Source organism: Pseudopodoces humilis, chromosome 4 (genome assembly GCF_049639895.1).
Source record: "Pseudopodoces humilis isolate 2021_Gansu_Grassland_sample_001 chromosome 4, ASM4963989v1, whole genome shotgun sequence".
Taxonomy (NCBI): domain Eukaryota; kingdom Metazoa; phylum Chordata; class Aves; order Passeriformes; family Paridae; genus Pseudopodoces; species Pseudopodoces humilis.
The window spans coordinates 59,575,028-59,638,457 of record NC_142203.1 but is presented as its reverse complement, the minus strand read 5'-3'; the positions used below and the strand labels follow the sequence as shown (position 1 = coordinate 59,638,457).

Here is a 63,430-nt window from a genome sequence, read left to right as displayed (position 1 = left end):
CAAAAAAGGAACCTTGGTGTCTTTGCATATACAGCTTTCGGTAGCATTTATGGCACGTGTTTGCTGATATTCCAAAAGAGAAAAGACAAAAAATGAGTGACAAAAAAAGAGTAACAGAGGTCCGGTATGGCTTGTATTCCCACCTCCCATGCCTATGGGGTTGCTACCCATAGCAGGTATATAGTATCTTCTTGGTGGCGACTACAGTGGTCAACCCGGTCTTGCCCTCTATTTCCTTATCAACTCTTTTTTGTCAGTTTCCAGGCAAATAGCTTTTGGCACTTCCTCTTTTTTAATTTCTCAGTAAATCCTTTTTGACACCTTTTAACAGTAGTTTCCCACCGTTTCTTAGGTATTTCTCACTCAACAGGCACTAGTAATTTCCCATCTACAAAGCAAAAGTTATAATTTAAGTTATTCTTAATAGATTTGGTACACAACACTTTCTGCAATGAGAGGCTTAACTTTGTGAACTACAATACTTATTTTTTTTTCTAATTTAAGTACTTACATTTAATCCAGCTAGCATGTCTCATATTAGGATGATTTAGACAAGGTATATGATGTGGCACTGATGGAAGTTGTGATTTTCTCTCCTCCTTTATACACATCACAGGCAAAAGCAAAAATATATGAGGATTTCCCGACCATAACAGCCCCAGTCCTCTTGTTTGGGGTGGGAATTTTCCCGCCCCCAAGGTGGATATCGAAGGCGTCCCAGAACTTGTCCAGGCAGGACTTGAAATTACTGATACAGGCTTGGTCTTACTTCTCAGTTAGGTGTGATTCTTAGCTCATCCCTTGGATCATTTGGATTGTTTCAGTTCATTACTGTCCGATCTCTGCTTAAGAGTTCATTTGGTATCACTTGGTTTGGGTGTTATAGTCCAGTCTTATTGGTGTGAATCCAACTTCACTCTTTGGTCCAGATTGCAGCTTCGCTGCCTTAGTTATCAGTAGTACCTGAAAGGGATTTCTTAGCAACACAGGGAAAGTGAAAATCACACAAACAAAATTTAACAGTAAACATAGGAGCTAATTTCTTTTTGTGAGTTCAAATTAGTTAAACAAGAAAGGCTAGGTTAGTTTTGACTTCAAATCTTTTTAGCTCTTTTTTAAAATCTCTGACTTCTAAGGAAGTCAAAGGGGCATTTACAAATCTCATATTTCCCCCTCCCATTGGGACTTCTCGTAATGGGAATATACTAGTAGCCTTTCTGTATTGTTTTGGGGAGGAGTCAGGGGAAACCCGCTTTTGAACTAAGCTTGCTGTATTTTGAAATGGTACCTCTCCGTTAAGGGAGAAATTCTTTAGGACCGCTGCGTCCATGGCAGAGGTTGATGGGATGGTGAAGGCAGGGATCCGTCCTGCCGCTGAGTCTTCCTAGGGGGGGCCGTAGGCAAGAACTGTTACCGGAACTACCGAGAGAGCGGAGTCTCTCGGCGGAAACCAAATCAGGGTGTGGACAGTCTGCACGTGTCTCCTGGGGCAGGAGCAGCGGTGCCCAGAGCAGCCGGCACGGACACAGCCACCGGGGCCGGGACGGCCGGGGCAGCTGCGGGAAAAGTGGCTGGGGATGGGACAGCGGGGGTGCCCAGTGCGGGCAAAGCAGCCGGAGCCGGGGCAGATGGAACCCCCGGCAGGGCCGGCGGGGCTGCCGCGAGCCACGCGGCTGCACCCGGGGCAGGCGGGACCCCCAGCGGGACATCTGCAGCAGGTGGGGGGCCAAGCAGGAGAGGAGGGGGTAACACTTCTAAAGGCTCTCAGCTTTTCTCTTTCCTTTTTTCTTCTTGTTTTGTCTTTGAGATTTCTGATATTTCTAGAATTTTTACTCTCTCAGAGTTTGTGTCCCCCATCCAGCATGCTGCATATTCTTTCTCTTCTGCATTAAACGGTTCTTTTGAATTTACAAACACGTTTAAAGGCTGACAAATCTAAGTTTTAAAAGAACTATATCTAGGCCAACAAACGTGGTCAGATCTTACTTCTTTGTTTGCCTATTCGATCATGCAAAAATTAATCATCTTTATCCTTTTTCCTTGTGCTTGGGGTAATATCTCAATTAGCTAACATAACTCCTAAAGGGCTATCTTGGGGTATTTCTTCTAGCAATTTTTTTTTGCCTTTGTTTTTCTCCAAACCCGACTTACTGGTTTTCTGCCCCATTTTTTTCTTTTTTTTTTTTTAAATCAATTTATTTCTACCAACCTAAACACTACTTTCTTCCCCACCTCTTCCCAGGCACCAAAAACCCTTTTTCTTAACAATACAATATTATACAGTACCATACAACACAATAAACTTTCCCCTCCAAAAAAATAAAATTAAACATAGATTTGTTATAAATGCAAAGGCAGATTTGGGTTAAATAAAAACAATTTATTATAAAACAATTTCTATAAAAAAATAAACAATGAGGAAAAACCACAATAAAACAAACAGCGCAGCGCTGGGTGGACAGGGGTCTATACCCAAAGGTACAGGTGTTCCCAAATCCACGAAGGAGGGTAGACTGTCCGGGGTTTTTATAGGGATTTTTAGCCTTGAGGCCAAATTCCAGGCAGGCACCATTCATCAACAGTCCTTGATTGTCGTATGAATTGATTTCCTGGCGTTGGAGAATAGAGTCAAATGGACGTCCGGACCGAGTCTCCTCATATGTAAAGAAGTTCTGGGTGGTTCTTGATTTCATTGTGGTTCAGGCCATCTGGATGGGATGGTTGGATCCGGGTTGGAGCCGATGGATATCTCGGCTGGATTTTTCCTTTTGTTTACCTGATGGCTTCCCCCAACGGTAGCCTGCAAGGCGGGGTGTTCAGGTCCGGTGATGAGTATCTCGTTGGAGCCTCTCCTTGTTGGCTTGATGTTTCGTGTCCTGTCTATTCTTTCCCGTTGATGGGCACCGAGCCTGTCCCTGTCAGCTTGATGAGTTTTGTCCTGTCAGCTTGATGAGCCTTGTCCTGTCTATTCTTTTTCGTTGATGGGCGCCGGCTAGGATCGTTATCCTTTGAGTGGGAATTCGTGGCTAGATCTGGGAAGGGCTTGTGTGTCATACTGTACTTTATATTTTATATCATTATTGTTATATACATTTATTTAGATTTCTACGAATTTTTACAAGTTCATTTCTCACAGATTCAACAACATTTTCCTTCCTCCATTTCCACCCGCTCTTTTTATTTCTTTGTCTCTTCTCTGCTCATCCTGAAATCTTAAACTTTAAACCAGAAAAAAACCAAAACAGCTCACTATCACAAATGCTTACTCACAGTCTCACAAAAAAATTGTCTTGGGGCTTAACAAAACAAAAGCTATAACTACAGGGTGTCCCCCCCATTCCTTCTTAACTGCGACTAACACCAGCACCACTCTGCATTCTACTTGCACATCTGGCTTTAGGAAGAGCTCTCTGATAGTCTCACACCAGTCCTTAACCCCTCACCACAACACAAACAACCTAATACAGTCCACTTCTTTCCAAACAAACTAAAATCAACTATTTAAAATAACAATTACACATTTATTTACTCACATTCACTCACATCTGTTTTACTCACTCTCACTCATTTTTACTCAAAGCTAAACAACAATAAAATACTTTTTATTTTCAAGTTACTGATATCTTCTCATGGGTATTATAAGGCCTTGGATGTTTTAGGTTTCTTTGCTGTACCCCTCAATCCAGCACTGTTAACCCTGGATGCTCTTGGGTATATCCCTCAATCCAGCACTGTTAACCCCAGATGCTCTTGGGTGTACCCCTCAATCCAGCACTGTTAACCCTGGATGCTCTTGGGTGTACTTCTTAATCCAGCAAAGTGTTGGGGATCCCCACTTTTATCCCGTTTTCCCAGTGGATTGTGCCAGGAAAACCCTCGGCTCCCTTTCCCAAGGGGCTAACCCCTCCCCTGAGACCCAGTCCCAGTAACCCCGGGGGTATTTTGCAACCCCCACTTCCCGCTCCCCCCAAAGATTACTTACAATCCGTTTTCTTCTTTGGGTCTTCGTGCACAAGAATTATGGAGCAAATACCGCGGTTTAGGGAGCCTTTTCCCTTTTCTTTGCTTTATTTCTTCTCCTTCTTGTCTTTGGGGTATTTACCTGCAGCCACTGCTGACTCACACCAGGGGAAACGGAGCAGGGTCCGCTGAACTCAGCAGGGTGCACGCTTTTTCCCACTCAGGATCCCTCGGTGGTCTCCAGAGGTGAGGTATTTATCCCGGACAAGCCCCCAATTGTGAAAAACGAGGTTCACATAATTTTTATAGAATTTAAAAGTTTAATAAAAAACAATTAGGAGAGAAAAATAAAGTAAAGTATACAGATACGGCCGGGTGTCTCTGCATTCAGCTAAGAGAGCACACCTTACTAACAAAGGATTGTCTCTTAAAAACAGAATCTTACTACATATTCATAAATTCTCATACATATTCATACATTCTTCTTAGGATCTTTGGTGTTCTTCTGTTTAGTTTTCTCTTGCCCCCTTCCCAATAGATCAATCTTCTTGGCGCCATTGAGATTTACATTCTCTGATACCAGGAACGCAATAAATTCCTCCCCCAGAGCTCTGGTCACTGCTGTCTTTATCTAGATAAGATAGTTTACAAATGCAGGACTTCTCTAGCTATTTTTTTCCTCAGTCTTTGGGTTATACAAACAAAGACAGTTTTTATTTTAATACTATGCCATAACCTAACATATATGTATTATACTACTATTTTTAAATTTCATCAATACCAGAAATAAAGAAAACTATATTAATACACCAAAATTTCTCATTCTTATACACATAACATTCATCTTAATATTTGTGAAAAGCCAATAACATAAAATGTATCTATAACAACAACAAAAGGAGGACCAAGGAAAATCTCCATATTTTATTGGATGCAGAGAGAAACATTGTACCTAAGGATGAAGAAAAGGCTCACATAGTTAATGCCTTCTTTGCCTCAACCTTTAACAAAACAGTTATTATCAAGGCAACCAGCCCTCTGAGCTGGTAGACAAGGATGAGGAGCAGAACTGAGCCCCTTGCCAGGAGGTTAGTTAGTAACCTACTATGCTGCTTAGACACTCCAAAGTGTAGAGGGCCAGATAGAATCCACCCAAGGATACTGAGGGAGCTGGTAGAAGAGCTCACTGAGCCACCTTCCATCATTTACCAACTGGGAGGCCCCAGTTGACTTGAGTGGAGATTGGCCAAAGTGACACCTATCTGCAAGAAGGGTTGGAAGTAGCTTCTGGGGAGCTACAGGCCTGACGTTGGTGCCTGGCAAGGTTAAGGAACATCTTGCTATAGTGCAATCGTATGACATGTGCAGGACAGCCAAGGGATCAGGTGCATCCAGCATAGTGTCAGGAAAAGTAGGTCCTGCTTGGCCAGCCTGATCTCCTTCTATGACCAGGTGGCTTGCTTAGCAGATGAAGGAGAGGCTGTGGATATTGTCTACTTGGATGTTAGTAAAGCCTTTGTTACTGTCTCTAATGCCATTCTTCTGGAAAAGCTGTCAGCCGACAGCTTGGACAGGTGTTTTTTTCACTGGATAAAAATTGTCAGGATGGCCAGGCCCAGAGAGTGGTGGTGAATGGGGTTACATCCAGCTGGTGGCTGGTCATGAGTGAGCTTCCCCGGGGCTCAGTACTGGGGTCACTTCTGTTCAGTATCTTTATGAATGGTCTGGACGAGTGGATTGAGCATGTATCCTCAGTGTTGCAGACAACACCAAGTTGTGGGTGTGTGTTTGGGTGTGAGTGTTGGTCTGTTGGAGCGCAGGAAGGGAAGGATCTGGACAGGCTGGATTGGTGGACTGAGGCCAGTAGTGTGAGGTTCATCAGGGCCAAGTGCTGGGTTGTTGGTTCATAGCTGGGCCAGGTGGCAGAACACTGCCCTGTATTTCCTGTTCATGGATTCAGGCTTGGCATCAGGCTGTGCAAATAACTAAGGGACACAGGGAATGCTCACACCCTTCCTGGGAACCCTTGCTTTTGTAGCACAGGCAAATAAAAGAACAATTAATTTCAAGGATGAAGAGAAAGGAGTTTTCACTGCAGTCAAGATTGTGATGGGAACCTAGAAAAACGCTGCTGGTGTTAGAAAGCAGAGCTGGGGTTTAACTACTCAGAACTGAGCTGAAGATTAATGTGACCATAATTGTTTCAGAGCTGTTTTAGAGCTTCTGTCAGTTTAAAGATGAAATTACCATGGCCTTTTTCTACTTTATTTTTTCAGTTGTTGATTTTTAGTAAAGCTTCTGGTAATTGTTGCTTTTCAATTTCTATCGAGTTATGTAACAGTTTACTTTGGCCACATACACGTGCCTATAAAATACATCTTAAAAAAGGAATCCTACAGCTTGAGAACAATTTTTGTCAAAAGTCAGTGCATAATCTTAGTTTCTACAATAACTTAAAACTTGTGGAGGAAACTTCCAAAGAAAATCCAGAATCAAATGCAGGTGCTACAAACACTTGCCAGCATTCTTTCTAACAATATCTAAATATAATTTTGTAAATTTACTTTTTTACCTAGCTAATTGAAAAAACAGGTTTGGTAAAAAGGATTTCAAAATTGCAAACGGCTGATTTAGATCCCAGGCAGTAAGAATCTACCCATCACTTTTCTCTCAAAACTGCACGCACGGCACAACTGCGCGGACTTCCAGGGTGTTTCCACTCGTGCGCTTGTACACCGAAGTCGTAACTGTCCATTTAGCGAAGATGCTGATATTTTGTTTTGTTAAATGGTGGTTATTGGCTTTTAATGGCCTCGGGGCCGCCGGCGCCGCGATTAAATCGTGCATCGGGTGCGGGCGGCGCTCGGCGCTGAAGAGCGCCCGCTCTGTCCGCAGTGCCAGGCACGGCGAAGGGACCTGCGCTTCCTGCCGCACCCCGCTCCCTCACGGCGGGGATCTCACCGGCGCACACCAGGCTCATCTATGGCTGCGCTGGGCGGCCGCTCCCGCCCGCATACACGGCGTACGGACCTTCAGCCGAGGTCCCGCGGCGCCCGCCGGCCGGTCCGACTGACCCGCGGCACGAGCCCACGTCTCGGTTTAAGTGCCCCGTGCCAATACCGCCGCGGAGCTCGTTCCGCCTGCGCCGCTGCACGGTTAATTACGGCGACGCCGGGGACTCCCGCCACGAGGGCGGGGCGCGCTCTGGGGATTCCCGGTCCCCCCCCCCCGGAACGTTCGGGATGGTTCCAGTGACGTCACGGCGGGGGCGGTACCGGGGAGCCCCTCCCGCTCCTCCCCGGGCTCCCGCGCGAAGATGCTCGTGAAGTTTGCGCCTGCGCGCGCGCGCGTGGGGAGCACTGCGGCGCGGAGAGGCGCCATTTTGAGAGAGCGAGGCGAGCGCGCGGAGCGCGTGCGCGCGCGGTGTTGAGGGAGGAACTCGGGACGCCTCGGGACACCCCCGGGGACGGGCGCGGGGCGGACACAGAGCCGCCGGGCTGGCGCTCTCCTTCCTCCGACATGCTGCCCGGCCCGCCCTCGGGGACGGCCGGGGGTGCAGCCCCGTAGGCGGGAGCGGAGCGGCCCGCGGGAGGGCAGAGGAATACCCGTCGGAGCCGCAGCGGGAGGTCGTGCACCCCGAGGGCCGGGGTTCTGTGTACTTGGCGCACCCCGCAGCGGGCGGTCTGTGTGTCCGCACACCCCGGGAGCGGTCTCTGTCCCCACACCCCGGGAAAGGAAGCATGCCCCGGGCCGCGCCGGGGCTCCCCCGGCGGCTCCCGCCCGCCCTCCGGGAAATGTCCCTGGCCCAGGTCAGCGCTTCCCGCCCGGGTGCCTTCTGCAGATCCGTTCAGCTTTCCCAATAAAACGAGAAATGACCCTTTCTTTCCCTGTTTTTCCCCCGCCTCTTTTTACCCAGCCTCCACTCGCCGTCCCCCCCGCTCCCCGCGCTCCGTTTTTCTCTCGGGATTGAGAGGCAGGAGGAGGTTTCGCTGATAGGCTGCGCCCGCCGTCACACAGCCCTGCCGCCCTCTCCGGGCTGTGAGTGGAGGTGTAACCGAGGCTTCCGCTCTCGGTCTAGGCTGCCTGACTGCATCCGTGTTTGCTCTTTAGGATCCAGGTTTCTGTTTGTTTCTGTTTTCCGGATTAAGGTTTTTGGGTTTTCTTCTATGTTTGTCTGACGCTAGTCCAGATTTCATAAGGGAAAGCTGTTTTTTCTGGTTCTTTTTACCGTAGGTGGCTTGAACGACAGAGTCGGTCCTGGATGTTTGCAGCCTTCTGCTTCAGCTGGCAGAGAAGAAAAAAGGTGGACACTGACCTGCAGCAGTGTCTTACTGTGAACGGGAAGAAATATCGGACACTGTTCTGGGATTATCTGTGCGTGCTGCGTCCTGAAAAGGCCTCTGAAACAATCAGTAGACATCTGGGAAGAGAATTGAGGAAGTCGCGAGGTTTTTTCTTCTAGCAGTGTCGAGCACATAACCCTTGGATTCTTTTGTCCACATGGCATGGAAACATAGCTAAATTTATGAAGTTCTGAATATTTCAGCTGCCAAAATAAAGTGCTTTCCTCTTTTTACATGCAGTTTTTCTTCTTGGCAGCATTCTTTCTGAGTCAGAGGAATAACCAGTTATGTTAACTGGCTCCAGGTTAAATGTGGCCTGAGTCACTGTGGAAACATTGCTGAAAAGTTTCATGGCAGATTTTTTTCCCCCCTTATTTCAGTTTTTCGATTTTCTGACAGTGTCTTCTCTCATTTTGCAGTGAGACCGATTTTATAGATGAAGACTTTAACAGATGTTTGTTTATATTTTTTTGCTTTGTATTTTATTTAATATTTTTGTTAAAAAAATATTCTTGCCAATAAGCAGTATGGAGGTATCCAGGTAACTGTTTACAAATGCCTTTGCTACCGGAAGGTAGGAAATGTTCTACAGTTCACATGAAATTTCACATGTGAAATTTGGGTTTTTGGCCTCAAAGTTTATGGAGTAAAACGTGTATTTATTTCTCTTGGAGCTCATGCTGCGTATAGAGGAATCTACATGGAATAGACAAGGGAAGAACCTGTCAGAGAAAATAAAAGGTTTTTAAGACAGACACTGGCAGACTTTGTAAATAGCCTTGCAGGATCTGTAAGTGAGAAGGATGGGGAGGTGATTTCTGTGAGGTCAAATCTATGTCAAACTGCAACGAATGTAGTATCAACGAGAACTCGGGAGAGAGAACTCTCAAGGAAAACAAACTGGAAAAATATAAATCACGCAGTACTAACACCTTGTGTGGTCCTCTTGGATTAGGTAAGTTTTGTAGTGTTCATAAATCAATTTACACTTGAAAAAATTTTGTAGTGTTCATAAATCAATTTACACTTGAAAAAAAATTTTATCAGTAGAACAGTTAATCCAGCAATTTTTACTATTTAGAGTTTTTTTTTGTTTTGTTTTGTTTTTTTATGTTTTTTTTAAAATGTTAGATGTTGAAGCTTGTTAATTTTTACTCCCTGGCTTTTATAATTAATAGAATAATTCCTTAAGTATTTTAAGAGTATAGGTACAAGGAGAAACATATAGGTAAGAGTGTGATTTTTATGTGAGATTCAAATGTAGCTATATCTGGACTAAATCCATAAGGAATTTAGCCTTCATATTATTGTTGTAATCTCAGCAATGAATGTTATATTCTTTTGACCACGTCTTCTGGATAGCTTGCACGTGTCAGTCCTTTTTGTGTTACATGTGTTTGCAGCATTAAGCTAGTAGTGATATAGAGGGTTTTTTACTATTTTGGTTTTTTTTTCTTCCCACTAGTCTTTGTGACTTATGAAAGCCAGAGGTTTTTTTACCGAAAGTTATTTTACTGTCTATGCAGGCTAGATTTTTTCTGAGTTGATATTTTGGGATTGACTTAAGTGTATTTTTCTGTTCTGTAATGGGAATGAATTAGTCTGCCTGGTCTGCAAGTATAGCTCTTCAAAAAAAGGTCTGTCTCCTTGGAATAATACAGAATTAAATATACTGGTAAATTGGCTTATCTTCCTTGTTATTTTTAGATGTATTGTAGTTTCCTTTATCCCACAGTGATTAAATATTTTTTGATTTTGGCATTGACGTGTTTGTAATAATTTTTCGTAGGTTTGCATTCAACTGAACTGCTACTGCCTGAAAGAAAATTAAGATGGACAGAGCAACTTAATTCAAAAGTCAGTGGTAATTTTACTGAAGTTCTCTATCCCCTACCCCCCCGATGATTCATAAGGCTTTAAATGATTAAAGTGTTGTTGGGTAGACTTTAAACTGAGCATCTGGTAGAGGTTTATACATTTACCTCAGTTGTCACTCTTTAAAATATTTTTGAGAGCTTCTGCGGTTCTAATGTATTATTAGTAGTGAACTAATGAAAAAAGATTTTCTCTGAGGATAGTGCAGAAATGTTTGGGAAGATTGCTTGTGTTAAAACCTTGCAGAAAAAGTGTAGTTAAGCACGCAAAACTATTTAAAAATTTATGCAGTGTATTTTAACTCCTGTAGCTTGTTATTTTGACTACTAATGAAAGACTTGCATCTACATACATTTTGTAAATTCTTGGTCTCACTGAAGTTCTTATCTGTGTGTTGTCAGTATCGTCATCAAAGGTTGAACCAGCTTCAGTTTTCTGCTTTGGATGGTCTTACTGTTTTGTTATTTTCACTTCTGTTTCAGTTTTGTTGCTTTGAAAATATGGAAACTTTGGAACGTGAGTGGGGGCTGTTTCTGTAATCTCTGGCTATGGCTTGTGGCTCTTCTGTACTGAGTCTAGGTGTGGCTGGGATTGAGTAGTGAGCTGAGCCACTTGTTAAGGAACCAAACCAATAGAAAAAAGTGATTTTGTATATTCCTTTACTTGTATGAATATGTTTTTTTTTAAAGCATTTGGTAGATGGAGAGTTCGGGTGGGAGTGGCCATTTCATTTGGTTGTTGTCTGTTGTATGCTTTTGAGAGTAATAGAAATATTCACTTCTTAACTTGTAGAAAAAGTGATGCATTGCTTGTTTTTCCAAGCTATTAATTTTCAATGCTGTGAGATAGTTTTATTTCTTTTCAAGACACTCTTACTGAAATCAAGGATCTACGTCTTCCACTTACTATTTTTGGTGATGTCTTTTTCTAGACTCTTCTGGAAGTCTTGAGGAGTTTGCTTTTTAGCTTAATTAAATTAATTAATTAATTAATTAAATCTTTACACCTCTCTGTTTGCTGGTAGGATAATTTTTTTATTCCTTTCACAGTACTTACACTTGGGAAGTTGTAGTGTCACTTAGGGGGAAGGAAGCACCCAAGATTCATGAATGCTTGTGTATAGTTGAAAGGGACAACAAAAGTTGGAGGGTTCACAAAAAATCACCAGGTTTTATACATAAATTGCGCACTTGGCATTGAAATGGGAATGTCGGTCCCTGGCCTACTATATAAACACACAGCTTACATTGTAGGGACAGGGTAGAAGGGAAGAGATGAATTAAGGAGAGGGAGAGTGAGAAGAAGAAAGAAAGAGAGAGATCACTAGATCTGGTTGGTCTGGCTTATGGGATATCCTGGGGTGTGCAGCCAGGGCTTGGTGGTGTACCTTCTTATAGATAGTTTCCTTGCCCTGAAGGTAAGGTTTTAATTTTCTATGTAGATCAGTTATCTTGCATGGTCCATTCTTTGAGGCCTTTCTGGAAATGGCTTGGAGGGTTTTTGTGGGGGTCCCTGGTGGTCTCATGCCCCTACTGCATTGGCCTTTGGTCAGAAGTTCATGCCTGCTTCTGTGCTGGTGCTGTCTTTTGTTTGTTGTGTCTCCATGGACTAGAATGAGGCTGTTTGTCCCAGAAGAGTGCTGTCCTACCTCTGTGTGGCCCCTTCTCCAGCCACATCCCATTTACCACCAACTGGCTCTGCAGTATCCAGCTATTGGTGTTTAAGATATATATGTTACCCCCTTACCATCAGGGTTTCTAAAGAAGTGTATTTTTTTCTTATCTGTGTGCATATGTGTTTGACAAGGATTCAGGAATGTTTTACAGCTGTGCCCCTGTACCCTAAAGAAAATTCATACCTACTGAGGACAGAATGCCAAGCGTGCTGGTCCACTTTAATTTCTTCCCTAGATTTTTGTTTTCAAAGTGCTTATAATGTGCTGTTAAACGCTTTGCAGATATCTATGAAGAGAATGTCCTTGCTCCCAAGAGCTTATACTTTAAGCCTTGATGGAAACAGAGCTTTTGTAGTGGGATAACTGTCAGCAGGTTGTCTTTTACTGATGTGTTTATTCTGGTAGGTTCATAAAATGGGTACATTTTTAGTGGCTAATTCTTTAGAATGGTGCAGGTTGCTTTACTATGTGAAAAAATTGTTGGTGGAAACTTTTGAGAATAAGTACCCTTTAATCTTGCAGCAAAGCTGAAGCAGAATTACAGTGGTAAAATGATTGAGTCAAATTGTGCAGATATTTAGCGTTATACAAGTCTATGTACTTTGTGATGCTTTTATTTTGTCCTCCCTTCTAATGAGTTTATTCTGTTTAACATGTGTGGATAAAACTGTTACAGTGACAGTTCATGAATAACATCTGAGGAAGTTGCTTTTATTTCTTTTTTTTTTTTTTTTAGTAGCAGGAATAAATTCTGTCCTGCAAAGACAACTGTTTGCAGACCTCATTACAAACAGATGTGAATGAAATTTGGCATGCTTTTTGTTATGTTTTTTCTTACTCAATGTGTTTGAGTAACTGAACATGGTAACTGAGGATAATGTCCTATGTGGTGCTCTCAATGCTATCACAGTCTCCTTCCTTCATGTCTTGGGTAAGCCTAGTCAGGGAAACACCTGAAACAGGGAGTTGTCTATCTGCTTTATATACTCAGCACTGGGCAAAGCTTCTACCTTTTTCAACTGCTATTTCTTCCTTGTGATAATTCCAAAAGTGCAAAAGTATTCCTGGTGAATTTCCTACATAACATACGCTGACTAGTGATTAGTTCAATTACAGTGATGTAATTGAACTCACACTTCAGCTTTCGAATTTGAATCTTGTTAAAGGGCAAGAAATGAGCATCTATCAGGCTTTTGCTAAATTGTCATGTACCATGTAGTGGAATCATTACACACCAAAGTGTGTTAGACTCTCAAGTAGGAGAAACCTGGCTTTTGTTTACCTTCAAATGTGAAGTTATTTCATGTTATGAAATAGTTTACTTTTTTTTTTTTTTAAATCTACATTTTGGTATGGTGCAAAAACAAAAATTTAAATAGTCATTGTTTTGTTATCTGAAAGACTTAGATGATGAAGATGATTTCTTTTTGAGTTTTCTATATTTTTGCTAAGTCTCTGTAAAGGTAAGTGTTAAGTCTGTGGCTGTACTAAAGAATGCGTTGGGTTTAATTGGTTAAAATTAATTTAATTGGTTAAAAAACTATGTTTTGACTCTGTATACTCTTCATACCTTAGAGTAAATGTTCAGATCTAACAGAGGACCTTGTTCCTTCCTTAGTGCTCTGCAGGAAACCTTAGATCTTACACTTCTTTTTAAAACATGAAGCAAGAAGGTAAATTATAGATTTTATGGATATCTTCTTTTGTTCTTCTATATTGTCCAGTGGTAGAATATATGTGAGGACAGTTCTGTATTGGATGGTGGGGACATGAAATTTTGCTTGCTGTGCAGTAGCATGATTGACAAATAAGAGGCTGCTGTTGAACTGTTTCAGAAGTTTTTGTTTAACTGGTGGGAGAGATCTTCAGAAGTTCAGCTCCCCTTTCCTTTCTATTAAAGGTATGAATCTTAGGCAGTAAATTTTAGAGAACCAAAACAGTTGAGAGAATTAGCAAACCTAATCTTTTTTAAAAATAGTTTTTCATTGAAATGCCACAAGGGGTGAGATGACACTTTCCCTTCAGAATGTTAAAAGTTTGACTGTAAAGATGTAAACTTACTCTGTTGTTGTGGCTGTTCATTTAAACAGAGAGGAACGAAAGAAGAATCTTCAATTGAAGTGTTTGTCATGCTTTTGTAGCAATTTGTGATCAGTAGAAATACTTCCAGTTTTGAAAACTCATAAGGCTTGTTGTAAGGGTTTGGATATTTTCTGTTTTATTAACATGCAAATTTTGGATAGCAAAATAACTTGAAATCAGCTTATTTTGATTTGTTGGAACTACAGGAGTTACAGAATAGTAAGGAAGATATCTAATAAACTTTGTCTTCAAAAGGGGAATGAAAATTGAGATTTACAGATTTTAAATAGAAGTATTGTTTAGACCTTACATTTAGCAGCTTGATTTCAAATTAGTGCTTCTCTTAACTAGAGATAGCAGAGAAGGGTAACAGAAGGATCCAGTATACTTGGAAATTTCTCTTTTGACAGAAGACGTACTTCATGTCAGAAGAAAAAAACATGGGTAGTGTGGGTTATTTTGAAGGTCTGCTTAGTTTGAAAATGTCCTGAGTGATTCTGTATACGAAAAAAGAGTGTGTAGACTGATGGCTGGGTCTTGTGCACATAGTTTCTTTGCCTAATTCAGACTAATACTTGGTAGTTTCCCTTTGGCTCATGATAAAGGGTTGAAGCCAAAATTTGAAGCTGGCTCATGATGGGAACACTGAAGGGCTGGTATTCTGACTACCTTGTTGGACCTTCTGAAATTCATATGTGTGGTCTTGTTTGTTTTCTGATGAAATAAGAATTTGATATGTATACTGGAGCTCATTATCAAGGAAGCAAAGCAGTTAGTTGCAAATTGAGACACTGTGTATAACCTTTTCTTTCCCGTGCTCTCATAACAACATTATAGTTGTGCTTTGATTATCACCGCTTGCAATCTTCTTGTACCCCATTTATAAATACTATGCTAAAAACTACATTGACAAAGTCAGGGTGGTTTGTCAGATGTGTGTAGTTGGAAAGTGGAGTTAAGGGTCCCCTATGTAATTTGTGGTGTGCTGTACTTACTGTAGTAATAATAATAATCTGTGAGGCATTAGATAAAAGCTCATAGGAATGTGCCACTTAGATATGCATACGTACTAATTTGAGATTCCCTTGGAAAATATAAATTTAACATTTTAACATTTTTATTTTAACATTTATTCTGTTCATGGTTTTCTCAAATCAATTGACTGAATTTCTAAAGTGATCTTCAGGGAGCATCAAGAAATTTGTATCTCTTTTTTAATTTTGTGAATTCGTGGCTTGAACCTTTCCTCCCCTCCCCCCCATTGTTACTAAATTTGAAATTCCATTCACAAGCTTCAGGTATTCCTAGCTGTTGGAGTTTATAATGCCTTTTATTTTAATGGTCTTCTTACAATCTCTCAAGTTCCCAAGTGTCACAGAAACTGTTTTCTGTGAAATGATACAGACTACACAGAGACAAAGCTTAAGTATAGAACCTGAAAATACAGAACTATTTTTCATTGGTTTTCCTTGTCTTCTGGTGATGGGTTCAGCTGACAGGGTTGTTTTGTTTTTGTTTTTGTTTTTTCCCAATTTTGTCTTTACTTTAAAATTTGTTCTTCCTACAAATTTTGGTCAGCTCCATTTAAATAGGATGTAGATATGCCATAGTAAATACATTTCAAAGGCACACCACTTTTAGTAGATTAAATTTTTAAAATGTAGAAGTTTTGGCTATTTTACTATATTATTTGCCTGTTTTTTTCTTATTATAGTAGTGGCACTATATAATGGCAGGTATTCTATCTGTTTCTTCATGCTAGAACGTTATGAAAAAACAAAGCTGTTTTTGTTTATTCTCACAGTTTGGAAAGAGTGTTACCAAATGTATCTTGTCTATAGCAGTATAACCTATTTTAAGTACTGAAGACAATTTTCTGAACTAGGGAAATACTTTTATTTTGTTCACTGGAAGAGACTTCCCTGAGGTTGCATGTGTTCAATACCAGTGGGACAGTCCCTGCCAGCTGAATACTGGTTAGACAAGTTAAACAACACCTTTAAAATTGGGTGGGGACCTTCTCTGGTCTCATGTCCTTGTCATCTTCAAGTTCTGCTGTGCTTTCTTTCTCCACCCGCAGTGAAGAAAGAATCAGGTTCGGGAACACTTAAATAACTTGTAAGTCCATGGGGCTTGACAGGATGCTTCCAGGGGTGCAGAGGGATCCATGATAAGTGTTCCATTCTTCCATGGGTGCTGATGTTACTTCAAAGCCATTCCTTATTATCTTTGAGAGGTCTAATAGTCATTGGGAGGGGCTCTTGAGTAAGAGAAGAGAGCAAATATTAATTTTGTCATCAGGAGAGATGAGAAAGAGAATCCAGGGAACTACAGGCCAGTCAGCATCGCTTCAGTTCATGGGAAGGTTGTACACCAGCTGATCCTGGAAACGTGTTTCCAAACATGTGAAGGACAGGAAGGTGAGTGAGAGCAGTCAAAATGGCTTTATGAAGGGGAAATCACACTTCAGCAAGCTAATAACCCTTTACAATGAGGTGACTAGCTTGGCAGATGAACAGAGAGCAATGGATGGTGTTTATCCTGACTTCAGTAAGGCTTTTGACATTGTGTTCTATGACATGGTTGTGGAAAAGGTGCCCGGTATGTGTGGAGAAGTGAGCAATGAGGTATATCCAGAGCTATCTGAATGGTGAGGCACAGGTCCTCAGGGACGTGATCAGCGGCACAAAGGCATTCGGAAGAAGCCGGTACCTCAGAGTTCAGTACAGGAGCCCCTGCTATTAGCCATCTTCATTAAAGTCCTGGACAGTGGGGCAGAGTTAACACTCGGCAAGTTTGCAAATAATATAAGATAGGGTGAACTGGCTCATATATACACTTGATGTTTGTTCTGTTGTGTGGAAGAATGTGGATAGAGGACCCTCATGAAGCAAAGGGAAAGTGTGAATTTTCTGGAATGCCAGCTGCATATGCCAGCTGTGGAGAAGGACCTTGGGGACCTGTTGAACAGCAAGCCAACCATGAGCCAGCAATGTGTCCTCCTAACGAGTAAAATGAAAATCTCTCTGGGTAACATCAGGAAGAGTGGTGCCAGCAGGTGGAGGGGAGTTCAGCTTTGTCTTGCGTTCAGCCTTGGTGAGGCCACATGGAGAGCACTGTGTCGCCTTTCCAGGATGTGTAACATTGTTACAGGCTCTCAGATCCAAGAAAGGGTGAGATTTGGTGGAGATAGTTCAGTAAAGGACCACAAAGATGATAAAGAGACTGCAGTATCTGTCCAATGGGCACAGGCTGATACTTGGTTTAAAGTTCTAGGGAAGTAAAAGTTGGCTATTAGTCTTGAAGTTTAGGAAAGTATAAGTTGGCCATTACTCTTTCAGAGTTATCACTAGATGTTATACTTTAATTTTTCAGAAAGTCCTTTCCAAATCTAAAATTAGTAAGCCATTACACTCTGCATGTAGAATTGTGTGGAGGTGCAAATCATAAGGAAGACTTTAGTTTTGTTAATACTATTGATGGGACTAGAGACTGTAGGTACGAGATAACTGAAATCCCAAATGTTTTGATTACATCTGCTTTCTCTGCCCAGCCATCTTGCAATATTTCAGAAGGTGATTTCTTTTGCCCTGCCATCTGTAGTCTCTCATGTCCACTTATGCAGGGAGTGCCGAGATTGCCTCCAGCTCAGTTCTCACAACAGTCGCTTTCCCAATTCCTACAGAGTATCCAATTCCTTCCAGAGATGTTCTATGGCTATTTTTAGTGTTGTGTAAATTTTAGAGGGATTTTTTTTTAACACTGTAAAGGTTTGATGAGCACAATTAAAACTAGAAGACATTCTGGGTAAAGGATTGTCTTTAAAAGGGACCATGATTGATCAGGTGAATTATGTTTCTGTGTAATCAGTTGATTCCAGACTTCAGTAGGCTTTGTTTTCATGATGCATTTAAGGCCAGATTAAATACTTTTGTAAAGGAATTTGCTATTCTACTATGTTGTCAGAAGCAGTGCAGAAGACATGATACTGTAAATTTTCCAGAGTTTGAGCTGGAAACTTTCCTATTTGATTTTTTTTAAAAAAATATTTATTTTAATTTTTAATTTTATTTTTAGTTTATTTTAAATTTATTTTTAGTTTAGCTTGGTTTTTAGTTTATTTTATTTTTCATTTTAGTTTTATTTATTTTAAAGCTTTGTCTGTGCTGTTTCCAGTGTTTTATAGTTCCCTGGCATGGGGAAAATATAGTCTAGTTCTGTCTTCATGTCTTATACTTCTTCTTCATAGTGTTTGGCAGCACAAGTGCTTCCTGGACTAGTGCTGCATTTAAGTCAGGTGGTACATACACACGATTCTGTCTGTAAGTGGCTCTGCAATTACACTGTTCTGATTCTATGTGACTGCAGTGTATTCCCATTTTTTTGTGCTACACAGAGAAACAATTTCTGCCACTCTAGAGCGACAGATGCTTGCTGGGGTTCTGCACTGTGCTTAGCCTGTGGCGCTCTTGGACTTCACTAGTGGTTGGAAAGTACTGCCATGTATTGCCAGTCTGCCTGCTTGGTGAAATTGCCCCAGAGTGAAGGGCATGAAATCCATGACTAACATGACTGTGGTGGTAGCAGTCCCAAATTTAGCACAAATGGTGTGAGAATGAGCAAGCATTTTTTTCTGCCTGTCGTCACCCCCTCTCCCCCAATAAATAAATAGATGAGAAAAAACCAAGTATTAAAAGAAATTAATTCTTACTGCAAGCAGTTACATAACTTTATTAAAATGTGACAACTAGTGTTTGTTAACGCCAAGATGTACTCCGTAACACTATTTCAGCTAATTTGTTTATCTGGATGTCCTTGTAATGTGTATTTCGTGCCCTTGTTTTATGTGAGAACTGAGTGGTGGAGGTTTTAGTTTATGAACAAGCTTTGCAAATGAAACTTAAATGTTAGTAAGTTTGCTTGTCCCAGTAATAGTGAATTAATGGTTGCAGATAAGGTGAAAAGTTTAATATTAAGGTGAAGTTTGAGGAAGCATTTTGCTAAAGTAATCTGAAAGCAGGATAGTCTGAAAGTTCATGAATAGAAGGGTGTTTTCTGCTTTTGTGTCATATTGAATTTTGTTTCTGTTATTGCAGGAAAAAAACAGAATTTTACTTACATTTTGGTTGCAATATTTCTTTTTTGTGCTTAAATGTTAGTTTTTTAAACTGTATTGATTTCAAATAGCAGGGGAGAGAGAAAAAAGTTGCTGGAGAGATATCACTCTTGAGTGGTTAGCACTGAAAATAGGGAAAAATGAATTAGCTTTTACAGTGTTATCTTTGTATAATGCGTCATCCTGCATGTTAAACTCTTTAGTTACAATTATTAGGGCCTGATTTAGAAGTGTAATAGAAAACTACAGGTTCAAATATTTATCTAAACCTTAAAGCTTTTTCAGAATATTGTTCCTGTAGTCTTCAGGTTCGTGTGTCTGTCCAGCTTCAATATACTGTGATTGATTGCCTTGTGATTCTGGTGGTATTTTGGATTAACACATCTCCTTTCTTGCTGAATTTTTCTCCTTCAGATGTTCATAACCACTTTTTAAGTGCATCTTATATCTTCATTTTGTGAGGCAAAGTAAGCCAGATAGTTTCCTTAGACTTTTCATGTCCCTGATCACTGAAATAGTTTGTTATTGCACCAAGTAAAATCTTGAATTCCTATGCTGTTATTCCTAAGGGTGATTTCACTTGTTCTGTGGGAATTTAAAAAGGGAAAATGTATTAGTGTGAGGAAAATTGACTATAGTTTTTAATGTTTGATTTCTTCATTTAATTTGGTAAGTACAAGATAAACCAATGGTACTTGTTTTTAGCTTCATTTTTGTTTTTTTTCGCAGATTTGGGTGTTGACCCTAGGTGTTGATTCTTATCCTTTCCCAGAAGTCTTGACTCCTGATTGATGCAGTTGCTTTCAGATTCCCACTTCATAGCATGTTACTTATTTTTGTAATCTGGAGACAGTACATCAATTTTTCCCAGATGCTATGCAGATAACACAAATTTCTTTAGAATATGGGGTTTTCCTGCTGTTTTACAACTGATGAGAAATAGTTTCTTACCAAAGAAGGCTTCAAAAGAACCTTATTGACTCAATAATACAAAAAAGCCCAGTCCAGCCTTTTCTGTGTGTTGGTTGAGTTTATTTGGTGCAGTGCTCTTCAGCTGCAGATGTGGCTTGAAGTAGATGGCTGAGGAATATTTATGACAAATATCTTCACTGTATATCATCTGGAACCAGCTGTTCATTATTCCTTGGCAGTCACTGCCTTGTTATTGAAGATAATACTTCACAAAACTATAGAATTAAATTTTGTTTAATTGAATATTGGATTAATTTCTGCATGTTACTTAAAGCAAAATTCTTTAGACTTCTTTGAGATCCCTCCCTCAGGATGTAAAACTTAACAGTAGGATTTCTTTCTTTGCTCTTAACTATTCTATTATTCACATCACAGCAACATGTTAATTTTATCTAAATTTATGGGCTATGGAAGACTTCTTTTACTGAGGTCACTAAGGTCACTACACATTACTTGAATTGGTCACAAGAGACTATTGCTGAGGTGAGACAATAGTTTGACCAGTATGTCTAAAGGCATAAGTGTATTTGAGTGCTAACAGTATGAGGATAGCACTTTTCAGTATATTTTTCTTACCTTTCTAGAATGGTGCAGCTTTGCTTAAGCAGCTGAGAGCCTGAGTTAGCTTTTGCTACAGTTGGATTGAAAAATGGCAGATCTGTGTTAATAGGGAATGGTGGCTTAAACATTAATGATAAATTTTGGACCTGCTCTTTTGTTACCAAGAGAGTTTCTGAAAGCCCTGGAATTGATTTTGAATCTATGGTGTTTACCTCACTAAGTTTACTTCTGATAGCTCTATTAATGCTGGGGATACATCAGCTACTTTATTAGTGTTACTGAACAGTGTTTGTGTGGTGTGTGTGCAAGAGAAAACTTGCTAGTAGACGTATGGTTTCAGGTCAGTGTAATAAAAGCAATTTTATGCTACTGGATGACTTTAATTCTGTTAAAATACTTTAAATGTTGTTTTTGTCTTATTTAAAAGTAATAGATAATATGTGTCTGAATAAAGTTTGCAGATGCTTTGGTGGATGCAGAATGCAGACACATCTCTGACTTTTTGGGATAGCTTAGGTAGGGGACCTTAATAGCAGGGAAATAAGGTAGAAAATGTTAATGTTAGAATATGTTTCAGAATAACTTGCTAGTTGTTGGTCAAGCTTAAGTTGGAAAACAAGCAAGAAACACACTAGTGTTGGCAACCAAGCTGATCACAAAGGTTTTAAGCATAGTAAATCCTGCCTGTGGCAGCAGAGGTGCCTTGCTGACATCCCATTCTTATGCTTTGTGATCTGTTTTGAGTTTATCAAAAATACCTTCCTCAGAAATAAGAATATTCTAGAGCTATCAAATATGTGTCAAATCATCTGAACAGAGATCATGATGATATTAATTTTTTTTATATATAGGGCAAACTTGTTGACAACATCAGAAAGCTAGCAGCTGTAAGAATGTTTATGAAACCTGGTAAAATACGCAACCAGCAACTTTAAGTTGGGTAGGCTATGTCCTCTAAGGCAGTTTTAAAATGTTTTTTCCTGACCTGCCCTTTGTTTCCCAGTTTAATTATGCTGAGATATTTGTGCCTGTTCAAAGTTAGAAAGGTTTAATATTGAAAGTACTCTCTGTTCCCATGTCTAATTGCTAGACCAGGCATATATACAATTAGGTGAAAGAAAATATTTTCTTGACTTCAGTATGGAATATCCACAGGAGCTGTTTCTCATGTTAATGCTTAACTGCAAACCTCTGAGTTTGGTCAGGTAGTGTTCTAGAAATACATCTGTGCTTTTTTTTTCTTGCTGTTTTTTTATCAAAACTACTTGGAAGAATTAATCCTAAGAGTTTGACTTTTAATGGGCCTATTGAAACTTAACACATACATTCTGTTGCTGACTTTGTGCTCTGAGTATTGTGTAGTTTTGGCCCAGGTCTCTGTGTTTGCCATATAAGTTTCTTTGTAAGAAAAAGACTGACTCATCTGACAGAGCAGCACTATCAACAGATTTTTAGAGCTTTTTTAGCTGAGAACATGAGGAAGACTTGAATCTGCTTTGAGAAAAAATTTTGCATGAAGAAATAGGCAGCCAGTGTCAGTGAGCTGTGGGAAAAGGTCTTTTTACAAAATACCTTTCCAGTCCTTGGATACTTGGTGATCACCCAGTCTTTTGTGCAAAGGATAAAAGGTAGAGATGTTAGTGAGTTAATAAACTCTTCTCATGACAGTTGCATAAATAATGCTAGGAAGGTTGACTAGTTTTCTAAAAACAGTAAGATAAATCTATTAATTGTTTCCCATTGTTAGTGGATTTGCTGTCCTGTACTTAATAGCTGATGCCCCAATAACTTGGTGATACTTGGCAAAATCTTTATGTTCTTCCTTGGTATAAACCTAATCTTACCCACAGTTTTTCAGACTTTAAGTGCCTCAGTCTGAAGACTTGGTTGTTGTGTCACTCTTACAGTACTGAAAATCCGTCTTGATAATTTCTGAGGATATCATGGTTCTTGCTTGGAGATGAGAACTGTGTCTAAGTTAAGGGGAAGACATTTTTTTTCTTGCTGGAATCTGCTCAGATTTGTTGTTTCTTAATTTAACATCTCTTGATTCATTTGTAAACATACGCCCTTTTGTATACTGTTGCTGAATGGGATATATCAGTAAAAATGAACATGATTCTTTTTAGGAAGAGAAGCCATTTCTGTGATGGTTCATTTATATTTTATTAGTTTGATATAACTGGAAATATGTAGAAAATTTCTCTTGATTTCTTGTTGAAGTTGGTTTAGGAGTGAGTTGAATGACTTCAGCAGAGTAATCTATAGTTTGTTATTTGGGTGATGCATACCTTTACCCTTGTCTCTATTTAACTGTAATAATTGTACGTCCTACCTTACAGTTTAACTATGGTATTCAGGTACTGAAAAACTTAAATATGAGCTCACTAAAATGAAACAGCAGCTCAACTAACTATCGTTTTACACTAAGTTAAATCTAACAAATCTGTTAGACTTCGTTTTAGAAGCTGGAACAGTCTTATCTGTCAATGAAAATCTGCAGTAGCCTGCAATATTCTGGTTCAGGCCAGAGAGAAACCATAATTATGAGCTACCAATTTCAGATTCCACATCTCTTACTAGTACATTACAGCAGCCATAGATTAAAGTGAACTGTATCTGTTCTCACTAACAGATTTGCACTCTGCTGTGCAGAGATGTAGAATCCAGGTTTATTTGGGCCTCCCTATATAATGTGTGTGGGTGTTTATTATGTTTTCACTAGCTGGATTTCTAATAGCTTGTATATCATACTTAAAATACTTTTGAGTCATAGACCATTTTGCAGTGACTAGCTGCAGAGCCTGATTCAGTTGCCCTGGTATAATTTGGAAGTGTTTCATCCATTTCTTTCCTGTCTGTGCTACATTTCAGCTTCAGATGACATAGTTCACATTACCTTGTGTTCTCTTACTTGTTGAGAAATATTTTCTTACATGTGAGAAGAATGCAGGGTAGTAAAAGTATTCCCGGGTTTTAATCGTAAACCATTACATTCTTTGACCCATTTTCAAACTAGAGAATTTTACTGGATTTTGACACTCTGGACGCATAGACTATTTCCATTAAAGCTAGAGACATTGTGAGGTTTGTGATGAGCCCAAGAGTCTAGGCTTTTCATAAGGAACTTTCATATGGCAGCTGAAACTAGTTGTTAGGGATTAATTAAAAACAATCATCTTCTAGGAGGCTAATAAAATAGCTCACAAAATCCCTTCTAGATAGTACCAGAAAGTGTTTTAGCAAGCTAAATTTGCCATAGTGCTTTGGATCAGACCTTACATAAGATGCTCCATCCCATTTATAAGAGGACATAAAGAAAGAAATGTTACAGTTATATTTTCATGATTCCTGTGATATATTTGATTTATGTAACACTTTAGTAATAAAATAAGTAAAAAGAGATTTGATGCTGTAAATGAGATGAGGATAGTTAGATTCCAAATCAGATTTGTGAGGAAAATAATACGGGAAAACAGTAAGGAAGTACCGAACAAAAGACTGCAAGTGTAATCCACTTGTAACAGAAGCATGTAAAAGAATTTATTTCTTCTCTTCTGATTACAGGGACTTGCCATGTGGTGCTAAGCCTTTTTTCATTGATTTGGAGAGACTGGACCTAAATGGCGCAGCATGACTTTGCTCCAGCCTGGCTTAATTTTCCTACACCACCATCATCAACAAAGGTATGTTTTGCATTGTTCTTTAGAAAAGGCACTCTCATTATTAGGGATACCTAAATGTCATAGCCTCAATCACAGTAAAAACGCAAATCACTTCATGAGTACTGTAATGACAGATGACTCCAGTAGAGTTTTTTGCTTGAGCAGTTTAGTTCATTGAAAGAAGCACATGTTTGGCCTTGGCTGTGGTTGGTTAAAGGTTGCCTTTGTCAGGTGTTTAAAATTAATTATTGTGTTCTGTGCTAGAAGCACTAAGATAGACCATGTATTTGATGTTCTCACTTCTGATTTTTAGTTGTGTGCTGTAAATTTTGCAGGAGTATTATTCTATCATCCAAGTGATTAAAGCTATGCTTTTTTAGACTTTCTGAAATGCCTTTGCAGTTGATGGTGGAATGCTTGTTGCTACTGGTAGAGTGTGGTGCTTTCATACTGTTAAGCATCTTCACTCTGGCTGTTTCATCTAGACTACTGTTACTTTATATAATGGGACATGTTGCAGTCAGCAACCTCAGGATCTCGTCCAGGGAAGCAGCAGGATTCTGGGGACCAGCATGAAACACCAACCGAGACGGGCTTCTGGTTCATGAAACCATTTATTCAGCATGGAAACAAACCCAGGTCCAGAACAGAGAGCTCTGAACAGAGGCACAGCAGGGGTTTTTGAGGGACAGAATGGAGGGTTTCCACCTTTGAGGGTGGAGTTCAGGGTCAGGGACCAGTAGAAGCACACCAAAGGAGAACCCCCCAGGGACTCAAACCCAATCAGAACACCTGGGCTGCCCTTCACAAGGGGTTTGGGGTGGAACAATGTTAACTCTTTGTCTGCCTGAGGCACACTGCCACAGGGACAGCTTAGAAATGGTAAATAAAAATCTCTTAATTGTTTAAATTTTTAAATATTCCTGGAAGTCTTGAGTATGGTTGTCTCAGAAATGCTTCTTCCTGGTCTGCCTTTCTATTCTTTCTTAATGCAATTTCTGCAAATGCAGAAGCAGAGTCAGCACTGGATATTAAAACTCCTGTCATCTGCTTCCTTATTTGTGGACCTATCTTCATTATAATAGTTTGAATTCAATATTTATATCTGCTCCTATGAGAATTGCTGTGCTTTTCCTTATCTTGTAAGCTTTGTGCAGTCTTTCATGTCCATGGAAAATGCATAGCCTTGAGAAACTTTGGCAATAGGCTTGTGGTTTAAATGCACAGATAGTGAGCAGTGTTAGCAGTTTCTAATGCTTCGATTCTGTATGTCTACACAAACATAAACATGTTTTTTGAGTCGCAACACTGAATGTCATTATTTATATCACTCTGTTTATGTCTCTTGTACCCTGACCTAGCTAGAATCTTTGTTTAGCGTAATCTGTTTATGGGAATGTAAAGCCTATCTGTTCCAGGATACGCAGTGTCTGAAAATCCAAATTAAGAAGCAGTCTCTTTGTTTTCATTCTTTGTGATTTCTGATGCATTCAACTCTTTTGATCTGTTTTTTTTCAATGTAATATGCTTTAAATTGGAAAAGTATTTGGAGCTTAATATGGTGTCACAAATGCAAAACAATTTTCACTACATATTTAAAGAGTCAGCTGCAAGAGCTTTACCTGCATGCTTTATGTACAGCAGGATGGAAGTAAGTTCCAGAAGTAGTCTAGTACCACTAGAACATATCTGAGGTATGGGTTTTGTCATGCCATTTCTGAATGGTATGAAATTTTGTTGCAAGTATATTTTTTGGCTCCTGTTCTCTTCCATGATTCTTTGCTTCATGGAGTTTAATTAGATTTTCTTTTCTTTCAAAAGCTCCATGTTGTATGCTTACTCTGTTGTAATGTTTGTGTATCATTGTTGGAATGTACCTTATTTTCCTGTATTGCCTACTGCCTCAATGATGAGCATTTGTGATATACAGCATGTTTGGATATTAACTGCTTGAAAAATCTGTTTGTAGTTCTTACAGAATAAGACTTGTGATTCCTTGAAAGACATTTCACGTGAATTTGTGGCCCCCCTCTATATCCTAAAATAGACTTATTTTCTGCTGTACATCAAAAAAGCAGAAGAGAACAGCAGATAAGAGGGATGGAGTTGAAGAGGAAGGGGGTGAGGAAGGCAAGGTGCCTTATGTTTCGCACAGGATGGAGCTGGGTGAGACTGTGGTATCAACAATATTTAGACTTGAGAAATAGAAACTGAGCTCTGCTTGGTCAGTCTTTATATTTCTGAAGTGTAATCACTTCCAGGAATTATATGTACAGGAACCTGGTTCCCCCTTGAGCCGTTGGTTGCTGAGATGTTTTTCCTTGCATAGCTCAAGGTTGGCATTATAGAAACCTGCTAGGAGGAAGCTGTGATTGTGAAAGAGCTTTTTAATGTAACATACATATTGCAGCTTGATTGAAATCCATCTCATCTACTGCTGCTGATTTCCTTTAAATAGCAACCTTTTCTTGTCTCTCTGTCAATTACACAGCAAAATCCACCTAAATAGGTGTCTATGTTGTGTATTTTTTCACGTTGAGAGCTAATGTGTTTGCGCAGTGCAGTCTTGCAGGTGGGCAGGTGGAAGGGGAAGGTGTTATGAACAATGAAACAATCTTGGGATACGGACAAAACTTTTAAGAAAGTATTGCTGTAAAAAGGGTATGGGGACATTGCAGATAGATAAAGCCAATTTTACAAGTTCACTTTCACTTCTTGTTAAGTAGTTCAACTTCCTGTATTTCTTAAAATCTGTGTTGTTTCTATCCCTTTTCCTTGATTGGCTGAACTGAGTCAGATAATTTCTCAGCTTACATAAGTTGCCAATAAATTTCCTTTTGATTACAGAGGTTACCGTCATCTCTGCCTTGAGAGGCTTCATAGGTGGATACCTCCATCATGTGGGGAAAATGCAAACTGCATGATCTTTGCACACTGTTTAGAAGCATCAGATTCATTATAGCATGTGCAACTCAAACACAATGTATAAAATGCTGTCAGTTATACTTTATGAAAATGTTGATTTTACATGAAATTGAGTTTTGGAGTTAAAAGGAAAAAAAAAAGTTAAATTCCAAAAGCAATATTAAGAGGTTGTTGTACGTAAATGAGCACATGAAGCCTCTTCTGAAATTTCACCTAAGACTGGCAGATCTAGCACTTTCTGAAATTTTTGGCAGCTTAGTCAAAATCTGTTTAAGGATTTCCATTCACTTAAATATTTCAACTAATTTGGTAATTTTTGAAGTACTTTTATTTTAATAATTTTTTGCAGTTTTCTGGTTTTGCTCTCTACAAGGAGAGTTTGTGAAGTATTTCACATCCCAGGCCTCAGATTGACAGGGTAGTCCCTGTACATTTGGCTTCTGTACAATTTAAAAAACATGCTTTGATTTTTAAATATATACTTATTTGTGTTTGAATTTTAAAATGGTGAGTATTGAACAGCACCTTGAGCTCTACAGGGGCATTATCCATAGAGCTTTGGCTATCTTTTTTTGTGTGTGTGATTTCCTCTGTGGGGTAGGTAGGAAGAAGGAAGTAATTTCAAAGGTATGGCCAGAGAGAAGCTAAAAGGAAGACATGGGTTGTGTAAGGCAAGATTTTTTTTTTTTTTTTTTTTTTTTTTTTTTGTTTAATATCTTCAGGTATGAATTTTAGTCAGGATGTGGTTTGAGTTCTTCATGCTATTCTCAAAATAAGATTTTCGTTTACTATTTCCTACTGATACATTAAAGGTTTATTTCTTTAAAATTTCTCTTATGTGTGCATATAAGATAAAAATTTGAAGTATCTGTGAAATTAGACACTTCTGATTCTAGAACTTATCAGTATTTCATAATTACTTGTATTCATTTTTTAAAATTATAATTACAAGATTAATGCATTATGCTTTATTTGGGTATAGCTGCTGTGGGTGGAAGTGATTCCTTGCTTTCTTTGGAATACATGTATGTAGTTTCTGAAAATCCAGATTAAGATCCCATACTTCTTTTCTGCCTTCCAAATTGTGATCTTCTGTCCTTTCTTACCTTTTGAAAAAATATTTTAAAAATGACATGCAACGCATGTCATTTGTGCTCTGTTTTGCTGCCAAAACAAAGTAGACACTACTTTTTACCTTGTGTCACAGGCATGTGACTTAGGGGCTGTTTCAGTATCCTGGAGCAGAAGATGCAGCTTCCACTTTATTAGCCTGAGAGATGATGACACAGCTCTGAATGTGAGGACAGCTGCATTGTCTGTTATTCAAAGTTCTTGTAAGGATGAATTTTGTATACCGTGAGCAATGTTCATGTTACACTGCTGATGATTAAGTTTTGTTAATAATCAGATCTCAGGTCTACCACTTATGCTTCCTTTCAGTCATCGCTGAATTTTGAGAAACATTCTGAAAATTTTACGTGTACAGAAAATCGTTACGAAGCAAATCGCAGAAGACACAGTTCTTCAGAGGGGTTTGATCCTAACATTGGAAGGTCAAATGGAGGTATAATTTATGGAACACTGTGAATATGTTTGCATCATTTCTTTGTAGCACTAGCTAGAAAGAAAGTCTGATGATGATAGGTCATCTATACTAAATTCTTTTTCTGCAGTAAAAGAATGATAATGGAATGACACATCTGGGAGAGGATGTAAGCACTAAGGATTCGTTAAGCTGATGTCATTCCAAGTGTATTTCTCTCTTGAGCAGAATAAGAGTGTTGATTAATACTCTAGCCAACAGCATATATACATATATACATGAGCAGCCATGAAAAGAGTTTGACTTGTTGTAGCATTGGCTGGCTATCTTCTCTCTCTGGCACTGTTTTGTAAGATCTTCCCTGCTGCTTATGTGAATGGAAATGTTTTCTATGCTACTGTATCCCAGTGCATAGAGCTTGTGATTCAATTTTTTTAACAATTCTGCAGAGTAAAATATTCTTTTTAAATTGTTTGTAATTATGTTTCTTTAAAATTTAAAAATTCAAGGGCATTTTGGGCGAAAAGAGAGGAACGGTTGGCGTTCACAAGGCAGAAATGGTCCAGAAAATATAAACCATCGTGGAGGGTACCATGGTGGAAGTTCCCGTACTCGTTGCACCACCTTCCATTGTGGAAAAGGCCAGGGACTGCATGGGAACAGTGTACCTGATAATGAAACACACAAAAAGGAAGACAAAGAAGTACCTAACCAGTTTGAAGCTGAAGATTTTGTAAGTAAATTGTAATTACATTTAAAAAGGTTTTACTTTGCATGCAAACACCATTTTGTCCATTATAAGTTGCTTCATGAGATTTCATCAGTTTCAGATTGTCATGTAAGGAATTATCCATAGGTAAGGGAGTGTTAGTAGTTTGTTATTTTAGTTTCTTATTTTATATCTAGAGTTTGTTACTGTATGTTTATTATTGTTACTTGTGTATTTAAGTAAAACTACAGTTGGATTCCCATCTGCTGTGGTATGTGTATGTATTAAATTCTACACAGGTGTCTTATTTGAGTCTGAAATTGGAACAAAGTAATCTTGATGCCTGTGGACTTCTAAGATCCCTTGCTTTCACCCACAATTAGGATGTAAAGGAAAGGATGATCTTCCTCTTTGAAGAAACATACATTGCTGTTTTTTTGCTTTCGCCGGGCAGTTCATGTAATGACATTGGCAGCTGCCTGAGAGATTTTATTGGAGAAGAGCAACAAGTGAGCATTGACCTGTTTGGTGCATGGGGCAGGTGTTTAGTCTGTCAGCAGAGGTCATGCTGCTGGTGTTGCTGTGGTTCTTTATTTCATCCCACAACTCAAGAGTTACTTTTTTAATAATAACAAAACTTCCTTTCAGCCATCTTTAAACCCTGAATGTGAGAGGGACCCAAACCAGAATAAATCTCTAGCTGCAGGTGTGTGGGGTGAGTATTTTTGACATTTTTAAATGCAAAAATGTAGTCAAGATCTGAAGTTGTTTTATTTGAAATACAAGCCTCTTTTTAGAATTATAAAGGTATAGATTGAGAAGACTTCAATATTATTACAATGTCGGTATCTTTTTGTTAGAAGATAACACTTCCAATATGAGTATCAGTCATCGAGTCTGTAGATGCAGTCACAACTAGTATTCTTTTCCAGAAGTAGTGTACGTCTTTTTTTTTGTAAAGATGTCAATAAATTTTCACCTTTATTTTCAAGAGGAAATGCAATGAAAGTTGTTCACCTGAATTAATGGTATTGATCGCTAGCTCAAAGCTTTGGAAAAGAATGCTACTGACTCATTAGATGTGTTGGAAGAATTTGGAGAGAAACCTGGGAGAGCTGGAAGGGCAGGTTAGCTTGCAGAAATTGAAGGTCTTTTTCTGGAAGCAAATGTCTTATGCTGTTGGTTGTGTTTGTGTAGTATTTGTATGACAAATACAATCCTGAGCACGGGCATGGAGCAGACCTGTAATTGGGGTTATTTTCTCATCCTCACCTGATGGTTTGGCTATCACTTAACAATTCTAATGGGCTTTATGTAGTCAATTGTTTACCCCTAGAAGGTGGTAGCTTTAGATGGCAGGGGTTTTAAAATAATAAATGTACTCAAAATAAGAATATTTCTCTTTATTTAAAAGAAATTAATTAAACATGAAAATTTTTACTTGTCTACTTAGACTACTGCTAATACTGCTAATAATGAGATTTAAAAAGTACTTTAATTTGCTGATTCTTTTTCTCATACTTAAGCAGTATTTTTTGCACACTAAAGTTACATTAGATATAGGCCAACCCCTCAATATAAATATCTAATTGCTGTAAATCTTTGCAGCATCATAAATAATTAGACAGCTTTCTGGTTTTATGTTGTTATCAGCTTTCATGTGATAATCTGTCTTTCAATAAAACAGTCTTGTTTAGTAATTGAAAAACTGAAATTAAGGCTGTTATTATTCCCTTTAGAATGAAACAATATTCAGGACAGAGGAGTGTTACAATCCCTTCTAATACCTGTTAAAATGTACACATCTCTTAGATTCCATTTTACTTTATATATGTGATGGGAGCCTGTGAGTATTATGAAAAACCTTGTTGTGAGGTTTGATGAGAATGAAGCTTACAGTTATGCTAACTATTTTTTATCATCTACGTGCTAAACAAAGCAAAAGTCATGTATGCTTTTAAGTGTTATGTATGCTTTTATAGGGTTGTTTTGGTTTTTTTAAACAGAGGATATAATGACTGTGTGAAGTAGAATTGCTTGCAGGGAGAGGAGATATTCGTGGAAAGGCTCTTAACTCAATGTTGGAATGCATGGACAAAAAATATATTTTTCCACTTTTTTGACAATTTTAGAACTGTTTTTAATAGACGTTCCTTAACACTGCTGAATAGCAGATTTTCTAGTTTGACAGCTGACTATATGTCTCCTAATTTGTGCTCCAATGAATGTGGAAATTTTGTCCTGTTATGTCCATCTGAATCATGGTGCTAGAGAAACTGGTCATTGCCATGCAGGGTGCATCTTGTCTCATGTTTATAGAACCTCAGTGCAGAGCTCTAAACTGAGCCGTTAATAAATATATAACTAATTATTCTTTAGGAAATTTTAAGGGGAATGTGAAAGTCATAATCTCTTTTATTTGGGTAGCTATCAACGACAGTATTTTGATTTTAGAATTGCTATGCAGCAATCTCTGGAACTGTGTAGCAGGCTTCTTTGAAGAATGTATTTTCTTTCAAAAAGTGCAATTCCTGCATCACCAAGCGAAATATTTTTGAAATTATGGTTGTAGAAAATGAAACAGAACCCTTGTTTTTTTCAGGTTTGAACAATATTTGTGGAACTAATACCGATTTAAGTTCCTGATTTATGCCTGTTTGCTCTGGATCATATGGCTGTCCAGTACCTTATGAAGTAAAATCTAGTGAGATTGTGTACACAGGCACATATATCTATATACATACACACTTCTTTTTTTTCTTCCAGAGTACCCTTTAAATCCTAAATCTAGGTCTCAGAGAATGCTGGTCATTAAAAAAGGCAGTACGAAAGAACTGCGGATATCTGGATTCCCAGTAGTGGGAAATCTTCTCTCACAGCCAGTAAGAAATGGAACTGGCACAAGTGTTTATAAAGGATTAGTCCCCAAACCTGTCACTCCACCTGCAAAGGTGAGTATTGGATACCAGTGTTAGAAAAAACATGCCTAGAAAAATCATGCTGTAATTCTGAATGTGCTTATTTCATTCCTGAGAATACTGTTCCTAGATTATCGTGTTCAACACTTGCAAAATGCCACACACCCCAAAGATTAATAGAAACAACTTTTTCGCATTTTCTTTTTAAATTATTATTTAGTCTCTCTTTGGTTCTCATTTACCACTTTAGAGTAGTGCAGCAGATACAAAAGTGAGAGTAAAAATGGTGTTTTTAACTTACAGAATAGCAGTCCCTTTTCTATATATGATTTTAACAGAACAAAATTAGTCATAGAGAGGTATAGTCAGCATAATATTACCTTCAGAATTTATCCCACTTATATACTTATAATAACTTATTGGTGTCATTCGGATCTCTTTCCAACTGCAACTTTCCATATGCATAATCACAGAATATTCTGAGTTGGAATCAAGTCCAGCTCTTAAGTGAATGGTATATATGGACTACAAACCCATGACCCTAGCATTATTACCACTAGGCTCTAACCAACTGAGTTATTCTCACTGGCTTCATCTCTATTTTTTATGTTTCAGGAATTTTTCTGTGCTCTTGTGAGAGCATATGATGGATTGGTTCTTAACTCTGTAACATACTGAATCTAAAATAATACTTTCACCTGTTGAAGTCACATATTTCATTTTCAATACCTCAGATATGAAGATCTTAATTGTTTTGAAATTTTAGTTTTTATATAAACAGCATGAACAGTATTTATGAGCAGATGAATTGCTCATAAACAGCCTCTTTTCCACAAGAAAACAGATGTTTGCACTACATTAAGGTTGCAGTTACGATTTGCTTTTGCTTAATCATTTTTCTGAAGATTCTTGAAAAGAATCCTTCTGTAGTTAATGACTCTTTACATCTCTGTTTATATCTCTGTCTAGCCCACACAGTGGAAAAGCCAAGCAAAAGAAAATAAGCTTGGGAATGTGTTTCCTCATGAATCTGCATATGGTGTTGGCAATTTCAGTCCTTTCAAATCAACTGTCAAGGCATTTGGTGTAACACAGAATTCAGTTAAAGAGGTAAAGCAGTGGCTGTAGTTAAATCTATAAAATATTTAATTTAAGTGAGGATGGTCAGTAAATTTTATGCAGAATTATACTAAATATGCTTTTTTTTGAACTTATCATGTGAGAAAGATGGAAGACACGTCACCTGCCTTAAAGTACTGCAGTTTCCTTTGTAGGTTTGATTTGGAATAAAAACCCTCATTAGGAAATACAGCTTGATACATTTAGACTTCAGAACTGCTAAAGGTATTACATGTTTCAGAAGGCCCACTGTTCATTAGTAGTGCTCCATAAACCTATATCTCTGGATTTACATCTACAAACTGTATATATCAAAATACAGATCTTCCCTCTGCTTTTGACTGAATATATGTGAAACCTGAAAAAACAAATTTTTGTGTCTTTAATTAAAAATTCTCTAAATGAAAACACTTCTAACATTCTTTTTTTTTCTGACTTCCTTCACTAGTGTAATCAGTCAAATTCTTCATCCCCTGTTGACAAATCTGGTCAGCCTCGTTTAACAAAACTGACAAGAATGCGGAATGATAAGAGTGAATTTTTGAAAGCATTGAAAAGAGATAGAGTGAAAGAGGAACATGAAGATGAAAATCATCATGGGCAAGAGAAGGTAATTTTGTTCATACTTACTGTAAACCCTGTAGGTTTCAGACAAACTATAAACTACTTTTTATTTTGCTGTAAATAGCTGTTAAGTAATGGTCTTGGATCTCTAAATGAAGGAAAGGAATTACCTTTTGATGAACTTAAAAACACTGTTTCAAGTACTATTCCTTCAGTGCTGCTTTGTAGTTTCTTTTTGTCTTTCGTCAGTATGTGTTAGTGCATGTTCATGGCTTGGGTACTTGTGTATCTTTAGCAACAATAAAAAGGGTAGATTAGGCTTCGTAAACTAACCAAACCATAGATGAATTTATGTTGCAAAACACCTTTAAGATCAAGTCCAACCATTAACTCAGTACTGTCAAGTCTGCAAGTAAACCATGTATTCAAGTGCCACATCTATGTGTTTTCTTAAATACCTCCAGAGATGGTGACTTAGCTACTTCCCTGGGCAGCCCATTCCAGTGCTTGACTACCCTTCCTGTGAAGAAAGTATTTCTGGTGTCTAAACTGAATCTCCCCTGACACAACATGAGGCCATTTCTTGTGTCCTATCATAGGGTTAGCCAACCCCCACCTGGCCACACTCTCCTTTCAGGCAGTTGTGGAGAGTGATAAGGTCACCCCTGAGCCTCCTTTTCTCCACACTAAACACCCCCAGCTCCCTCAGCTGCTCCTCACAGCACTTGTGCTCCAGACCCTGCCCCAGCTCCCCTGCCCTTCTCTGGACTCACTCCAGCCCCTCAGTGTCTTTCCTGCAGTCAGGGCCCAGAACTGGACACAGCACTCCAGGTGTGGCCTCACCAGTGCCCAGGACAGGGGGACAATCCCTGCCCTGCTCCTGCTGGCCACACTATTGCTGAGCCAGGCCAGGATGCCATTGGCCTTCTTGGCCACCTGGGCACAGCCTGGCTCATGTTCAGCTGCCGTCACCAGCACTCCCAGGTCCTTTCCAGCCACTCTGCCCCAGCCTGTGGAGCTGCCTGGGGTTGGTGTGACCCAAGGGCAGGACCCAGCACTGGACCTTGTTGAACCTCACACCATTGGCCTCAGCCCATTGATCCAGCCTGTCCAGATCCCTCTGCAGAGCTTTCCTGCCCTCCAGCAGATCAGAATTCCCTCTCATTTTTCTGTCATCTGTAAACTGACTAAGGTGCACTTGTTAAATCATTGATAAACATATTAAAAAGAACTGCCCCCAATACTGAGCCCTGGGGAACCCCACCCAAGACCAGCCACCAGCTGAATATAACTCCACTCACCACCACTCTCTGGGCTCAGCCATCCAGACAGTTTTTACGCAGTGAGGAGTGCAGCTGTCCAAGACATGGGCTGCCAGCTTCTGCAGGAGAATTCTCTGGGAAACTGTCAAAGAAAGGCTTTACTGAAGTGCAAACAGAAAACATCCACAGCCTTTTCTTCATTCACTAAGCAGGTCCCCTGGACATAGAAGGAGATCAGGTTGGCCAAGCAGGACCTATCTTTCCCAAGACATGCTGGCTGGCCTGATCCCCTGGTTGTCCTGCATGTACCTTGTGATTGTACTCACAGTGATTTGCCCCATGGCATTCCTTGGTGCCATGGCCAGTCTGACAGGCCTGAAGTTCCATGGAATATTTTTCCAACCCTTTTTGCAAATGGGCATCACATTTGCGAACCTCCAGTTGCCTGGGGCTTCTGGTAATCCAGGACTGCTGGTAAATGATGGAGAGTGACTCAGTGAACTGGCAGCTCACTCTGTACTCTGGTGTGAATCCCACCTGGCCCCAGCAGACCTGTGGAGGGCAGTGTTTCATACCTTGGCTGCTAGTAATCCTACAAAACTAAAAAGTTTGTTCTGCTTCTCAAACCATTTCTTTTCTAATTAGCGTTCAGGTAGACAAAGGTTCTCTATTATTGGTCTAATCATAGAAGCAATAGCTCAATATATACATAAACCACTGGCTTTTACTAACTGAGAACTCAAAGGCCTATAATAGCTGTGTATAATAGGCATCAGGTTTCTTTCAGTCTGAATTGATTTATGCAGTGCTTGATTGATACTAGAGAATATTTGTGTTAAATGCAACCAGCCACCAACAAGTTATCATACATAGTCCAAGTGAAGATAAGTATTTTATTATTTAGAATGAGGTGATTACAAGCCTGTTTGCTGTGAGTGGTTTAAAGTATCTTACTGAAACAAAAAATCCCATAATTATAAATCAGCCAGATAAACAAATGATTTTGAGGAAGAGATATTAGGATTCAAATTAAAAGGAAACAGTGCCAGCATACATTGCTCATAAAAGTGAGATTGACTTTTCTGATCTTGATCCTATTTCAGGCAAAATGCTATTTTTTGTAATGGGACTGTATGACTTAGCTGTATGTGTGAGCTAAAAAAGGCTTGCATCTTTTCATTAGGTATTCTGTGACTGAGTGTCCTGAGATGGATATTGGGGGTAGCTTTGTTCATGTGTTGAGGAAATACACAAAGATTTTGATTTAAGATTAGAAAGATGTTAGGAACCATATAGAGATTCAGAATTATGAAATAATGGGGCAAATTATACTCAGCAGCTGAATCACACTCGCAAGAAGCTGTTTTGCCCTGTATATTAGAATTGCTGAATAAATTTATAAATTTTTATTGATATTATGTGATGTATTCTTCAGGCATATAATGTAACAGCTCATTGTATGTTTACTGGGATATGTATTCTTAACAATATCTTGCTTACTATTCTAAAATTTCTGAAAGCAGACAACAAGTGAGTGGGAGGGAAATGATGATGGTCTTGATCCTGTGCTCTGAAGTATGATTTCTCAAAGGTGTAGAAGATAGCATGATTTTCTCCTGCTATGGGTAATGCTATTATATGCCCAGTTTAGGGATTTTATTGTTGAAAAGGTGTCAACTAGATAATGATTGTACTCTTCTTTGTTTTGGCAGTTGGTAAGACTTCTGAGTCTATTTGGCACATTCATAAATAAGAATTACAGGTTGCTGAATGAGTAGAGTAGGAAGGAATACATCATGTTTGTAGGCTAAAGACATTTTAATCTTTGAGTGACACTCAACAGTCTGCTTTCCAAATAAATTTTCTTCATGGTTTGTATTTCATGGCTAGTAATTTACAGTTGCAGTTCACAACAGCCTGAGGAACGGGAGTTGGGTGCATGTGTGTAAGCGAGCTTGTCTGAATTTAAAGAGCAGTATGCAGTCTTTCTAAGAGTTCATGGCAGAGAATTTGCTGTTTAAGATATGAGTGTTGTGACTTGTCCCTTGGATTACATAAACTTGAGAACTCATATACTTTCAGACTTCTACTGACACATACAGCTCTGATATTTAATTTGGAACATTAAAAATTCAACAGCCTGTTGTTTCTGTAAGTATGAAGGACAGCTGAAGTATGTTTGAATTTTAAGATATGTGTGAAACTTTGCATAAAAAAATTAAGGGAAAAGCATGTGAATTGCTTTCTGCATTACTGAATAAGTAGTGTATCTTAGGAATTCTGTAGTATGCAGGTACTGCAAGTGCCAGAAGGGTGAACAGAATTACCCACGAGGTACAGTTTCTCAATTTAAACTTAATTTAAGCTAAACAGAACCACTGAATTGCAGCACTTCTGGATATTTACTTGTGAATGGAATTCACTTTTACATTTTGTAATGTAAAACTGTTTTTGTATTTAGGATGATGAGTCCTTCAACTTGCATAACGGCAACAGTCCTCATCGTGAGAGAGATATAAACCGAAATTTTGAAAATGAGATTCTGCAGGAGAATGGCAGTGCTTCAATTACACCTCAGCAGATCATTCAGTCTTCAGCTTTCCCTCAGGCAAATGTTCTTTCAAGCTCACTTGAGGCAGAGCATAGGTATGTACTTTATATAACATAAAGAATGTTCCTTCATGGTAACTGAGCATGTTCATAAATCCTTACTTCGGAAGAATTCTAAAAACTTACTTAGTTCGGAAGTCAGAATCTGAAAACTGAGAACACAAAATGTTTGAGTAATGTCAGATTTATCTTTTAAACATTTTACTAATTTAACATGAGATATATTTTTTTTCTTAAACCTGTGTACTGACTTGCATCCAATTTTTAGTAAAGAAAGTTTATTTCTTAATAAAGAGTATAGTAAATTACATAGTGACTTCATCCCTCTGATTTTGGTCTAGGTCTCTGGGAGGAGCAATGTGTGTAATTGCTGCTTGTATTAATAATATTTTAAATGATGCATCTTATATAAAACTCCATTGAGCTTTTTGTCATTATTAAAGTAGTTAATAATTTTTATAGCTGACTTGTTGACACTATCAGTGATATCACAAGACAGTCTACTGGAAGGTGAGAAACTAATTTCATGAAAAGGACTGAAACAATTCTATTAGCCCAGTAAAGCAACTGCAGTAGGAGTTGGTAGATATGAGAATGATACTGCTGGCAAATCACAACCCAGTCTGGAAATGAGCTAGTCATGAGCTCTGACAGATTTGAATGGTTTCTGGCAGCTACAGAATTGCAGTGACAGATTAGACAGTTTTTTGTTTGCTTGTTTTTGTTTGTTTGTTTGTTTGTGATTGTCTATACACTGGTCTAGACAACTCTTCATTTTGTAGTGCCTGTAAAAGAAACTTTGATTTCCTCTTACTCCTCATGATATGAAAGCACCCTGCTCTGTTCCCCTTTTCCCACCATTGGCTTTGGAGACAGCCTTGGCCTGGTCTTGTAGTAGCAGCATCACTGCCATAAGTGACACCATGTGGGACGAGTTGTCACAGAAGTGTTGTGGATGGCGCCAGGCTCCTCAGGAGGCACGGGTGGCAGGAGAGGTGGGGGAGTGGTGTTGTATCTAATGGATGGGTGGAATATATGGAGCTTGCAGATGGTGATGGATGGTTAAGGGCTCTGGGAAAGGATTAAGGAGCAAACAAAAAAAGCAGATGTCATTGTTGGATTCCACTGTAGGCCACCCACCTAGGACGATGACACTGACTGTCCTTTATGCAAGTAAGGAACACCTCTAAATCAACTGCTGCTGTCCTGCTGGGGGCCTTCAACTTGCCAGATACTAACTTGGAATACCATGGCCACGTGAAGACTGCAAAAATACTGCTTGCCATTGTAGGGAGAACATCTGTGACTTTCAGAAAGAATGTTCTTCATCCAGACAACAGCTGGGCATTTGAACAGGATTCCCAGGGAAGTGATCATAACACCAAGCCTGATAGAGTTCAGGAAGTGTTTGGGCAGCATTCTCAGTCACAGGGTTGTTCTATGCAGGGCCAGGAGTTGGGTGCCATGTTCATTGTGGGTCTCTTCCAGCTCTGGATATTCTGTGAGTCTGCGAAATCTTTGGCCACTAGAGGCTCACGATTTTTTCACCAGAAGATGGGAGTCAAATCTAACTCTTAGTTTTTCAATTCACTTGTTAGGATTTCTAGGCAAATGTCTCTTTTGTGATATCCCAGAGAGGCTGTGTGTCCATACTGCCCTAGCCCTTTGGCTGTGAGCTCAGCATGCCTGTGGACAGATGTTATGTTTAGCATTTTCGTAATTCGTATTTTGTATATATTTTGGGTCACCACCTTAGTTCTCAGGTTACCTTTGTATACCTAGTAACAGTATTGGTACATTTGGTACAAAAGGGCTTCCTTCCTGCTGGGGAAGTTTCCAACATGCAGCAATCAATCCTGTTGGTGTTAAGTTTTCTAATCCAAAGTAATTTTTTTTATGTCACTCACACTTTTAACCATTCTAGAATGGTGTCAATTTAAAGGGACAGTGGTGCTGCTAATGTTACAGAATGTTGCTTTAAAGTTAGTTAGCCATTACCCTAAATTTTACTTACATTACCAGGAGCTCTCTAACTATTTACTTCACTGAATGCAGTGTTAACGTGTGAGCTTGCTTGCAGTAAAACTTTTAAACTCAGCTATCACTGAACTGCATTTGGCTTTGTGTTTTTCTCTACAGTGTATTCTCTTAGAGTTTTGGATGACTTGCATGTATTTTTACTGCATCCTGATGATTTGATTGCTCCTGCCTGTTAGGCTTTCCAGTTTGGTCCAAATGCAATAGGGGATACAATTTCCGTTTCTGTTACTGTCCTACTGATTTTACTTTTTAAGCTGAACAGAGCTTTTCTCCTACAATTCCAAGCTATTGTTGTGGTTCTAAAAACAGTCATTGGTGGCTTTGGTTACCTGCAAATTTGCCCAGCGCACATTCACTGTATTGGGATATAGAGGTTTTTGTGGAGAGGGTTGTATTGAAGGGCATTTTTTGATTGTGTGCCTAAATGAAGTGCCTGCTATCTGGTATCAGCTGTGAGTTTATCTTCCCTATTTTACTATATTCACTGTTTCTTAGCTCTTCAGTGTTAACTCTGGCATACATTTTAGAAACCTCTTTATTTTTTGTGAAATAGCTTTAGTCTGCTTTTAACATTTAAGGTCAAAAGATACCTGGTTTGCCTGAAGAAGGTGCTAATCCTTTTGGCAAAAACTTTGCAGCAAGCAAACTTAATAACTTCACTCTTAAATGTCACAGTGTCTTCACCCTCAGATAACCCCTGTTTTCACAGCATCTTCAGATGTAAAACTACTTTCGTCCTGCTCAGGTACTGCCATCCTTCTTTCAGAACTAGCCAAAACATGCTAATTATTGCATCTTTGTGTATCTCGAGCTTAGTTATGAGAGGAGTCTTTTCTCTCCTCATTTCTTCCCCTTATCCCCAAATTCACTCCTATCTGTTTGAACTGAAATACCAACACGTGCTACTGGCTGAGACTCAATTGTGAAGAAGCCTGACACAGCTCTTGACATGAGCATATGGTATAAAAAAAATCATATGAGGCTATTGCATCCTGCATTGGTTTCCATCAAGGGAGACCACCAGTATTCCTCATGCTTTGCTCTGCTTTGTTATTCAGGAAAACCTGCAGAGTCCCTCAGTGTGTCTTTTTCTCTTCATACTGTTCTCAGGGGAGTACGTTACTGCTTCGCTAACAGTTATGAGTTATGTTAAGAAAAGGCATTCTTACTGTTCTGACACAGATCGCTTGCCTTAGAATGAAGTTTTCACCACATATAGTGGTAGAATAGGGTCATCTTTGAGGGACCTGAGAACTCTGCTTCTGTGTTTTACATACCTTTTACTAGACTTTGAACTCATATTTTTGTAAATGTTTAAAAAAAAATGCAGGCTGATAAATCAATGCATTTTTTACAGGTCTTTAGACATGTATATAGACAGAACTTGAAATGTCTGAGTGTGTGTAGCAAATTCTTCAATGTTGTCCTTCTAAATTTAAAGGTTGTTAAAGGAGATGGGCTGGCAGGAAGACAGTGAAAATGATGAAACATGCGCTCCACTAACTGAGGATGAGATGAGGGAGTTCCAAGTCATTAGTGAACAGGTAAGACTAGGTTAATTTTCCATTATATACTTGTTGTTGGTTACCCTAGATGCTTGCATTTGAGGATGATCTACAGTAATTTTGATTATTAGGGACGTTGCTGTTCCACTATCTTTTCAGTACTGTGCTTTTGGAAGTATAGTTGTTTCAAAAAAATAGGATACCAATGCTGACTGTTGCTCAGGCCTATTCACAAAGTATCAAGGGAAGGGTAGGGGATACTTCTGAGTAGTTTAGGTATTGGTGGTGGTGGAAGTTCACAGTTTCAACCTCCTCAGTTTAGCCTAAGGAAAGAGAATCTTTCAAGGTTTTTATGCAGTTTCCTTGCTACTCTGAGAGCTGCATTTTCTTTTTTTGGGTATTGAGAGACATTTAATTTACTAGTACAACAACAACAAAGTATGAAAAGGCAATCTGGAGTTGATTTTTAAAAAATTAATTTAATTTAATTTTTTTTTTTTTTGGTAAATTAGGCGTGTTAAGTGTACCTGGTAGGGTCAGTGAGAAGGAGTCAGAAAGGAGAATAGTGTGTGTTGCTAAATCTGAACATTTGGTATTTCCATGTCTAGCCACACACATACTGAGTAGAGCATTTGGAATATTAAACTTTCAAGTTCTTGTCTTAGTGCACCCCTTCAGCATTATATTGAAAATGCAATAATTCCTTTCTTTTTTGCAGAATCCGCTGTTTTCTTTCTCTTCTTTGACAATCCAATTGCTGAGATACCCATTCCTCTCTGCAGCATCTCTTCTGAGCCCCTTCCCTATTGCCCTTCTTAGCACAGATGTTTGCAGCACTGTGGGAAAGGGGCCTGGATTGCAGGGAGAGACCATTTGGGAGAAGCTGGGGCAAGATGTATGGGGACGTGGGTGAGAGCAGGGTGAACTCTCGTTGACTGCAGGAGTTCAGCACAACTGGAGACATTGGAATACAGGTGGCTGGCCAGAAGTGAAGGCTTGCAGGGGAGTTACCCTTTGTGTGTACATGTGAAAAGCTGTGGATCCAGCGTAGCCCAGAGGTGAAGATGCAAGGAGTGTTGAACTGCAAAAAGATTGTTGTGTTTGGCACTTTCTTTCTCTAAATGTGTCATATTTTCACATTTCAGTTACAAAAAAATGGCCTTCGGAAAAACGGCATTTTGAAAAATGGCTTCATCTGTAATTTTAAATTTAGCCCCTGGAAAAACAGCACTTTCAAACCTGCTCTGGAGAATGAGGATTCTGAGACAAGCAGCAGTGATACATCCGATGATGATGATGTGTGAAGACTTCTGTAACACCTGTAGAAGCCCATTTGTTCTGGTGAAGATTTGGGGATGTTTTGTCCAAAAAAAAAAAAAATTTAATTTATGTAGTGTAGTAACATACCCACTACAGGAAGAATGACAGGACTTTTCTCTGAAGGAAGCAAGGAATGTTTTGTTGGGTGTGTTGAAAGTCACTATAATTTCTCTGTAAACGAATGGTGTAGAATGAGGCCTTGGGTTGACCCAGCATTGACTTCCATCATTGAAGCATTTCTGACTAGCAGTGTGACAATGTTACAAATCAGACTTTCTCACTTAATATTAAAAGCAAAGAATTGTGTAATGTCTTGCAAAGCTTCTGTCTTAAAATGTCTAAGGAAAAAAAAGGCAACTTGACACAGTGTTTTGCTTGCCAAGTCGTTTCTTTCTTACAGTGGAAATCAACAAGTCCACTTTGTACGCAAAAAGGGCAATGTAGCATGTTGGATAAAATGAGCGAAGTGCACTAAAACTCTTTTCCTTAATTGAGCTGTTGAACTGTTCTACAAATAACTGCTCTTTAGCTGTTTGTAGTGTTGTCGTTGTTATTAATGACAAAAGACAAAATGTTAGAGTTCCAAATTTCTAGAACTAACTTCTAAATTGAAAGCTTTAAGGGGTGTACCAAGACCCTTATTCTCACAATGACTTGTGGGAAAATAAGCAGTTTGATTTTACTTTTCAACATGCAGAAAAATCATTACACTGACTGGATTTGTCCACTACATGGGAAATAAACTGATTTACAGAGTATTGTCTCAGTGCATAGCATCATGGGTCTTGTTTTTAAAACTGCTAAGTTTGTTTGCTTTTATATTACATGTACTCTGTCAGCAATGCAGTTATGCGTTTCAGAACAAGGTAAAAGTACTTTCATCACCAAATCTTGCTTTTATAGCAGCAGAAGTATATGTGTGCAATAGCTACCTGTTTTGCTTACTCTGTGTCAGACTTCTTTATGATCTTTATAACCTATATTGTATTATTCATAGTTTTATTTGGTTTATTTTAGTTCTTCAAATGTTTTCCACAGTTGTACAAGCTGTATAGCATTAATTCATAAGCACAACTGCTCTTGGGGATGTCACATGTTTCTAATATAGCATATATATATATACACATATATATATATATTTATATATAGACACTTCCCCGTCAAGATGTTTTTGAATTCTACTACTTCTTATACTAAATTATTTGCAGTTTAGAACCTGAAACAAAAATATTTATAAAGTTGAGATTCTGTCCATATTTCTTTAGGAAAATACTTTTTTTATAAGGTGGCATCACTTTTGGGCCAAAGTTGCTATGTTTCTCTTTTTTATTGTTAATTTAAATAGATATTTCTTTTCAAGAGGTTAGTTTTTGTATTAGAAGAGGCTTGCAAATGTTGCTGTAGTTAATTTTGGCATGATGTATTGAAGTACTCAATTTTTAATCTCAATTTAAGAGGATAAAAATGTTCCTTTTTTAAAAAGAAAACTGCCATATCTGTAATGATGTTTTTCCTACCTGCATGCCTTATACACCTTTCTCCTTTCTCTCTCCTGAATTTTTTTTTACAGACTTTGACATATGGGTGTAGTTTGTTCACTTCATGGTTTTCACATACTATCAACAGGATCTTCTGCCTATCCTAATTATGTAGTGATATGTAGATGCACTATTATAATACTAAGTGAAAATGGTTTTGCCTTGGCATTTCTCAAAGTGGTGTGTAGGCTTTCCCCTCCTTATTTACTCAGTTCAATAATAAGTGTCACCTCAGTAATTAACTCTCTGAGAAGTTAATGTAAGTATAGAAGAGCTATGCTAAAATTGTATAGACTTTGGAAGTTTATGAGTTGCAATTGAGAAAATTATTTTTAGAGGAAGTAGAAGTACTAGTCATACTTGGTACTCCTTTTTTGCTAGTATATCCTGAAACTGGTAATGGAAGCACTGATTATAATCAGCTGTGGGCAAAGAAGGTAGCAGGAATTGGACAGTGGTTTTGCTTTGTAGAGTGAAACATTTTTATAGTCTTCATAAATTTTCTGTGTGTTGTTTCTCCTCTTGTGTCTGCTAATACTTGTAGGTTAATTTCTGGTTCTGGCAGTTGGTTCTGCCAGTTCAGAGACCCCTCAGAGGTCTGTGTGGCCCCTGGCTTAAATGGTTATCTTCCTGCTCTGTTACTTCTGTTGGTCCCTAACAGCAGTGTGGGAATGGGTAAGATTTGGTATTTCTACCGAGGAACTGGATTCCCTTATGTTACTTACTTATGACAAAGCTGAGTAGAGTATCTGTCATCTTCTGTGTCACCTTAAGAAACTCTTACGAGAACTCTATCAGTTTTTTTATTTTCATTTTCATTTATTTTATTTATATATAAACAATGTTTAGTTTTTGTGGTATACATCCATAAAATGTATGAAAGCATTTTATTGTATAGTTCCCCTTCCTTTTTTTCAGTGCTTGATGATGTAGAGAAAAATGAAATCTGATTCTCTAGTATTTAACAATACAAGTTTATCCATCTTTGACTTTATTCCTTTCGCAGGGCAATTTAAATAATGCATTGGCCTTTTTGGTCTCGTACGTAAACCATGACCCATTTCCAGAATAAGTCCTCTCCTGTTTTCCTGCTTGAGCAGGTGTCTGCCTTAAAGGATTGAGAAGCTGGTTACTAAGTTTGCCCATTTCCTTAGTGGGCACTAGTAAGCTTTGGAGATAGTTTGTCAGTGCTGGTCTGACAGAGAATGACTTCAGTCACCAGACTACATGCAGACATGATTTGAAGTCACGACCATTTTGCTTCATCTTCCTGGCTTTATTGGCAGAGAACTATGGATTCCTGTTTCCATCTTCCAACCTTCTTTAAAAGCAAAAAAGAGTGATCAGTCACTCACTGCTGTTTCTGATCTGCTGTTAATGGAGAATGCACTCGCTGCCTGTTGCTGGCATGGAGGGTGCCTTGAATTTATGGTGAGGAGCTGGGGATCCTTACCTCATCCAGAATGACCAGGAGCCTCCCTCACTGACTTGTATAAGGCCTTTCTCTTTTAAGGCATAATAGAAGCTAGTTATCTTTGCTGAAAAGAGTGTTAAAACTATGGTAAAGTTGCCCACTGATTCATATTGGACCCAGTCAAGAGTCTGAAGAAGATTTTAATGGTCATCCCAGTCTTTGGGAAATGTTTCCAAGTGTGAAAGAAATTAATTTTTATTCCCCTATTCAGTTGCCTGTGGGGAAAAACTATCGGTTTGATTTGAGATGGGGACCTCAACTTTAGTGTTTCTTTTTAAAAGAATGTCTATTTTTCAGTAAATACATTTAAACAGCCAGCTGCTAAAAACTGGAAGGAGGGTTTAGTCAAGGATGCCTTTGTTTTTCCATTTTCCGTTTGCTGCTAGGCAGCAGCTGAAGCAATTTACTCAGCTGCTGGGAACTTTTGATCTGATAGAGTATTATTGCACTTGAGCACCAAGGGTTACTGGCCCATTAGGATAATAAATGTGCTGACTAGCTGGTCATCTTTCCTCATGCTGCTGTTCTTGGTCATCAATGAGTTTTATTGAGCATGAGGTATGTCAGTGTAGCCTGGGTCTCTCTGCAGCCTTCCTTAGAGGTATCTGGAAGTGCATTTTCTAAATTAGCACTGGCAGTGATCTGCAAAGTAGTCTGGCTCTGGTTGGGGCACAGGGAAGTGTCAAAAACTCTTCTGTCTCAGGTTTGCACTTCCTCAAGAGATATGTAAGCAAATTCTGGGATTTATCTCTTACTGGGTTACCATCTGGTAGAGATCTTCAGACTAAAGAAAAACTCATTCCTTCAACCAGTGGGTCTTAGAGTTGATTGCTCTGTTACTGAGTTCAGTGTCCACTACAGTCTGCTTCCAATGCAGTCCCTTGTGCAGATCCTTCCTGAAATTCCTGAAAAAATACTTGACAGTAAGCTTGCTATGTAAGTAAGCTAGACTTCATTCTTCTTTGATATTCTTAGCATGCAGCTATTTATTTCCCTGACAGTGGCATGATTTTCATAGAGAAGTGCTATTCCATACCTGCAGGACAAGTGCTCATTTAGTTTTGTGTCCTATGCAGACGAAAGATACAGCTTTGAAGTGAAATAGTATTTTTGGTAACTGTTGATTGCTGATGTCCAGGCAGACATCTGCTTAACAGACTGATGGAGCATGGGTCAGTATGGGAGAACTTGAGTTCCCCTTAGGAGGTGTGGAGAGAGAACTCCTTCTTGTGAGTACTAAGCAAGGCACTACCAAGTTTCGGTTTGGGAAGCAGAGGGAAACAAACTCCTTTCATTCTGCCAAGAAGTGTCAGATTTGAGAACCGTTGCAGGAAATTCCATGTCCTTGAGGACCAGTCTGAACTGGCCTGAGCTATTCCATTTTGCTAATTTACCCGGGCTGGTGGTGTGCTGTCCTGGGTTGTGGTCTTCTGAGCCTGTAAGTTATGAAACAGAGCTGTGCATTAGGTACCAACATGGGGCTCCTGGCTGGCTCTGAACCCAGAGAGTACCCAGTGTTGATTTAGTGTTATCACAGCTGGGTCAGGGAAGGTGGTGCAGCTTTTCCTCCAGTCAGCTACTTGGTGTAGCCAGTACAGGAGATAATATGCAGCTCTGATCCTGCTTACTCCAGCATGGTGGCTTTACTATTGTGGCTTTCTTATTCCTTTTGTGTGGTAGCTTCAAGTCTGGGGGCTCTGTGCTATTGTAATCCTTGTGTATTCCATCTCCCATCGCTTTCTGCTGAACAGCTGAAGTGGAACCATCTTTAGCAAGCTAAGCAACATCCTGTCTGGGCTTAAGTGAAAATAGAGCTTTGAGTTGTTTAGCATACATGTGCACACAGTCCAGCATAGATGTGTTAGAATTTGAATGTAATTCAAGGGGACACTAGAATTGTTAGAAGCAACTTAATATCTGCTTGCCATTTGTGCTTGGTTGGTTGGTGTTACTGGTGGCTCTTGTCATGAGTATCACTTTTTTTCCTGCCTTAAATTATAGCCAGGCTGAAGGACCTCTTCCTCAGTGTCTGGGTTAATTTCTTACTTTCCTACAATATTGCTTTAAGTAACAATTCATGCTGTTTGAAAGGATAATGAAAATGAAAGCCGTCTGAAATGAGCTGATCTGTAAGGAACTGACATATACTGTAAGCAGCCTGCTGAGTGAAGCCACTGTTTATGCAAAGCTTCATTACCAAAAGCTGAGAAATACTTCTGTCTGCATTGGAAGGCTGCTTCAAAAAGAAGCTCAAGTCTGAGTGTACTAAATCCTCACATGAACATTTATCTATCTTTGTTTCAGTTTCTTTTATTGTCCACCTCCAAAGTGGGCATGCACAAAAAAAATCTTTGTACAGAATAAATACATTTTCATAATTAAGATAAATTAGTTATTCTGGAAAATGCAATTTGTAATTATCTTAATGTTCCAGATAAATTATAACTTAGTATTATTTAATTTTTAGTCTTTTATTTTATAGGCTGCTGAAAAACAAGTACATTGTTGCAGATGAAACTGGTAATACTGGCTGTGGTTATGGTTACCTTAGGTTTCCGCTGAAAGAATTGGTTCCTGGTCACTTACTGCTGAATATACTATGGGACCAGTTTTCCCTGGCTGACCAAGCCCTCAGCATGCAACTGCAGGCTGGCAGAACCCAGCAGAACCCAATGTGCTGAAGGCAGATACAGTTATGGAGAACTGTAAAAGAGGGGGAAAAAAATCAGTGATAAGGGTAAATGGGAGCAAAGAGTCTCATAATTTTGAAAAATAAAGGTCTGCATTAAATTTTTCCTGATCATGTAGCTGGAAAGTGGGTTGTCTGATGCCAGTGAAGTGTTCCTCCCTGCCTCTTAGTGGCTGGTTTGGTGTTAGATTACAGCCAACATTTGTTGCATGTGATGATCCCAGATTATGCTGTTTCATTGTAAGGAAGTTAATGTCTTCACTGGTTCAAGTAGAGGTTTCATGTGGTTCTCTTATTTCTTGTTCCCTTTTTTAAAACTAATGTTGTGAGAACAAGCTGGTCAGGACATGTCAGCTTTAGCAATGAGCAAACAAGATCCTGATTTTAGTGGATATTTGTGCTAATTCTTAACCTTACCATTGGTAATTTACTTGCTTGGAGAAAATGGACCATACTACTGGCTAACCACAAGGATACAAAGGTAAGTTAATGTTGAAAGACTAGGCACAAGAGTACCAGAGGAGGGGAGTAGTTCTGTGTTCTGTGCATGGCATGGTTGATGTGTTAAGTAAGTCAAAACCAAATACTGCGTTAGGCAGGTGTCCTGCCAGGTGAGTGGTATGTGCTTATGCAATTAAAAACTTAACAGTAATATGTGCCTGCGAGAGCTTGAAGATTGCATGTGCTTGTGCTTCCTGGCCTTCAGCAAGGCTCTCTATTTATAATCTTGACCTTGATTTTCTCTGAATGCTTTTCTTGTGCCACTTAACAAATCATGGAATCACTAGGTTGGAAGAGACCTTCAAGACCATCCATGCCCTAACACCTCAACTAAACCATAGCACTGAGTGCCACATCCAGTTGTTTTTTTAACACATCCGGAGATGGCGACTCCACCACCTCCTCATACATCATAATTTTAATACCCAACCTGTATTTTTCCCTTGGCACAGCTAAAGACTGTGTCCTCTCATTCTGACAGTTGTTGTCTGGAGAAAGAGACCAAACCCTATCCGACTACACCCACCTTTCAGGAAGTTGTAGAGAGTGATAAGGTCACCTCTGAGCCTCCTTTTCTCCAGACTAAACCCCAGCTCCCTCAGCTGTTCCTCACAGGGTTTGTGTTCCAAGCCCCTCACCAGCCTCATTGCCTCCTCTGGATGCGCTCAAGCGTCTCAACGTCCTTCCCAAACTGAGGGGCCAGAACTGGACACAGCACTCCAGTTGTGGCCTCACCAGTGCCCAGGATGGGGAGAATGACCCCCCAGCTCCTGCTGGCTACACTATTGCTGAGCCAGGCCAGGGGCCATTGGCCTTCTTGGCCACCTGGGCACAGCCTGGCTCATGTTCAGCTGCTGGCACCAGCACCCCCAGGTCCTTTCTGCCTGGGCACTGTCCAGCCCCACCATCCCCAGTCTGTAACATTGCAGGGGGTTATTGTGACCAAAATGCAGGACTTGGCGCTTGAACTTATTAATGTCATCCCATTGGACTCTGCCCATTCATCTAAATGTTCCCCGTCTCTCTGCAGAGCCCTCCTTCCTTCCAACCTTCCAATAAATCAACACATGCTCCCAGCTTAGTGTCATCTGCAAATTTACTAATGAAAAACTCAATTCCCTCACCCATGCTGTCAGTAAAAAGAGGACTGGCCCCAGCACAGACCCCTGAGGGACACCACTGGTCACTGGCCACCAGGTGGGTGCAGCACCGTTCACCACCACTCTCTGGGCCATCCAGCCAGTTCCTAACCCAGCACAGAGTGCTCCTGTCCAAGCTGTGGGCTGCCAGCTGTTCCAGGAGTGTGCTGTGGGAGACAGTGTCAAAGGCCTTGCTGAAGTCCAAATAGACACATCCACAGCCTTTCCTGCATCCACCACGTGGGTCACCTGGTCATAGAAGAAGATCAGTTTGTTCAAACATGACCTGTCCCTCCTAAACCCATGCTGGCTGGGTCTGATCCCCTGGCCATCCTGTAAGTGCTGCACAATGACACTCAATATAAACTGTTCCATCACCCTACTGGGTACTGAGGTCAGGCTGACTAGCCTATGATTACCAGGATCCTCCTTCCCACCCTTTTTGTGAATGAGCATCACATTGGCCAGCTTCCAGTCATCCGGAACCTCACCAGTGAGCCAGGACTGTTGGTAAATGATGGAGAGCGGCTTCATGAGCTCATCTGCCAGCTCCTCCTCACCCTGGGATGGACCCCATCTGTTCCCATAGATTTATGAACATCCAAGTGGCTCAGCAGGTCTCTGACTGCTTCCTCCTGGATAACAGGGGGACCATTCTGCTCCCTGCCACCATCTACCAACCCAGGAGGACAGTTGTCCTGAGGACAAGCCATCTTTCCACTAAAGACTGAGGTAAAGAAGGCATTAAGCACCTCTGTCTTCTCCTCATCTGCAGTTATTAAGTTCCCTCCTGCATCCGATAGAGAAAAAAGGTTGGTCTTACCCTTCCTTTTACCATTAATCTATTTGTAAAAACATTTCTTACTGTCTTTTACAGAAGTCTCCATTTTAATTTCAAACTGAGCTTTGGTCTCTCTAATTTTTTTCCTACATGCTCTAGCAGCGCATAGACACTTCCTGAGAGATCTGACCCTCCTTCCAAAGATGATACATCTGTTTTTTGTTCCTAAGTTCCTCTGAAACCTCATTGCCCATCCAGGCTGGATGTTTGCCTTGTAGACTTTTCTTTCAGCACACAGGGACAGTCTGTTCCTGTGCTCTCAAGATCTCTGTTTTGAAGAATGCCCATCTTTCCTGGACTCCTTTGTTTTTAAGGGCTGCTTCTCAAGGAGCTCTCAGAATAAGTCTCCTAAATTGGCCAAAGTCTGCCCTCTAGAAGTCCAATGTAAAAGTCTTATTTTTGTTCCTCGTGATTTCACTAAGTATTGAGAATTCTATAATTTCATGATCACTGCACCCCAAGCGGCCTCCAAGCGCCACATCTCCCACCAGCCCTTCTCTATTTGCAAACAACAGGTCCAGGACAGTCCCTCCCCTGGTGGGCTCACCCACAAGCTGCAACAAAAAATTGTCCTCCATACACTCTAAAAATTTCCTGGGCTACCTCTGTTCTGCTGTGTTAAGTTCCCAGCAGATGTGTGGCAGGTTGAAGTCACCTACAAGAACAAGGGATGGTGATCCTGAGACATTCTCCACCTGTTTATAGAAGTTGTCCACCTCTTCTTCCTGGCTGGGTGGATGATAAAAGACTCCCACTAGGATGTCAGCCTTGTTGGCCTTCCCCTTAATTCTTATCCATAGGCATTCTACTTCGCTGTCACTAGTCTCAATACCTATGGCATCAAAAGCCTCCTTAATATAAAGGGACAGCCCTCCATCTCTTCTTCCCCTTTTCCCGTCTCTTCTGAAGAAATTGTAACCATCCAGCGCTTCAGCTATTTGAATCATCCCATCACATTTCCATGATGGTGATTACATCACAGCTTTGGTGTTGTACCATGGTCTCCAGCTCCTCTTGTTTGTTACCCACGCTGTGTACATTGGTGTAGGTACACCTCAGCTGGGCTACAGATTTCACCCCTAACTCAGGCTTACCACCCTTGGCCCTGCTTCCAGAGAGCCCAGCTTCATCCCCTTCCCACTTCAAACCTAGTTTAAAGCCCTCTCAAAGGTGGTCCTGATGTTAGTTTCCTGTCATATGGATGGGAAAATTAAGACTGAAGAAGGTATGAGAAAAAAGCTGAAGCTTCTGTAAAATTTTTAAAGTATTTTTAGGAGGACACACAATTCTGTGGGGTTTGAGGTTCAGAGGGCATCCTTCAAGTAACCCAGGGTGTAGGAGTGCATGTATCAAAAAGGTGCATCACTTCTAGAGTAGGGTAGGAGTGGGGAGAGCAGCCAGAGCTCTCTGAGGAGGGGGAGCTGGTACTTGACAGAAATGGAGTAATAAAAAATTATGCACAGTCTGGCCTAGGTCAACATTGGGCAGCAACAATATAGGTTAAAACTTAATTTTTCTTCATCTTTCGGTTTGGGCTGTATGTTTTGGGGTTTGTTTGTTTGTGTTTGGGGTTTTTTTTGAGTTTGTGGTTTCTTTTTTGGTTTTTTTGGGGATGTTTTTTTGTGGGTTTTTTTTTTTTCCCTGGGATGTTATTTTTTTGGTTTGTATTTGAATTTTTGGCTGCTATTAAAACTTCTGAAAGGCAGTTAGCCTTATCTGTGAATTTTTGGTAGATTTTGTGATGCAAAGAGAGCTAAGTGGTAGCAAAAGAACCTGCCCAGAAGCTGCTCTGTTTGAACTGAGGGAGCAGGACACAGACAAGACACACCTTCATGCTTTAGGACTCACTGGCTTCTTTCCCCTGAGCCCAAGGACAGGTAGCAGCTACAGGTAGAGTTGGCTTCAAGGAGTGAGGGAGAGAGATAAGGCTGGAGCAGAATCTGCTCTAATGAGGAGTGGAAAGAAGTTTCTCAAGAAATAGTGATAACCAAGGGTGAAGAGGACTCCTCAGAGGCACAGTTCTCATGTCTGGGTGGTGGAAGCAGCTGGGCAAAATGAAGGATGGTCAGCTTGGCTGTGCTGAGTAGAGGAGCCTCAGCAGTGCAGCTCTGGGTCAGGAGCTGTGTCTGATCTGCCTGGTGGGGCTGTGGGGACACGCAGGGGGAGAGCTGTGAGGTCAGACAGTGACACCCCAGCTCAGAAACATGCCTGAGGGAAGAGAAGGACCAGCTGTATGAAGTTCCACAAGGGCTGGTGCCAAATTCTGCACCGGGATGGGGCAGCCCTGGCTGTACAGACAGACTGGGGAATGAGAGGCTGGAGAGCCGTGCCATGGAAAGGGCCCTGGGGTTCTGGGGTTCAAGTTGAACATGAGCCAGCAGTGCCCTGGCAGCCAGGAGGGCCAAGTGTGTCCTGGGGGCATCAGGGACAGCATCACCAGCTGGGCAAGGGAGGGGATTGTCCTGCTCTGCTCTGCTCACCTCTGCTCTGCTCTGCTCTGCTCTGCTCTGCTCTGCTCTGGGGCAGCCTCACCTCGAGTGCTGGGGGCACTTCTGGGTGCCACAATGTAAAAAAGATATTTTAACATCTAGAAAGAGTCCAAAGGAAGGCAACAAAGATGGAGAAGGGCCTTGAGGGGAAGCCATATGAGGAGCAGCTGGGGTCACTTGGTCTGTTCAGCCCAGGGGAGACTGAGGGGAGACCTCATTGCAATTACAACTTCCTTGGGAGGGTAAGAGGAGGGGCAGGCACTGATCTCTGCTCTGAGTGACCAGTGACAGAACCTGAGGGAATGGCCTGAAGTTGTGTCAGGCAAGGTTTGGGTTGGATATCAGGAAAAGGTTCTTCACCCAGAGGGTGGCTGGGGACTGAACAGACTCCCCAGGGAAGTGATCACAGCAGCAAACCTGACAGATTTCAAGAAGTATTTGGACGATGGTCTCAGGCACATGGTGTGGCTCTTGGGGATGGTGCTGTGCAGGGCCAGAAGTTGGACTCAATTATCCTTGTGGGTCCTTTCCAACCCAGTTTTTTTCTGTGGTTCTGTGACTGATGGAAGGTGGGATGCTTACTGTTGCATAGGCAGACTCTATCTGGTGCAGGCATCAAATACCTGCAAATGGATGAGTGGATGTCTGAGTACTTAACAGAGTGTTTAAGCCCTGTCAAAGACTAAACATGAGTAAACATGGAAGCATGTGGAAGAAATGTGGGTGAAATTCACTGGCTGAGCAGTGAATTTTGCTCAGTGGTATGTGGATGGGGAGGCAGGGAAACTGAGCAAAGGAGCCTGGTACTTCCACTATTTCACTGTTAATTTTTTTCAAAAAGGTGATAGAACCCCTCTCTGCTATATGAGGTAGCTATTAGGATTTACCAAACCAGTATGGACAGATTTTATTAACTAATATGTAGCAAGCCTCGGCAAAGCTGCAATATTTTTGATGACCTCTGAAACTATGTCAGCCTTGGCAGAGCTGCAGTGTTACAGGGGGCAATGGTATTGTTGGCTTTACTGGGAGGTGAGCTGATGGACCTGGTGGTGGTGGAGGTGGGTGGTGCTCAGGCTGAGCCCCTGCTCCATGCAAGATGCAGGGAGGCACTGTGGCCCTGGGAAAGGTATTTCGTAGCAGTTCTAAGGTTAGGGGTGCCCAGCAGCAGCAATGTTCTGGCTGCTGTTGTCATCGTGCATCAGAGCATAGCGAATGTAAAGAAAGATCCAGATACTGTTGAAATTTCTTCCTGAAATTTTCAAAACAATAGGATAACATATATAAATCAGTGCTGCAGAGGGCACTAGCACCCTGTCACTCCCCTCTACTTGTGTATTAATTAGCTGGGTCTATCGGTGTCGTTTGAGCAGAAGGGAGGTGTTCGCAGTGCTGTCTGCACGCTCTAGAAGCCAGAAGAGGGTGCTGGAGATCTTCTGCTTGCTTGCTCCTGCTCTGCTCACAGCTTTCGTGGTACTATTAATATGGTTTTGTTTTTCTCAACTACTGTACCTAAGAATTCTAGGATTTTTTAAATACTTTACTATGCCAGCACCTAAATGCAGAGACAATTACGCTGTTCATGGAACTACTCTACTTTCATGCATGTACTCATAAAATGCATGAAGTGGCAGTCCTTGTAAACTGTGGTTTGGCTAAACATGTTATTAAGGAGAACAGCCTGCATGGATAGGTCTGTTGAAATCAAGGAGGGAAAGACCATTCTGACATATCTTTAGCTACACAAACTCTATGCATACAAGAACCTATATAAAGAAAAGATGGAAATGAAATCAGTTGTGTTCTCTGTTCTGCTGTGATTCTCCCTTGAAGTAAATCCCCTGTTTGAGGTTTACAGGTTGCCTTATGTGCAGCAATTATGGTGTTTGAAAGTTTGTGGTTAGGTTTGGGTAAAGCTGATATTTTTCAGTTAAAACTTGGCCTCTTTTGAGACTGCCTGCCAATTCACAGCAGGACAGGTACTTTTTTGCTTTGAAAAACAGTTAAAATGGACAACAGAAAAAGGCTTATTCTGATTCTGTTAATCACTAAAAGCTGACACTAGAGGACAGAAAAGATGTAGTTGAAACATACTCTCATTTTTGTATTTGCAGCTAGATTGCTTCTCTTCAGAGCTGGGATGAGATGGCTTTCTATAGTCTGCAACTTGCAGCTCACTTCCACTTTCCAGTGGATTTTTATAAGAAGTTTAATCTCTTTCTTGCCTTGCAGTTCTGGTGCTGATGCATGCTTGTTGGAAATGAGCCATGAGCACTTATAACATGTTTTTGTAGCTTTTGGAAGCTTTTGGAAAAAACCTTCAATTTGGCATGGCTAACATTAGGCAGCTTTATTTGGAGATTAATTGTCCCATTCAGAGATGGAGAGCAAATCCCTTGGTGTTCACCAGTGGGGGTAATAGATAAAATGACTGAAAACAAGACTTCATAACTTGATTTTAGACTTCAAATTAGAAGAAAATTTCCTTCAGCTATCCGTACCTAAGGGAGTAAAACAATAAAATGTATTAATGTGCCAGCCTGTCCATATGGAGAGGAGGTGATACTGTCTCTCTTCCTCAGGGAGATGGGCGACACTTCTCCCTAGTTTCTTCTTTAATCACACTATTAGAGAAGGAAATGCTGCAGGTGTTTGTGTCCTCGATTTAGTGGCCTTTGGTTCCTCAATTACATTTGTTTCTAGTTGTGGGCACTGTTGTGGGCACACTGTCCTGCTCTGTGGGGCTAGAGAGCTGCTTAAGCATTTTGATAAATAAAAATCAAAGGCTACATGTGTAATGGAGGTCAAGCATTTACACAGCACAAAGGTCTTTTATGATAGGGCTTTGGGGATTCATATAGGTCAAAGTGAAACAGAGGTGCCCATTCTTGTCTCTAACTCCTTGGAAAACAGCAGGTATCCAGCCAAGGATGGGCAAGTAAATCCATAGATCTTTCTTGTGTTACTTCTGTACTGGAGGAATTAATCCCCCACCTGCCCACACAAGAGTTTTTGCTCTCTCTCTCAAACAAGCCTTCACTTAGTTCACTATTCAAATCAGGGCCCAAATTTTCACACCTTTGAAAAAAATCAAGCCAAAACACACTTGCAAAGGGTAATTTGAAAGAAATGTTCTGCCCTCATCTTCTTCCAGTTACTTGATTGCTTTTTTTGCCCTGTAAGAAAAGCTTGGGTTTTCCAGCTCTCCCTTCACTCAGCAGCAATACCCTGAGTGCTTAAAATCTGAGGATTTCTCCTGATCGTGCCAGAGGCAGGGCAGAGTACATCTTTCACAGGCTGGTGGTGGCAGCAATGGTGCACAGGCTGAGGTGTGTGTGGTGGGCGCATCTCGCTGCTGAAAGCAGATGGCATTGCTGTGCCACACTGCTTGAGGCAGAGCTGTACGGCAGAGGGAATTCTCCAGACCCATAAAATGTTTCTCATTGCCTTTAAGACAGGCCCAAATTATTCCTTTTTATAGGAAAGAACATTATAGTCTGTCTTGAACATATAGTCTATCTTGTTCTACTGGTAGTGGCAGAATACATGAAGCACACCAAAACATGAGGGATCAGGCTGCTGAGACATCAGTTCTTGAAGGAAGTCAGTTGGGTTTACAGTATATGGACAACAGAGCAGGGTGAAATACAGGATCTCACAAATAACCATCTCACAAATGTCACTGTATGATGTGATGAAAGTGTGCAGCAGGCTCTGGAGGTGAGAGTTTTAAGCAGGGAATAGAATTTTCTTCAGCTGAAGTCTTGAAGTTTTCTTCTTGTTAAACTTTTCATGACCTGCTGGAGATGGTGTTGCAAAAATATGAAATCTAGTAAAAAAATACATTGTGAGTTTTCTAATTAGATTTTTTCTCATCCCATAGTAAACTCTTAAAACCAATGCATCTGTAAGTGTGTGTGTATATGCATTACATAGAATTCTTTAGTTGTATAAAGACTCCGAGAACAGATTTTATTTCAGTCCTTAGCCCCTTTGTGAACCATCTTATCTTTTGTGGAATGTTTCATTTTTTCTGCCTTCTCTGCCAAAGGATGTGCTGTTTAGAAGTTTAACGATGTTGTAGCATCTAAACCCCAGTCACCTAAAGGTACATAGATGGTTGTTAGTAGGCAGACCTGCAGCTTTTGCTGAAGGTGCCTGGTCTGACAACTTGAGAAAGTTCAGAGGAGTGCCTGGCTGCAGCTGGTGCTGCTTTCTGTAAGCAGAATATGATCTTATGCTCCCTCCAGGCTGGGAATACCTCTTGAGAGTAATAACAAGTTACTGTCTATGTTTGTTACTGATTAAAATGCTGCCTCAATGAGCCAGACTATAAACTCTGTTTTAAGGCCTGAGTACTCACAGGTTGTTTCCAAGTGTGGTAGGTGTGGAATGAATAAGCCTAAATGAGGATCTGGAAGAGTAGATTGGGTGTAACTATGCTGTCTCCTTCCTGAACTACCTGTTCAATCACCTGCACATGTCACCTGTGCAGGAGAAGTACCTGCAGGTCTCTAAAAGCATCTCTTCAATGTCTAGCTCTTGTGTTGGCCACTCAGTTTTCAGTATTACTACACCACACATTGGCTTTTAAATATATCAAGCAGCTCCCCTCATAGCAGGGAGGCTGGTCTATCCCTCTGCAATGCCTTTCCTTTGTGTGAGGAGCATTGCAGGGCATGAGGCTGTTGTTGGGGTCACTTTTGGGACTCACTGATGCCAGCGTACCCACCCAGCACAGGACAAATGGTTCCCCTCTTCAGGACTTTTCAGGAAAACCAGTTTTCTTTTCCCTGGAGTATGTGATTTATAATTATGTTTCAGCAGTGAATTGGTTTACTATGCATGGAAATCAGAGGCAACCTTTCCAAAGGTTATTTACCATATGTCTAAAAAACATGGTGTGTAATTGAGAAACAGAGAACTCTTCTCACACAGTGTTTGTACAGCAGATTAATATATTCTGGGGTTAAAGGGAACACTTAGTCCAATGAACTCATCATGTTTGTTTGTTGGTTTTATAGACCTTGCAGCATGCTTGAGTTTACATTTGGGAAACAAAAGGAGCAATCAGCAGCTCTTGGCTTTCGTGTATCAGATTTTTCCTAAATGGAATACAAGTACACTTTTATAGTAATTAGCTTTGTGTTGACATTATTTATTATATTTGTTCTAAACCATCACATGAATAAAATAAAAGGGTTGGGGAAAATAAATTTTTTTAAAACTAATGTTTCTATAACTTGTTACCTGCAGATCTTAAATGTTAATTTTTTTTCCTGTTTATTGAGGTATGCAAATATTTTACTTCATATCTTATTGATTTTGAGAATTTTCATAATGATTTAAACAATTTTCACTTTTTTCTTTTTTTTTTTTCCAGATCTCTGTAGTATTCCTATACACAGGTTTTATAAACTGTAAAGTTCTCCTGCATCAGAATAATGTTTGATTTGCAGCCATGCAGGGACAGCTTGATTAAACCATATTTCCTTTCTACAGAAAATCAAGATTTTCTTGGATCTAAGGCCAGCTGGCAATGTTCATATAAGTATGCTGATTTGTGTTTTATAGTTTTAAAATCTTATTTTATTCTGGCTCTACAATGCTCAACAAAAGCACTGGGTGGGGTTGATCACATAATTTTTATGAAGATTATGTATAGCTGAACGGGATTTACATGGCCTTCTTCAGTAGGAACTGACAGAACTTCAAATTTCAGAAGCATGAAATGGTGGAGGCTTTCAGGGGACTGCTGGAGATCATCTTTCCCAAGCTCTTTGCTCTATGGAGCACACTCAGGATCATGTCCACATGGCTTTTGAATATCCCCAAGGATGGGCACCCTACAGAGCTGCCCAGGGGGGTTCAGAGCCGCCAGTCCACCCTGCTGCTCTGAGATTTTCCCTGTTATTGCTGCTGTAGGGACTATCTGCAAGCCTTTGTGTTCCTCAAATGTGATTGCCCCCAAAAATCTCAAAGCCGCCCCGGACTGCCCTTCCAGAGCCACAGCAGAGCAGGGGAGAAGGGTTTGTTGCCAGTACAGGGTAGTATGATCGTGGCCACCCCCCTGCCAAGCCCTTTGTGATTGCTAAGTGCTAAATAACTACTGACAGTGGAGACCGCCTATGCTCACTGCTAGCAGTCCACCCTCTGTGTTTATCCCAGGCTACAAAAGCTCACAAAGCAAGGGAAGCAAGCTGGAAGCACAGTGGATTGGAAGGCAGAGGAACAGGCTTTTCTTTGTCTTTGTTCAGTATTTGTAGGAAAAGTTTTACAGGCCTGAATACCTGGTATTCAACCACCTCAGAGGTGGTCCTTTTAGAGGTGAAGCTGCTCTCCAGAGCCAAGATATCCAATAGTTCTGTGTTGTCAGGAGTGTGAGAGTTGATCCTTGGGGAGGAGGAGAGGAGGAGAAGCAGACCTTGGGAAAAACTGTGTATCCCGTGTCCAGTGGAGCAGTAACAGCTGCCAATGTGATCACTTTGAGAGCATGGAGAAGAAGGTGGTTGTCTCTTAGATTACTCCAGATTCTTGAAAGTTTAATTGTGAACAGAGGAATGTTTATGCCAAGACAAACAAACAAGTGGATATTTAGGAAAACAAAACAAAACAAATTCTAGAGTTTAGGGAAAAAAACTTCCTAATGGTTGGAGTCAGCAGCAGGTGAAAGCTTGTGTTTTAAAACAAGCTAAGGATCTGATAATGTCAAACACTATTCAGTGAGGGCAGGGGAGAGGTATTGCTCCCAGACAGCTTGCAGCCATTTATTCAAGGCATAATTCTGGAATTAATAACATGAAGAATTTTGTCTGCAAGATGTGCCACTTGCTTGAAAGCAGCACTAGTGTCTGACCTAAAATAGTGATTATTTCACAAATTGAAGAAGTATAGAAGTAACTGGGAGGACAAAGATGTTGTTCATCTCTTCATTTCTGCTGTTCCAGGGCCTGAAGAAAATGAGCCTTCCTGACATTCCTGCAGCATTTAGTATCATTTTTTCCCAGAATGCTCCATCAAAATAGAGCCAGCTCTATGGTATTCCAAGTGAGGTTGCAGGCAGGTGTTGGGAAACTGGATGGCAAAGTAACTGCTCATGTGTGCAGGGCTGTAACCAGAGAGGGAGACTTTTTTCCTGGCACCTGGGCTCCCTGCCTGCAGGGCTCCCTCCTTCCTGTGGGTTCATGGTATTGTCAGCTGATGCTGAGAACATTGCCAGGTAAATTGACTGATGTACTCCTGTGTACTTATTATTCCTGTAGTTCCTGTTTCAGTGGCCTTTGTCTTGTTTAAGTAGTGAGGTACTTTTAGCTGCCTTCCTTCTGGTTTCCTGAGTAAATCTGACCAACTGGCCTGTGATAATTCAGTTGCACAGACCTGGCTTATAAAGCTTATAAACTCTTTAAAAAGAGTTAAAACCTTTTTCACAGTGGAGGTAAAATTGTAATTAAATCTTTCTGTTTTTGAAAATGTGCTCATACAATGGAGGTATATTCGCATTTTCCTGAACAGTCTTTAATATGGTGTTAGCAGTTGCACAGAGTTACTTTTCACAGCACTATAAGATGGCTGTATTTTATATAGCAGTGGAGTGGAGGTCAAAAGAGGCAGTGGGTTCTTTCCACAGCCAGGCTGGTGTCCCTCCCTCCTGTTGGGCACTCTTTGGAAGCAGGTCAGACTTTCCTGAAACACTATTTTTTGTGAATATTTTTATAATCTGGACAGACTTGAACAGAACTATTACTAGTAATTTGGTTAGCAAGTAAAGGAGAGTTCTGAGGTTTTAGGGGTTAAGGTATAGTGGAGATGGAAAACAAGCAGGTGACAATTCTTCTAATAGACATGTATTTGATGCTCTAAGCACTGTGTAGGGGAAGCAGTGCTTTGCTCTTTGTCTACTCCCTTCCATCACAGTCAATCAGATGTGCATGAAAACTAATGAACTCTTTTTCAAACAAGTCCTTAATCAGGAGCTAGTGCTGTAATAATTACATCCTAGTTCCTTGAGGGCTTTTTGAAGTAGTTACTGATTTAAGGACATCTTTGGCTTGAAAGTACATATGTGAGGGAGTATTTGGAAAGCAGTAAATAGCTCTAATCTTCTCAGAGGCCATGCTTATTTGATTGTAATATAAATAATGCAGCATTTTAAGGTCAGGCTTGGGAAGATTGCTCCTTGTGTGTCTTCTGGTGAAGGCGAGCTAAGATTAGTGTTTGAAGAAGATACACCTTTGGAGGGATTGCTATATTTAGGAGTTAGTTCTAAATCAATAACTTATCTGGGAGCTTCTGCATGGATTCAATGAAGTGTGTTCCTGCAAAGTCAGGGCACAACCACTGCCTACACGTGATGCTCTCACAGTGAGGCCTCGCCATGAAAAGATGTTACATAATGCATGTGAAAGCTACAGCTTGGTGACTGGGGAGGAAGACAATATTTCAGGCAAATGCTAAGCATGAAGAAATCATAGTTCATCAGAAATGGATGAGCTCCTACTGTGCTGGATGTTGTGTTCAATATCTTGATGCTGAAGCTCAGTGGCTGATCCTGAAGGCCACGTGCTTTATAGTAGAAGTGTAAGTGCTTTAGATTATTTGTCTGTTGTAATTATTTACCCAACCAATGGCAGAGATTCCCCCAGCCCCATTTAACAGAGGACAGTAATAGTTAGGGTGATTTTTTTGTTCCTTCACCTTGCAAGTTTGGCAGCGCTGGTTCTGGGGATCTGTGGGAGGTGGCACGTTGCCAGTGCCCACCAGAAGGCACAGTTTGCAGACAGATTACATTAGATGTAATTGGAGACAATCAGCTTCCTTTTGAAACATTGGGAGTAGTTTTCCATACCTTAAATTAAAGAAGCTCCATCTACGTCAAACTCTTGATTTCCAGGAAAGTTGAAGATTGTTCAGTAGGATTATATCAACACCAGATATTTTTTTTTTAACCTAAACAGTATCTGACTAAATGCAAAATGCCTAGCAGAAACTGCTGACCTTTTGCATGATTACAGATTCTGCCCTGCTGAAGAACTGTAAATGAATCATCCTGCAGTGAAATATAAACAGGATGCTGCCCTTCCATTGCTGCTCTGTTTACCAACATGTGCTCATCAAACTGCAATGGTATCAAATTAGGTGACAACAGCAGTTTGCAGCAACACGGGAATCAAGGGTCAGAGCTGTGGGAGTGGGTTTTACTCCCCTTCCCCACCCATAACTGCAAGCACAGACAAAAGCAGTGGAGATCTCATCCTCTCCTACCACATCTGAATAATCCTGTTTTGAGACAGGTTAGGGTAAAAGTCCCTGGTGATGTCTCAAGTGCATGTAAAGCTTGATTTGGGACTCCCTTCCTTTCATTCAGGTTTCACCTGGAGCAACAAAACTCAACCAAATCTCAGAGTGAAATAAAAGTCATTGCCTCTCTTTTCTCCTGCCATGTTTCTTGCCCACATGAAAGTGAAGCAGCAAGATGCCAAACTAAGCCCTAAAAGCTCAAAAGAACATGAAACAGAGTAGCCAAAATAACCCTGCTGCTCTGGTTCACTTTGAGGTTGGCTGTGTATTCCTATTTTGTTCCCTATGCTGCTTTTTTTTTTTTTTTTTTTTTTCTGCTTTATGTAGGTGAAGCCATGGAAACCCAGATTTGCCCTCTGTTTTCTGTAACAGCACTAGGAAAGAAACCTGGTGCTGGATTGGCACAAAACAAGTAACTGCTGAGCTAAGATGGTCCAAGAAGTCCTTTGTAAAATTAATGGAAGTAGACTGAATACACAAACTCTGATTCAGGGAAGCCTGTAGGTACAATGTCCACAGAAATTATCACTATGATGCCATTCCTCTTGCACTCATACTTCTGTTTCTGGCTGCTAAGGAGGCAGGGTGCCCAGCTAGACCTAGTCCAAACATGAAATTTTTCATAGGGGTAAATTTGGTGAGTTTTAAATTCATAAAAATTACTTCAGTTTTTAGTTCTTAGTTGACTTTATGGTATT

General features: G+C 40.2%; 1 protein-coding gene across 4 annotated transcripts; it reads left to right on the top strand.

The window, feature by feature from the left end:
- The first annotated feature begins 7,353 nt into the window (after positions 1-7,353).
- GPBP1 (GC-rich promoter binding protein 1) lies at positions 7,354-43,527 on the top strand. Of its 4 annotated transcripts, none has more exons than XM_005532647.3 (14): positions 7,354-7,769; positions 7,877-8,077; positions 8,194-9,258; positions 10,093-10,160; positions 24,152-24,270; positions 28,615-28,738; positions 29,227-29,450; positions 30,075-30,141; positions 32,193-32,377; positions 33,314-33,454; positions 33,912-34,073; positions 37,751-37,935; positions 41,381-41,483; positions 42,590-43,527. In XM_005532647.3, exons 5-14 carry the CDS (start codon positions 24,208-24,210, stop codon positions 42,746-42,748), a joined length of 1,413 nt encoding a protein of 470 aa, XP_005532704.1. In that variant the 5' UTR covers positions 7,354-7,769; positions 7,877-8,077; positions 8,194-9,258; positions 10,093-10,160; positions 24,152-24,207; the 3' UTR covers positions 42,749-43,527. The 4 variants fall into 4 exon arrangements, with proteins under 4 accessions (XP_005532704.1, XP_087910592.1, XP_087910594.1 ...); XM_088054466.1 differs by having other exon boundaries at positions 7,877-8,108; XM_088054468.1 differs by lacking the exon at positions 7,877-8,077 and having other exon boundaries at positions 7,354-7,586.
- The last annotated feature ends 19,903 nt before the right edge of the window (positions 43,528-63,430 follow it).

Bases quoted from the DNA above. Each gene is read 5' to 3' on its own strand.
- GPBP1 (XM_088054468.1), top strand. From the start codon at position 24,208: ATGGCGCAGCATGACTTTGCTCCAGCCTGGCTTAATTTTCCTACACCA. The intron at 24,271-28,614 runs GTATGTTTTGCA...GCTTCCTTTCAG, and splicing joins CACCACCATCATCAACAAAG to TCATCGCTGAATTTTGAGAA. The intron at 33,455-33,911 runs GTAAAGCAGTGG...TTCCTTCACTAG, and splicing joins CACAGAATTCAGTTAAAGAG to TGTAATCAGTCAAATTCTTC.